Source organism: Uranotaenia lowii, chromosome 1, assembly GCF_029784155.1.
Source record: "Uranotaenia lowii strain MFRU-FL chromosome 1, ASM2978415v1, whole genome shotgun sequence".
Classification (NCBI taxonomy): Eukaryota; Metazoa; Arthropoda; class Insecta; order Diptera; family Culicidae; genus Uranotaenia; species Uranotaenia lowii.
The window spans coordinates 108,497,387-108,568,767 of record NC_073691.1 but is presented as its reverse complement, the minus strand read 5'-3'; the positions used below and the strand labels follow the sequence as shown (position 1 = coordinate 108,568,767).

General features: G+C 39.1%; 4 protein-coding genes and 4 long non-coding RNA genes across 11 annotated transcripts; 4 read left to right on the top strand and 4 right to left on the bottom strand.

Moving 5' to 3' along the window:
* The first annotated feature begins 745 nt into the window (after nt 1–745).
* Nucleotides 746–1,556, top strand: LOC129738133 (uncharacterized). Its single transcript, XR_008735492.1, has 2 exons — nt 746–852; nt 1,030–1,556. It is a non-coding gene; the product is annotated as an uncharacterized LOC129738133 (long non-coding RNA).
* A 13,364-nt stretch (nt 1,557–14,920) lies between these two features.
* Nucleotides 14,921–16,222, top strand: LOC129738950 (uncharacterized). Of its 2 annotated transcripts, none has more exons than XM_055730280.1 (5): nt 14,921–14,964; nt 15,340–15,439; nt 15,505–15,831; nt 15,911–16,026; nt 16,084–16,222. In XM_055730280.1, the coding sequence occupies exons 1-4, from the start codon at nt 14,936–14,938 to the stop codon at nt 15,959–15,961; spliced, it is 507 nt and encodes a 168-aa protein (XP_055586255.1). In that variant the 5' UTR covers nt 14,921–14,935; the 3' UTR covers nt 15,962–16,026; nt 16,084–16,222. The 2 variants fall into 2 exon arrangements, with proteins under 2 accessions (XP_055586255.1, XP_055586256.1); XM_055730281.1 differs by having other exon boundaries at nt 15,911–16,016; nt 16,084–16,210.
* A 10,528-nt stretch (nt 16,223–26,750) lies between these two features.
* Nucleotides 26,751–27,917, bottom strand: LOC129739917 (ribosomal protein S6 kinase alpha-1-like). 3 transcript variants are annotated; one of them, XM_055731469.1, is made up of 3 exons: nt 27,254–27,917; nt 26,950–27,190; nt 26,751–26,882 (listed from the first exon to the last, which is right to left on the bottom strand). In XM_055731469.1, exons 1-2 carry the CDS (start codon nt 27,598–27,600, stop codon nt 26,983–26,985), a joined length of 555 nt encoding a protein of 184 aa, XP_055587444.1. In that variant the 5' UTR covers nt 27,601–27,917; the 3' UTR covers nt 26,751–26,882; nt 26,950–26,982. The 3 variants fall into 3 exon arrangements, with proteins under 3 accessions (XP_055587444.1, XP_055587445.1, XP_055587446.1); XM_055731470.1 differs by having other exon boundaries at nt 27,260–27,911; XM_055731471.1 differs by having other exon boundaries at nt 27,281–27,906.
* Nucleotides 27,918–29,544: 1,627 nt separating this feature from the next.
* LOC129757695 (uncharacterized) lies at nt 29,545–32,854 on the top strand. The gene is made up of 2 exons (XM_055754988.1): nt 29,545–30,327; nt 30,711–32,854. Exons 1-2 carry the CDS (start codon nt 29,651–29,653, stop codon nt 31,231–31,233), a joined length of 1,200 nt encoding a protein of 399 aa, XP_055610963.1. The 5' UTR covers nt 29,545–29,650; the 3' UTR covers nt 31,234–32,854.
* A 368-nt stretch (nt 32,855–33,222) lies between these two features.
* Nucleotides 33,223–34,366, bottom strand: LOC129740617 (uncharacterized). The gene is made up of 4 exons (XR_008736306.1): nt 34,300–34,366; nt 34,169–34,245; nt 34,025–34,102; nt 33,223–33,920 (listed from the first exon to the last, which is right to left on the bottom strand). It is a non-coding gene; the product is annotated as an uncharacterized LOC129740617 (long non-coding RNA).
* A 1,966-nt stretch (nt 34,367–36,332) lies between these two features.
* On the bottom strand, nt 36,333–38,591 carry LOC129740025 (uncharacterized). The gene is made up of 4 exons (XR_008736074.1): nt 38,429–38,591; nt 38,298–38,374; nt 38,154–38,231; nt 36,333–38,049 (listed from the first exon to the last, which is right to left on the bottom strand). It is a non-coding gene; the product is annotated as an uncharacterized LOC129740025 (long non-coding RNA).
* Nucleotides 38,592–50,353: 11,762 nt separating this feature from the next.
* On the top strand, nt 50,354–52,546 carry LOC129737784 (uncharacterized). Its single transcript, XM_055728946.1, has one exon. The coding sequence runs from the start codon at nt 50,354–50,356 to the stop codon at nt 52,544–52,546; it is 2,193 nt and encodes a 730-aa protein (XP_055584921.1).
* A 692-nt stretch (nt 52,547–53,238) lies between these two features.
* LOC129739267 (uncharacterized) lies at nt 53,239–54,516 on the bottom strand. Its single transcript, XR_008735789.1, has 3 exons — nt 54,286–54,516; nt 53,830–54,169; nt 53,239–53,759 (listed from the first exon to the last, which is right to left on the bottom strand). It is a non-coding gene; the product is annotated as an uncharacterized LOC129739267 (long non-coding RNA).
* Between the last annotated feature and the right edge of the window lie 16,865 nt (nt 54,517–71,381).

The following is a 71,381-nucleotide window of genomic DNA, read 5'->3' as shown; positions in this document are numbered from 1 at the left end:
ACAATAATAGCCACTGTGGGCTGAGGTTTGTTGTTACGATGTGTAATGCTGTGTTGTGTAATGTAACAAACAATAATAGCCACTGTGGGCTGAGTTTTGTTGTTACGACGTGTAATGCTGTGATGTGTAATGTAACAGACAAATAATAGCCACTGTGGGCTGAGGTTTGTTGTTACGATTTGTAATGCTGTGATGTGTAATGTAACAGACAAATAATAGCCACTATGAGCTGAGTATTTTTGTTACGATGTGTAATAGTGTGTATCTGAAACGAACAGCATCATTAGCAAAAAAAATCAATAATCTGTATATTACCTGGGCCTTTTAATCAAATGAAGCCGAACTTGATGGAGAGCAGGAAAAACAAAATAACTTACTTGAGAGGTACAATTTTGATACCGGTTTACCTATACTTTCAAGTTAGAAATGCTTGAACTTCTTGGTAGTTGTTTTACAAATCCGTCTCTGAAGGAATAGAATCTTATATTGTCCTGAAATATAAAATATCATTAAAAAGGTTTATCGCGTAGAATAATAAACAGGTCAAACAATCATTGCTGATCGGACCATTGAGCTTATGGGTGGGCGTTGGTTTAAAGCCGTGGAACCAGCACCGTTGTTTTCCGTTTCACTAAAGCTCATGTAGTGATCCGTTGGTACTTATGAGAGTTACATTGTGATATTTTACTATCAGAATATAAATTTCTCATACGACAAGGTAAACTCATTTATATAGAGGTGCAGACAGTGTTCAGAATATCAATCAAAACAAACACTCAGGATGCGTTTCCTGTTGGAAACATTCTGATTGTATAATGGGATAGCGCCTCTCGCAACTGCTTCGCCTGGCTGGTATGCAATCTCGATCAGCGCTCCTATCAGCTATGCAAACCGAGTCGCATCATTCAGAATTATCGGTTTAGCAAACATCGCATATCGGAGATGATTGAGATACAAACTGATCCATTCTGAATGTAGCTCACTCAGTATCTGCCTGAATTATATGAAATTCAAAATTATTTTTTGCAGGACGAGAAAAATCAAACAGTTGTGCGGGTCACCATAAATTCTCAGTAGTTTTATCGTGACGGACGACAGTTTAATAAAAGTACTTGTAAAAATTTAAAAACACGGCGAAAGTGAACATCTTTCCCTCACAAACACAACTACAATTTGATTTTAATCCTACTGATGTTAAAAAACGTTATAACAACAAATAAATTTATTAATTTGCTGTATATCAAATCAAACAAAATACGCTAATGATCGGCTTCATGTATCACTCACTCACTGCCTGATCCATTCACTCCTGATCGAAGACCAACAAGATTCGCCATATGCATTGAGCATTGGTGAGATTCCAATTTGATGATGGTGCTGCACTGTTTTGACAGCAAGCATCGTGCGAGGTGATCTGTATTTTAGCGATGAATTGAACGATCGATGATCTGGTAGGTCCAGTAGCAATCAATAACGAAACCCGACCGCTGTACGTTCAGGTGCGAAGGGCAATCAGAAACATTCATTGAAAATGAGTGATATTTGGAACACTGGGTGCAGATATAAATGAGCCCCCACCCGCGTCCACGGTATAACATGGATTTTTTTCGCGGGAAAAATCTGCAGGCAAGCAACTCAATGATACGGTCTTGTGTTGGGCAGTGCTGAATATTAATGAAAACCCTTTCCAAATGACCGGCGGAAGAGCAATTTTTTACTCAAGGCCCGAATTTTCGGAAGCTAGGAGCAATGGCGTGGAGTTAATCAGTTGAAAATAAATTTCTTACAAATTGCAGCAGTTTTCTTTTTATTTTTATAGAAATAACCTAAAACCTAACGGATGTATTGAAAATTTACTGAAAATGTAGTAATTCTTTGAAAAAAAAATTGCTAAAATTTTAGTAAACAATGATTTTGTTTACTAAAAAATTAGTAAAAATTTAGTCCGGACACTTTTGGCTATTTTGCTAAAATCTTAAGGCTAGTCCACACTAGGCAACATGAACTGCGATTTTTGTTATGAGACGAACTTTGTTGTCTGTTGTTGTTGTTGGAAACCTGAGACGGTCTCAGTGTCTCCCGAAGAAAATGGGAGACGCTGAGACCGTCTCGAGACGAACCGTCTCCTAGTGTGGACTAGGCTTTAGTAGAAAAATTTTGCTTAATTGATTGCTAAGTTTTTAGCTGGTCAAATTTGAGCAAAATTTTGCTAATTTTCGGCCTCGGAAATTTTGTGTGTATGTCTAGCTTTGGGTAAACCTAGAAACACGGCCGTTCTGGAGCTTTGAGTACACCTAGAAAAACGGGTTTTCCTAGAAACTTGGATCAAAACTACAAAGACTACTGTTCACACTATGCGTTCGAAATAGAATGATGTATATTAACATAAAACTTAAGCTTTGAGTGTCGATACCAAAAAATAGTAGTTATTGGGATACAACATTTGCTCAGTACATTTTTGAGTAAATATCTTACCGCGGAAATGTTCCATTCCGCTAAAACGAAAACCCGCGAAAATAACACCTTAGACGCTGTACTGTATCGATTTGATATTGCTGGCAGCAATTTGTATAGTTGCGGCCAAGGTTACCATGACATCGAGCATACTGTTTACTCGTATGAGGTCCACCTTGTCGCTAGAACGAGTTTCATAAACTCCCTTCGGGCCCTAGAAAAATCACCTAACGTTCCAGTAAGAGGCGCTAGCTATGCTAGACTTGGACAACATGATCGAAATGTACACTCAGAAATGAAAAAAATATAAAAATCATTTATATTAAATAACTCAGTAATTTCTTTGCGTGTAGTTATTGCAGTTATTAAAAAAAATATATTCAGTTATTATTTTTTAATGCATCTGAAATATTACTCGAGAAGAAATATTTCAGAGCTTAAAATCTAGATCCGAAACATTTCGATCTGTCATTTTTCGGCTGTAACGTTGTTGTTGTTGTTGATGGAAGCTCATGTTTATTCGTTTGGTAATCGTTTGGGATCACGAGTGAACGAAGTTCTCGTAAATCGAAATACAGTAAGTATTTTTCACTGCCATCCAACATTGACCTGGAACTGACCACAAATTAATTTTGAAGTTGCAGAGGAAATGATCAAAATAGTGTCTACGGACGAGGTAGTCATTATTGAACATGGATCAAGCGTATTTTGGAATCTCGTGCCTGGGGGAGGAGCTCTTGGAATATTCCAAAACCCAGGATGATGGAGAGTTCAAGCCCCTTGGTCATTATTATGACAATAAAGCAGGAAATATGTAACGGAAGAGCAGCAGAGTGGTGAATGATTGTATGGTGCATTTTGTTTTGTCCATTAAAGAGCATTTTTTAATCTGCGTCCACATTTCAAGGTTATCAAATCAGATAATGATAAATAGATTCTTTGTTTTGTTAAAAGGATTTATATGTTACAATCAGTTTCAAAAGTATTCACTTCTCAGGGACAATTGTTCAGATAACTGAAAATCCTTTGTGTGTATTGTAAAATTCTTAATAAAATTTAAGTTTTAAAAGTTATCTCCCTTTTTTCTAATATCACAAAAGTAAAAATATACCCAAACTGTAACCACCGTTTTGAATTTTGTTCCATTTATCACCACTAGATGTCACTGTCAAATATTTCTCAAAATTTTAATACCCGGGATATTTCTCGACGAGAAATATTTCAGTTATTACACGCCGAGAAATAATTCTGGGAGTGGGCACGGTAAAGCAGGAAAATACATGAAAAAAAATAAATTTATATTTTTTTCATTTCTGAGTGTACAACTTTTCTACAAATTATTGATTTCCGTCTATAATCCTTTTTTATTTTCTCGTATTTCCCTTTCTATCTTCTTTTTCTTTTAGAAAAGTGCTAGACTTAGATAATTTATTTAAAAACAAAAAACGAGAAGTTGTGAAATAATATTCACTCTTGTCAACCCACACTGCGGGGCAAGTGCAAACGACACTACCGGGGTAAGTGCAAACGCACCTTGAAGCCATGTAAAATTAGCCATTTCAGAAAATTCATCACAAAAATGGTTCAGCATTATCTATATTAGAATGGTCAGAAGGGGTATCCAAAGTGTTGTATCTGAAGCAGTTTTTCAAAATTCCGTAATGCCTTGGTAAATGAAAGTGTTTTGCTTAAAACAACAGTCAGCAAAAATGGTGAACCGTCAAAAAAAGTACTTAATATTGCAGGAAAACAGCAAAAACATTAATAAAATTTTATGAAACATACCGGAACATATATTAAATTCATTTTAGACCCGATACACTGACGCATCTGTGAATTGGTTTGGAAAAAGGATTGCGTTTGCACTTGCCCCCATAAACGGGGCAAGTGCAAACTTATAAATTTTGTCACAGAAGTACCGTTGCTTTTTACCAGCATTTTTTAATTTTTCACTTTCAACGGGAATTTCTTGAGAACAATTTTAGTGATGCAACGAACGATAGTTGATAATTTTTGAACACATACATATTTTTCTAGGACATGTGAAATTTGAACTATGGTGAAATCCGTTTGCACTTGCCCCGGTGTACCTTATTAAAAAAAAACTTTTGAAAGCGTGTGATTTTTACACCATGATGTAATATCAAATCAAGACATAAATTTATGTTGAAGCGCTAATCCAGTAATTTGCACCCCTTCTGCTGTGAATTCAAATTATTAAATTTTTGCTGTGTAAATAAGTGTTCGAAAGATATCGTGACGTAACGATAGAATGTGTCAGGAATGAAATTCTTTAGAGCAAGTCCAATGGTGTTGGGAAAAAGTGGTAGGAATTTTGTTGGCTGTAGCACAGATGGGAATTTTTCTATCGCGAAAAATAGACCAAAAATGTTGGCCGTCCACCGGTGTGATAGAAAACGAAGGTATAAAATTGGGGGCAACCAGCGATGCCAAGTGCATTTGCTGTTCAGTATTTTTACTATTTTTCCTATTTCGAATTGATCGTTTAAAAATTGAAATCAAATTCACTTTATTGAAATAGTAGTGCTAATACCATTCTTAAAACTTTTTCTAAGTTGTTGAGAGAGTTTTGCATTGGATAAGTATACAAGTTTCACTTAACTGAGCATGTCTCATTTATGAAACAACAGCTTTGTTGATTTTGTTTGGTTCCGGCACGATTTTTTTTTCATAAACGCTTACAAATCTTTTAAAAAAGTGCTAATTTTCTGTCGAAACGTAAAAAATGCTGCATCAAAATTTCTATTTGCCTGACCTAGGTTATTATATGGTAGTGGTATTGTAACGTTCTTCCAATGCTATGAGTAAAATTCTCGAAATTGTATGGGCAAGTAGAGCACAAATGAAAGTGAATTTGGTCTTTGATGGACTCTTCGAATTTAAAGGTTTGCATATAATTTAAATTAAGTGTTTTTGTTTGGTAACTGTTAATACAAACTTATATTGGTCGTCCGTTTCATTTCTTGTTCCTTCTCTGAAAATCCAACCAGATCCCACCTGTGGAACGTTCCGATATCAGAACCGTTCCTGACCTTGTTTCAACAAAGAGATCAGTGATCCAATCCACCGGAAGCCAAATTTGGTGCATTCCGGCAGCACAACCTAAAATTTGGAATATGAGGTTTAATTATAAAATAATTTGCGTTTGATATGATTGACACTCGACGAATTAACAGCGAGGGTTCCGTTTTCTAAAGATGATGGGCCATTAAAGGCGGCGTTCAAACCGGTCATTCCGACGGAAGAACATTTTTCAAATAAAAAAATGAAATTCCTACTCCCGAAACCGCTCAAACAAACAAAATTTATTTACCCAGCTTTCTGGCATCTCTGCGCCTCGAAATATATGATAGCCAATTTAATTGGCAAGGGCATGACAAAAATTGGCTGCAGGTTTTAAAGAGTTGATTAACTTCTTTGTAATTCGTATCAATTTAAGTGATAAGAGAATTGTTTACAAAAGAAAATATCACTTCATGTTAAAATCCTGAAATTGGTCAAATTCCTTTATTTTCCCCTCAACTGAGGTTTTGAGCATAAGAAAGATGGCAGCACCGAAGCGTTTCATGCACGAATACGGTATTGCAACGCCGACTGTATCACTCGGTTCGGTGTTGCAAAACATCGTGTTTTTCTATCACCCTCGGCCAAAAAGTGTTATACGATACAAATTTTGCAGCGCGAAACTGTTCGAATATCAGATTTTCCCAACACCGGTGTACGGCAAATGTGTTGTGATGTGTTGTAAACCTTCGAAATTTCTATCTCCATCTCAACCAGTGAACTTGCTCTTAGAGCAAGTCCAATGGTGTTGGGAAAAAGTGGTAGGAATTTTGTTGGCTGTAGCACAGATGGGAATTTTTCTATCGCGAAAAATAGACCAAAAATGTTGGCCGTCCACCGGTGTGATAGAAAACGAAGGTATAAAATTGGGGGCAACCAGCGATGCCAAGTGCATTTGCTGTTCAGTATTTTTACTATTTTTCCTATTTCGAATTGATCGTTTAAAAATTGAAATCAAATTCACTTTATTGAAATAGTAGTGCTAATACCATTCTTAAAACTTTTTCTAAGTTGTTGAGAGAGTTTTGCATTGGATAAGTATACAAGTTTCACTTAACTGAGCATGTCTCATTTATGAAACAACAGCTTTGTTGATTTTGTTTGGTTCCGGCACGATTTTTTTTTTCATAAACGCTTACAAATCTTTTAAAAAAGTGCTAATTTTCTGTCGAAACGTAAAAAATGCTGCATCAAAATTTCTATTTGCCTGACCTAGGTTATTATATGGTAGTGGTATTGTAACGTTCTTCCAATGCTATGAGTAAAATTCTCGAAATTGTATGGGCAAGTAGAGCACAAATGAAAGTGAATTTGGTCTTTGATGGACTCTTTGAATTTAAAGGTTTGCATATAATTTAAATTAAGTGTTTTTGTTTGGTAACTGTTAATACAAACTTATATTGGTCGTCCGTTTCATTTCTTGTTCCTTCTCTGAAAATCCAACCGGATCCCACCTGTGGAACGTTCCGATATCAGAACCGTTCCTGACCTTGTTTCAACAAAGAGATCAGTGATCCAATCCATCGGAAGCCAAATTTGGTGCATTCCGGCAGCACAACCTAAAATTTGGAATATGAGGTTTAATTATAAAATAATTTGCGTTTGATATGATTGACACTCGACAAATTAACAGCGAGGGTTCCGTTTTCTAAAGATGATGGGCCATTAAAGGCGGCGTTCAAACCGGTCATTCCGACGGACGAACATTTTTCAAATAAAAAAATGAAATTCCTACTCCCGAAACCGCTCAAACAAACAAAATTTATTTACCCAGCTTTCTGGCATCTCTGCGCCTCGAAATATATGATAGCCAATTTAATTGGCAAGGGCATGACAAAAATTGGCTGCAGGTTTTAAAGAGTTGATTAACTTCTTTGTAATTCGTATCAATTTAAGTGATAAGAGAATTGTTTACAAAAGAAAATATCACTTCATGTTAAAATCCTGAAATTGGTCAATTTCCTTTATTTTCCCCTCAACTGAGGTTTTGAGCATAAGAAAGATGGCAGCACCGAAGCGTTTCATGCACGAATACGGTATTGCAACGCTGACTGTATCACTCGGTTCGGTGTTGCAAAACATCGTGTTTTTCTATCACCCTCGGCCAAAAAGTGTTATACGATACAAATTTTGCAGCGCGAAACTGTTCGAATATCAGATTTTCCCAACACCGGTGTACGGCAAATGTGTTGTGATGTGTTGTAAACCTTCGAAATTTCTATCTCCATCTCAACCAGTGAACTTGCTCTTAGATATTTAGTGGTATGAATAAGGTTTAGCAATTGCTTCGGTAGCTTTTACTTTGCTCGAAATCAAGCAAAGCAAAAGCCCAAAGCATTTGCTTAGTTTGGTATGAATAAACGTTTGCTTAGCAGATGTGTACTAAAGTCTTAGAACATAGCTTTTGCTACGAAAAAAAGAGCTATCCAACCAGCAGAATCTGAAATTTTCTAAAGTAAAATGAAAGAAGACGATCAAAAAATTAAAAAGTACGGCTAAAATAGCCATGAAATCGACGGTGCGGGTGGTGGGTGTAAGAACGATCGGAAAAATTTAAGTCAATACATGTTCGTATGTTGATGTTTAAAGAAAAATGAATATTGTCAAACAAAAAATGGCCTAGCTTTTTAACATTTATCATAAGCTCTCCCACACGTTTTCGGATCGGGATAATCCGATATATAAAAAAAATAGGCAATAGGCGCGCATCTTAACTTAGATGTTTTTTTTTAATCTTTGAATTATAAAAAAATCATATAAATTTGGGAGATCTGAATTATGTTTTAAATTATTACAACTTTCTTCCAACTTCAAGCCGATTGGGACTTCTTCCACTGTAGCCGGATTTTTTTAATTTGAAATATTTACTAATTGATTTGTTTTGTTTCATCTTAGACGAATCATTTCATACAACGACAGGAATATGAAAAAAGTTGGGTTATCACTTCGACTGTTCTTTATCTATGTCGAAATGCCTTTTTAAATTGTATTGAAGTGTAATATTGCTAATTTTATAAATTCATGACGTTGTTGAAGAATTTGTTTATTGGAAAAGTCTGCTATCAAGCATGCTTAGAAAATAAAGTAATTGATAGGAGATTTCTCGAGCGATTGCTTCAGATTTGGGCTTTATTCATACCGAACTAGCTTGTTCTAAAAGTAAAAGCTCCTGACTGAGAAAACAGCTGTCAGAAAAAACTTTATTCATATCAACCGAAGCAATTGCTTTCTGCGACTGCTCGAATGCTCGATTTAGTTTAGCAAAAGCAATTGCTAGGGGTTTTTCATACCACCTATTGTCGCTGAATCCCCAAACCGGAGTTATCGTCAATGAGCGCTGGCGACATTTACTGGCGACACTCACTGGCGACAAGTTATTATCAGGACGTGTACAACTTCGGGTGTGTTCTTATACCAAAGATTTTTTATTTCAAAGGAAAGTGCCGCAAAAACAAAGGATTTTTTCCTTTGGTTTTGGTATAAATAAAAAATCCTTTGGTTCAAATGCATTTTCCTCTGTTTCAAAGATTTTTTCTTTTGAAAAATCTTAGATTCAAAATATTAATGCTTTGATACAAAAACCAGTTTCATTTGATTCAAAGTTATTATCTTTGCTCAAAGGTAATTTAGATATAGATTTAAAAGCATTTATTCATTGAACCATTTTCCATTTATTCCAATTGGAAGATTTTTACCCTGTTGTTTCGAAGTTCCTATTAGGAGTTTGAATAATAAAAATATACAATTTTAGTTCTTAAATTCTTTTTTATTCACAAACACATAAAACACTGGTTCACTATAACCGAGTAGGGTTTGATATCGTTGACAAAGTTTCGCATTCTCCGTGGGCCGGTCAATAAACTTCCGAAAGCCACTCCAGCTGCTGGCTGGTCCGACTGGTGATTGCCGTTGAAGATTGGGCCGAAAAAATACGACCGCGGGATTTGGGGAGGTGTTACTTTGCGCAGCTTTCTCCATGTTCGAGAGACTTGGAAATCTATCCGTCGACACGGAATCGTCCATCTTGTGACAGGCAATCGTAATCATAGGCATGGTAGGCGAACAATTCGCTGTCAAAAAGCGCTCCGTCTCCACCCCCCACCAATGAGAAACTTTTGGTACTCCTTGCCTACTGTTGCTCAATATGCAACCACCCGTAGCTGTATAGGCACGCTGGTTATTACTTTACAAAAGCGTTGCCAGTAATGATATTTCACAACGTCGCTAGTTGGCAAGGTTGCCGATCACCAGCGCGAAAACTTCGGATTTCAACTTCAATGACAATATATGTTATTTTGAAACCTACCTTGAAGCAGTTCTAATTGAAGAATGAGTTGTTAGAAAAATGAATCAACCAGTACCGAAACGTGACCTACAGGAAGTTTACCTGGAAAGAGAACGAAAAATGTTAGCTGTTAGAGCATCCGCAGCAATCGCGAGCAAAGTGAAAATGCTCACGAGTTTAATCACTTCCATACCGCACCGGGGGTTAGTATGAAGATGAGCAAAATAGGGCCGTTGCCGTCGGGACCGACAAAATCACCAAATTTGCTCACTAGAAAGGGGCGAGATCAAACATGCACTGAAAAAATTCTACCGTTTTAAGCAGAATTAAACAAACGAACGGAAAGCTGAAACTTTTTTTATTGCGCAAAAACTAATTCCATGAAATATTTCCGAAAGGCCCTTCAAGTCCGACGATTGCTTTCTGAAAATTTTGATTGTGCATTCCGTGTAGTAAACATTTTACTGACTCCCACAACCTTGAGTGAAGTTTCTAGGATTTTTATCGGAGTAATAATAATCGAGACCAGCGCGCTGTGCAGGATTTTTGTATTCAACCGTATGGGTGGCATTCCATTACTGTCCCCACCAATTCGGCTTTCGAAACGAGGTCTCTTATAAGTTTGCAACTAATGGGACCCAGTTTTTCGAAGCAGCAACTATTGTTGGATAGAAAAAGAAGTTGAAGATTTTAGCAGAATTAAACAAACGACGTCGCAGCGTGTGGATGTTTGTTGATATTCATTTTAAGAAAAAATGTGTATGAGATTAAAATTGTGGATGATTTTTTTTTTCTGAGTAACCAGTTGAATTCGCAATTTCGTTACATTTTTTCGGGTTTATCCAGGAATTGAACGAGAAAGTGCAATTGCTGGTTCTGATGGTAAGTTATTTATTTTGTATTTTATATTGTTTAGGACTTTTTTCTACCTACACACAAAAAAAAGCATAGTAAAATTACTAAATCCGTGGTTTAAATGAACAACATCGCAACCATATTTTTGAGTCAATAATGTTTTCTTCTTGATATTACCATGTGCATAGTAGTTTTACTTTGTGTTTATTTTGGCTGCGCATAGTAATTTCGACTACGTTCATAGTAAAATTGTCAATGAAATCATGGGTTTATTTTTTATTGTGCATAGTGCATATTTAAGATTAAGATTTTCTTCAAAAGTTTTCTCAGTGCAATGCCAAATTTAAAAATAATTATGCTACCGCCCGGTGCGCGAAAGAGTGAGTATCCCAAAACCGGTCCGCTGAAATGAGCAAAACCGGGCCGCGTATACTCACTTATTGGTGCGTTTGCTCTTATAAGGCCCAAAAACTTAGGAAAATGATTCGAATCACTTGCACAGGTCTTGCGGGTACGGATCCAGTAATACTGAACATCCGATGTAGCCTTTAACATATTTTTTTTATTAACTAGAGAAAAACATTTAATTCGAAACAAAATAGAGAAAAAATTCTATAACTGAACAGCATAAGTTGCCCCGACTGCGATGCGGACTGAAGATGTACGATTGCGGAGTACGAGAGGGATGCGACTGCTGTCAGAAGGCGTCCATCTTCAGCTGTTGATTGGTAGTCGAATTCTTGGACTGACAAACACAACTTCTGGTTGACTGACAGTCGAAATAAAATTAAGAGCAACCTTCCGTGTCTAGAACGTCTGGAAGGGAAGCTCAGTTTTTTTCGGGAGCTTTTGGAGTCTGATTATCCCGTACTGAACCAAACCTGGCAATAAAATTTAAAGGGTCAATCCAGTATATTTTAAAGTTCAGTGTGTAATAGGAGCTACTGATAAATTCAGTACAAATTATAAGAAATTTCAATGAATCTCAGCAGCTTGTTAAAGCCAGTATCAAATAAAAGAATTTCCTATAAATCCTAGCAGTTTTATGTTAATATACATATTAAAAGATAGTTATTCATCCATTCGGTGGTCTTGAGGTTCGTTATTTTTCAGTTTTAGTGTTACTTAATTGGTAAGTTATAAGTTTTGAAGTACAAAAATGAATATAATGTTTTGAATTTTATGTTTTAGGAAGAGATACTTCTTCTGTTGGACAGAAACATCAACAATGTTGTCATCATACGTGGACACCCTGCTCTGTTGAAGAATCCACTGGCCTTCCTAAAGCACTGGGTTGGAAAAATCCGTTTAACATGAAGAACAGTAGATTTCTTAGGATGGAACTACGATTTACTAACGATAAGTTTTTAAATACAAACTTGTGCCTTTTTGTATAAAAGAATATTACGATTTCAGGCATCCAATCAATCGTCAAATGTGCTTTCGATTTACAAGGAAAAACGCTATATGGTGCTGGATACAATTCCTCAGGGTTCACCGGAATGGTGCTTTCTATGCCCGAAAAAAAAGTGCAGCCTGGTTATTATTTTTCAGAGAAAAAGATTCTTCCGAGGAGCGGTCTCCAAAGTTTTGTCGAGCAATCAGAAGGTATTGTTTGAGTTTGAGGATTTTCAAAAAAGTTATACATTTGATTGATTGCATTCCTTCTTCAGTTTTCAGCCCAAACGAGTATCAGAACTTCCGCCGCTTGAATCGGAATCAGATTCTGACGATGATAATAAGTAACTAAGAGAGGCATCTCGTCTCAGAAGAAATAGACAATAATATTATTTCCATAATTCCAGCTAGCATTCTGCAATTTTGAACGATTCCTTTTTACTGACCTCATCGAAAACTATTGAAGAAGTCAGCAGCTAGTCAATGCACAGAAATCGATAACGACGACCAAACCCACGAAAGGTAAAGAGAACGAAGCTGAATGACCAGCTTGGAAAAAAAACTCGATGACGCCGGCACCAGAAAAGCGATTATCATCGGAACCGCGAGCTCCAAAATCGAACGAAGTAGCTGGAAACAGTAAAGAATCTCCCCCAACGGTGATTCCGGAATCCAATATGGCCGAACACGTTTTTATTTTCTTCAATAAAAACTTACCTGATCAGTGATCACCGATTTCGGATGCCTTTCGAAATTTATCTGAAATAAAAAGAAAAAGATGTGTTATAAGGCGCATGTTTAAAAAAAAGAATTATACAATAAATAAAATTGTAAACTGAACTTTTTCTTACCTTTTTCCGGGAGCGACACTTTCTGCTGCTACTGCTGCTGCTTCTTGATTCAATTTAAGATGGCCGATGAAGCGCACGGAAAAATCGAGTTATGCATAAAATGTATTGCAATTACACCTTCAGCATAACTTATCGATTGTTGTTCAAAATTTGTATATTCGCAATTCAAGTTTGGGTAACTTTGGGTTGCCGATATACAAATCCGAACTAATTTTCGATTATTCAGCTCTGTATAAAAAGTTTGCTGTTGTTGTAATTATGTAGAAAGAGGATGTCAAAACTTGTTGCGCAGCGCCGTTGAAAAGTTTGGTGCAAGTATTTTTTTAAATTTGGCAATCGACAGCCGGAAAAATCATTAAGTGTAGGTAGTTTTTTATTCGTTGACTTATTTATTTATTTTGAACCCTCGTTCGAAAATTGCTAACGAAAATCAGTAAAGGTAAAGGTAAAACATCCGTCGCGTCTTATTTGGAGGAAAGCTTTCAGAAGTATTTGAAATTGTTCCGCCTCTAATTTTTTTTTCATTTTAGATGTTCAGCTGGCTCTGGAATCGAAATATTGAAATAATTTTAAAATATGGAGAACGGATCTGATGACCAAAAGGAGCCGGCAAGATCCGGGAACAGTTGGTTCGGCAGTTTACAGTGCTCAAGTTTTCCAACTGACGGCAACGGAGGAGGTCATTATTTTGATCTCCGAGGCAGTAATCATTGACTCGCCGGATTGCCTTTATAGTTGGAGTGAAAGTTACGCTTTGAATGTTTGGATAATTGAACAGGTATGAAATTTTTCATTTATTTTTTACTCAAGTCAAAAATCATATCACATTCTAAAATACGGATTAATACTCTTTAAAATTTTATTATTTATCAATTCTGAAATTCAACTGCGTGCTAGGAAACTGAATATTGATTGTTATATCTTAATTTGATATCGAATTCTCAATTAAAAACAGAATGGTTCCAATTTGGCTAAGTTCGTACTAGAGAGAGGCGCGTATACGTGCATGGAATTATTCCACGCATCATAAGATTGGCCATCATTCGACTAAGTAAGAAGGATTCGGAAAAATTCAGCTATTCATAAAATGTGTGAAAATTACACTTATCACTTGTTGCTCAAAATTTGAATGTGCCGAACACACGTTTTGGGTTGTCATTATGCAGAAACGATCTAAATACCGTTTACATAATTCTGTTTAAAAAGTTGTCACTTTATTGAGAATAAGGAGAAAAGGCAAATTTGAAAAAATCGTTGATGTTGGCATTCGCAAGGATAAAGTTTTAATTGGGAAGATCTATCGTGATTTGTGGGTGAATTGTGTTGTATATTCTACTGAAGCCGTTCGTGTTTTCGGAGAAAGGAGCGGAGGACAGAAGCAACAAATTAGGTAAGTTAATTTAAAATTTATGAAAAATTATTCCGAAACCTTATGTTTTGCTACTATTTATAAATAGTTTAATTAACTTTTTGAGAAATTGGAAAAAAAAGAAAATGGAAAATTTAGAACAATTAGTGGGTGCGGAACACTATAGGATCCTGTTGGGTAAGTTTCCATTTTGTGAATAATGAATTGTAAAAAGTTTTAAAATTGTTTTAATCAATTAAAGAAAATGAAATCAACGAGCAATCTTTGCTTCTATGCTCATTAAAAGATTTTGCCGACATGGGCATAGCGTTTGGTCCGGCCAAAATCATTCAAAATTATGCAAAAAGAATGCTAGAAGGTGCAAACAATAATGAGGCTCAAACTTCAAACGTTCTTTACACACCTGAAGTGCCTGGCTGCAGTTCGACAACTGAGGCTATCGGAATCCGTCAGGTTAATATATTTAATTTTCGATATATGGTTGAAATCCTACATTTTTTGACTGAATACTTAAATTCTATTTTTTTAGATCACCAGAGAGATCGCGAATTTAAAAGGAAAGTTGCACCTTCATTTAAAGATGGTGGATTGCCTGATCAAAATGGACTTCGGGTTATAAACCGTATTGCATGCCAGTTTATGGAGAAAAAAATTTTGACTGAGAAGGTGTAAGTGATAAAAAAATGATTTTCTTAATTGATTACTCTATCTAGTTAATAAATTAGCCTTAGAGCAAAATAACAGAAAATAGATCGCAACTTATATATTTATAACATATCAAACTAAAAACAAAAAATAAGAATCGAGATTCCAAATTTTTATTACCCATTGATTTAGTGAACATTTTCTCTAAATTCGTTTGTTCATTAGATTCCGTGTTGCTTGAGTTATTCAAATTTAAATACTTGCTTTTTTTCGTGTGATTATTGTTTGTTTTTTTTTTTGTTTTAATAATTCTTTATTGTGTATTTGTTACTACGCTTTCTAAACTGCAATACTCTTTTTGTAAATAAATATTTTAAAATAATTTATTTCATCTATAGCTATCCAACTTCGACGGAGCAGCACAATCTGGCTGTTAGGATTCTACAGGTTTTTCCAGAACTAGAAAAGTTTCGCGTGGCACCACATGCTCCTGCCGAGGTATAAAATCTGTGTTTGAAGCTATTCCAAGTTTCAAATTATATATATTTTTAAACTTCCCACAGTCTATATTTTTTTGGAAAAATAATGGTCAAGATAAAGGTCCACACAGTGGGCTGATATTCAACAAAATAAGAAACACGATTGCGAAATTGCCCAGTGAGGAAAAAAAATACAGGAAAAAAACTCCAACAAAAACTGGTGTTCCGACAGAAATCGTACGAATAGCTGATGATATACAACACATAGACCCAACATTAGAAAATAAAAAAAGAATTAAAGATGCCATGGTGGTTTGCTATCCCCTTTTACATGCCTTACTGGAAGAGAAGAAAACCATGCAAGAAATTTTGGAAGTTTTCCCCCATTTTACCGAATTTCGGGGTTACTTGGTAAGTTGTTGAAGAAAGTATACTAAAATAAATTATTCAAATTAAAACCATTGATTCCTATTTCCTTTATGTATTTCAGATACGTCATGTTTTTTTTTGCAAAACATCCGGAGGCGCCCAGGCTCGTTGATTTGCGCGGAACGCTGGCCAAATGTTTAATGCGATCGAAAGAAAAATTTAGCATGGTACAGAATGGTGAGATTGCTAAAAAAAAAAGAAATGTAGTTTTGTTTGATTTTTTTTTTATTTCAGATGTTATTCGTGGCTCTCTCCGGCTAATGGCTTCCATGCCAATAAGGGGGTTAAAAAGAAGATCATCCAACGAATCCCCAGAAATGGCTTTCGCCAACAAGCTGATATATTGGGTTGCAACAATCGAAAATTATCAGAGTTTATCGGCCCATCCGCACATCATTTGTGTTGCCGAGCCCTGGCAAGATGGCCCTTATTATTTGTATTTAGGTATAAGGGCTATCGTGGAAGTTAGCGATGCATTTCATGCCATTGATTTGTTAGTCAAGGCTTTGGAAATTTTTCAAATAGTTCCAGCTCATCTAGGTGCTTTTTTCGATTTTTTCATGATATATCTTTACAATTCAAAAGCTCATTCTAATAAGGCAATTGTAAACAAAACGGTAGAAATCTTTAAAGAGATGGAAAAGGCCGATTTAGCATGTTATTAATAATATCTTATTTTGGAAATTTAATTAATTATTTAAATTTAACATGTTTTCTATTCACAAGAATGTTTTAACAAAATTTAGAATTACGTATTATAATTGTCCTAATGATTTTAAACTTAAGTTAATTTTTTTGTCTGCTGAACCTTAGTAACCATTGACAAATTTAAAAATCGAGTGTTATCAGTGTTATTGTGATCGCACTTTTTGGAACCTGAAATATATGTAAAATACCCACGTTATAGATATACTCTTTATTAAAAATATAGTTTTAAACAGTACAAATAACCCTTTACGTTCTCATTATCAACTCAAATGTATCAAAAATATCAAATAAAAATATGGATGGTTCATGAATAATGATTTTCAATCCCGAACAATCACTCCGAATTTTATATCATATAGATCAAATGAACATACCACGAAATCCATGAATATTAATTCTCATATATTTATATTCAGTTTACTTTCACGACAATCCCCCTTATTCTGCGCTGCGCGTGAGGTGACGATAGTCGAGTCACCCGATTCCAGTAGTCGCTTTAGGTGAGAAACGTCTTTTAGAATGAACTATTTGAGTTCTTATCCTAATCTAGTAGTCACCGTGAGGCACAAATCGTATGCTCTGTCACATCGGCGTCGAGAATAAGGTGACAAGACTCACGTGACTCCGATTCGACTCGACTATCGTCACCTCACGCGCGGCGCAGAATAAGGGGGAATATCACAAAAGCTGGGGACAGAAAGCGGGTCTCTTAAAACTATAATTTGAACAGATAAATCATTAATGATTATTTTTTTGTTTTTTTTTCCCAGAAATTTTTCTTGTCGACCAAAGCCTTTCCTGCGGTACACACAACCAAGAAACTCTTTAAGCTACCAGTTTTGTAATTTTATTACAAGGTAAATTCAGTACGAATGCAGTTTTGAAGAAAGATATAATGTCGATTTTCACAGGAATTACTATGGATTCCGATGAACAGACGTTAGATGCTGGAATAATGGATGACAGCGAAGTTATCGTAGGTAAGTAAAGAAATGCATATATATAGCATCGAGAATGTAGACCCTTGTAGACCCATCATGTAGACCCTTATCAAGAAGGAAAGTTAAATAAGTGCATGTGATGAAAGTTGTTAAAATTTAAAAAATACTTCTAAGCATGTGAGGTTTTTTATTCTATGAGTAAATTCAACAAATATATGTATATTTTCTAAATAAATTCTCTGATAATCTTGCTCAATACTATAATTCAACGTTTATGAAGCCTTAAATTTATTTTTTCTTATATAAAGTAAGTGGTTTTTGAAAAATCTCTATTATTTCTACAGATTAAGAAACTCTATCAAAACTTTAAGCTCAATCAATCACAAACATCTTCCTGCATCGCACGAATGTTTTTTTTAACCGTATTGAAATAAACTAACAATTTCATTTTTTTTTATTTTAACACCTTTTTTTTTAAAAAAAAAGGTCATGCATCGAAGGGTTAATTTTTTTTAACACTTCAAATATTCAAATATACTTAAACTTAAATTTCCTAAATGGTTCGCTTATCTGTTTACTCACTATCCTGAAACTTTTCTATTTGTTTGGGATAATCTTCCATTAGTTCTAATTAGGGATTGTAAATTCCAGGGTTGACTTGCACTTTTAAAAACTGTGGGCTCCCATTACCTGGTCCCATTCGGTTGATCAGGCAGCATTTTAAAGATGTGCATAGCCAACACACAAGTGCCAAGTTAACAATACCTGTTGTATGTTCGTTATGCGGATCAACCTACGAATATTTTAAGAATTTTTGTCGACATCTCACTGTGCATTTGAACCATCAGGAATCTGCAGGAACTGTAGGATCAAGTCGTGGTACTGCAGTAGACAATCTGACATTGGAGAGTGATCACGATGAACCTGAAGTGCCTGAAGTTGAAATTACTAACAAATTTTTTTATATGGAACCGATAAACAAAAATGCGATTGCCACTAGGTCCAATGCATTTGTAACAGCTATGCGTTGTGATGTTGGGCTACCCGAATCACAAATAAAAAAAATGATGGATATGGCGCAGCAATTGGTGGACGAATACCAGAGGTATGCTGTAAGTCAGCTGAAGTATTTTTTGGAGGAGCGAAAAATACTTTTCACTGAAATTTACACCGCCAATTTGATAAACGATCTTGAAGTGAAGGATTTATTTGCTGATGTCGCCACTCACAGTGCCAACATAGCTTACTTGAGTGCAAAAACAGAACGTACCCTCCCAGTACCAACGGCAGTGGAATTAGGTGACCGTGCGGGTAAAAAAGATGTATGCCACTATATCCCCATAATAAATACCTTGGCATTAATAGTGGACAATCCAAGAGCACGACAACTCATAAATAACGAAAAGAAAAATTACGATATTTTGGAAACGTTTAAAGATGGATCCCATTTCCAAAACCATGAATATTTCAAAACCCACCCCAACGCAATCAGAATATCTCTGCACCTCGACGAGGTCGAAATTTTGAATCCTTTGGGTTCACGAAGAACGATGAAGAAATTGACAAATTTCAGTTTCAAAATTGAAAATTTCGAAAACAAAATGAATTCTTCATTAAGTCGGGTGTATCTAGTTCTATCGGTTACAACTGAGATTCTAAAAACCTATGGGTACTCAAAAGTCCTTGAACCGTTGGTGGATGACCTGAAAAAGTTGGAATCTGGTCATGCAATTAAATTTCCTGAAGATGAGTTGTATATCATGAGAGCTGTGCTGGTTCACGTTGTCGGCGATACGTTGGCTTTGCATGATATCTTCGGATTTATGGGTCCTCAGGCAAACTTATTTTGCAAGCTCTGCTACATTACGAGGAACGACTTGCATTCAGGGCGAATCGGAAACCATTCACAGCTGAGAACTTCAGAAAGCATCGATAGACATTTGGAGGCCATCGCCAATGGACAATTGGCGCCTTCGGATTGTGGCATTCTTGAAAAATCGGCCTTGAGTTGTCTGAGGACCTATAAAATAGGAGAAAACAACGTATCAGATCCTATGCACGATCTCTTGGAAGGCGTCGTGATGATGATCGTGAAATTGGTTCTAAGAGATTTGGTCGTCTCCAAGAAACTGGTCACCGTAGACCAAATAAATCGGATCATCAGGGAATTCGATTATGGAGTAGCTGAGAGTAGGGATAAGCCTTCTGCTAACTTTTCGGTGTTATCACTCAAGAAGAAAAGCAATAATATTGCCCAAACATCGGCACAGTGCTGGTTGCTGTTAAGAGCATTCCCGTTCATGTTTGGGCAATATTTAAGTTGTAATGATAAATACTCGCATATACTGGAAGCTCTACTTAAAATAACATACTATTCCTTTTCACACAAACTTACCTTTCACAATATTACTCAATTGGAAACCAACATCAACGCATTATTCGAAACATTCAGGGAATGTTTTCCGAATACAAAACCCACGAATAAAATACACCATTTGTCACACTATCCACAAATAATAAGAAATGAAGGTCCAATAGTTAACTTCAGCTGCATGCGTTTCGAAGCAAAATTTAAAGACCTTAAGAGACAAACAAAAACGTGTAATAATTTTCGAAACATTACATATAGTGTGACAAAAAGATCTAATATAAAACAAATTTACAACATTATAAATCATAGTTATGAAAATTTTAACTGTCGTATAGTTTCGTCACTTAAAGTTAAAAAAAGAAGTATGAACGATCTTATGTTACTATATGATCTTCCAGAAATTATTGAAGTAGTAACACATTTGAAAATTGATGGAACTAGTTTCCGACCAGAACTTATTGTTAAATATGAGCTTTGTGAAAGTGTCTTTTACGGCGATTTGAGATGCATGATAAAAAATGAAACAAAAGTTGTTTGCCTCTTGGAAGAACTAAAATGTACAATGGTAGACTCTCTTAATAGCTATGAAATAGAAAACACAGGCAAAATAGTAAGAATTGATAGCAAAAAAATGTACTCCAGAAAGGCCTATAGTAGATGGGTCCTCAACAACAAGTTTTTTATAAGTTTACAATACAACGACGATTAATTTTCTTCCATATTCCTGTGATAAATGTGTAAAACATCAGTGTAATAAATTGTAGAATGTATATTAACAATGATATATAATGACTTTTCAATTTGATTGAAAAACCTAACCAAGCAATTATTCCAATTGCGATTTACATTTTTAACATAGTAACTGTTTAAAACACTTACTTGATGATATAATTTCAACCTTCTTTCCAGATGTTAACTAAACCAATATGAAATGAAGTCCTATCGGGAATTAGAATATTCCAATTTGAGCCTTGTCGGTTGTTATGCATCTTCTGATCAATATTGAAAGCTGCTGCACAGTAAACTGTTTCCCGTTCCGTTGCAATTTGCCAGTACATGTCGGAGCGGCGCTCATCGTTCATCCTAGCCAGAGTCGACATCAGAAAGCTCAATAATGCCGAATGTGCTGGAAGCGGTCAGGTCCGAAGTTTTCGTCCAATATTGTTTCGTTCCCCAACCCGATACAAGGTACACCGGGATCAGAACTTTCCGACATTCAAAGAAGTAACTTGTCTCCTGCACTTCTAAGCACTGGTCCTCTTGCAATTTGAATGAATCGAAGAAATTATAAATTGAACCGAGAAACACAGCAGGACAGCAAACTGATTCCTTAAACAAAAGAAATTAATTAATAAAGTTCTTTCGTTGCCTGACGCAATATTTTCTTACTTATTTTTCTATCCACAATTTTTGTTTACATCTGCAGATGAACTGATCATATACGCTTGCCCATCCCTATATCAAAATATACAGAATTGGCTAACAGACGAAAAGCTCGAAACTGTATAAAAGCTCATTGCACACACTGTGAGTATTGTCATTGAAGTTGAAATCCGAAGTTTTCGCGCTGGTGATCGGCAACCTTGCCAACTAGCGACGTTGTGAAATATCATTACTGGCAACGCTTTTTTAGAGTAATAACCAGTGTGCCTATACAGCTACGGGTGGTTGCATATTGAGCAACAGTAGGCAAGGAGTACCAAAAGTTTCTCATTGGTGGGGGGTGGAGACGGAGCGCTTTTTGACAGCGAATTGTTCGCCTACCATGCCTATGATTACGATTGCCTGTCTCAAGATGGACGATTCCGTGTATTCACGCAGTGTAAACTTGAATTTTGGAACGAATTAAATCTGACTTTGATTCAAAACATTCATTTTTTTTGAATCCAGCTCCTGTTTTCTTTGAATCAATGAATTATAGTTTTGATTGAAAAGACGGATAGATTTCCAAGTCTCTCGAACATGGAGAAAGCTGCGCAAAGTAACACCTCCCCAAATCCCGCGGTCGTATTTTTTCGGCCCAATCTTCAACGGCAATCACCAGTTGGACCAGCCAGCAGCTGGAGTGGCTTTCGGAAGTTTATTGACCGGCCCACGGAGAATGCGAAACTTTGTCAACGATATCAAGGACCCTACTCGGTTATAGTGAACCAATGTTTTATGTGTTTGTGAATAAAAAAGAATTTAAGAACTAAAATTGTATCTTTTTTATTATTCAAACTCCTAATAGGAACTTCGAAACAACAGGGTAAAAATCTTCCAATTGGAATAAATGGAAAATGGTTCAATGAATAAATGCTTTTAAATCTATATCTAAATTACCTTTGAGCAAAGATAATAACTTTAAATCAAATGAAACTGGTTTTTGTATCAAAGCATTAATATTTTGAATCTAAGATTTTTCAAAAGAAAAAATCTTTGAAACAGAGGAAAATGCATTTTAACCAAAGGATTTTTGATTTATACCAAAACCAAAGGAAAAAATCCTTTGTTTTGCGGCACTTTCCTTTGAAATAAAAAATCTTTGGTATAAGAACACACCCGAAGTTGTACACGTCCTGATAATAACTTGTCGCCAGTGAGTGTCGCCAGTAAATGTCGCCAGCGCTCATTGACGATAACTCCGGTTTGGGGATTCAGCGACAATATATCACCACTACGTGGGAACTCCTCCAAATAACTATAACGATTACAATCCGATGATCAAAATACATTTTCCACAAACGGTTTTTCAACCTTAACTGGACTGCATGTAGAACAGTTCTGCCATACAAGTGTTTTAACAGTTTTTAACAATTACATAACCTAACGACATATTAGAAATACTGTGAATTTGGAATTCACGATTCAACTAATGTATTTCACTGCTCTAATAATCGTTTGCTAAAGGTTTTTTTACGCTTCATGAAATCGCCGTTAAACTATTTAAGAAATCGTTTGGTTACAATCCTCATCTATGCGGGCACGCCTAAACATTTACGTAAATAGTTCTCTAACGATTTGACTTTACTTTATTCCAACGTTATTCAAACCGTTTAAGGGATCGTTCGTCAAAAGAGCACAAACACAGACGTAATTTTTTAAATGTTTATGGGAGATTTTCGGATAAGAATGGCGGATCTTTTCTGATTTTATCATTTTATTAAATTTTAATATTACCGACTAATTTTATGCAGTGCCTTTTTGTGGTGCTACCTCTTGGTGCATATTTTAATTAGCATGCCCTTCGGGCGCTACAAAGTTGGCCGTATAGCATGGAGTCATGAGCAAACCGTTGTCAGCCCGAAGCTGCTTGGCAAACCCGAGATCGCACAGTTTCAGCGATTCCGGAGTATGATTGGCGGATGCGTACAACAGATTCGAGGGCTTAAGGTCCCTGTGGACGACCCCGTGCTCATGCAGATAAGCAACGGCCGATACGACCGTTTTAAGGACTGCACTGGCCTCAACTAGTCTAGTCTAAGGGTCCAGCGCCGATTGACCGGCGCATAGGGCTGAGATAAAAGATCTCCACTGCTGGCGATCCGGAGCCAGCGTCTTCACTTGCTGCCAGCCGAGGTTCTCGTCAACTGTGCGGATTTCAGCGGCTAGACTTCGCCGCCACGAGCTTTTGGGCCTGCCTCTTCTTCGATGCCCATCTGGATTCCAGTCAAGCGCCTCTCTGCAAATCTCGTTTTCATCTCTTCGCAGCGTGTGCCCAATCCATCTCCACTTACGTTCCCGAATCTCGATTTCTAGCGCCTTTTGATGACACCGGCGATGAAGTTCAACGTTTGAGATCCAGTTGCCAGGCCACCAAGCGCGGATGATGTTCCGCAGGCAGCGATTCACAAAAACTTGCAGTTTTCGCGTCGTCACCGCATATGTGCACCAAGTTTCACACCCGTACAGCAATACGGATTTGACGTTTGAGTTGAAGATTCGGATCTTAGTTCGTAGAGAGATCTGGCGTGACCGCCAGATGTTTCGGAGACTCGCAAACGCAAATCGGGCTTTTCTGATCCGGGTTTCGATGTCCTTCTTGGTCCCACCATCAGGCGTAATCTGGCTACCAAGATACTGGAAGCACTCCACTGTCTCAACCTGTTGTCCAGCTACCACGAAATTGGAATTGATTTTGAGACCTGCTGCCTTGGAGCTTTCGGTGAGGTCGTCGAGTTTGCTCTGCATGTCTTGTTGTGTTTGGGCGAGCAAAACAATATCGTCTGCCAGGTCAAGGTCGTTTAGTTGCTCCATGGTTGAAGGATTCCACGGCAATCCTCGGTTTGATCTACAGTCAATCGATCCAGTCAAGATCTCATCCATTACGATGAGAAAAAGCAGCGGTGACAAAATACATCCTTGTCTCACTCCAGCAGTTACCGGGATTGGTTCGGACAAGACACCGTCGTGCAAGACCTTGCACGAAAATGCCTCGTACTGTGCTTCGATGAGATGGACTAGTTTCTCTGGGACCCCTCGTCGTCTAAGAGCAGCCCAGATGTTTTCGTGGTTCAGTCGGTCAAATGCTTTTTCGAAATCAACGAACACCAGCAGAAGAGAGTCCTGGAATTCGTTGATTTGTTCCAGTATTATTCGTAGCGTTGTGATGTGGTCCACACATGATCGTCCGGATCGGAATCCAGCTTGTTGCCGTCGGAGTGTAGCGTCGATTTTCTCCTGGATCCTGTTCAGGATCACTTTGCAGAGTACTTTGAGGGTTGTACAGATCAAAGTTATGCCACGCCAGTTACCGCACTCTGTTAGGTCTCCTTTCTTTGGGACCTTTACGAGGATACCCTGCATCCAGTCGGCCGGGAATGTTGCAGTATCCCAAATGTCAGCGAATAGACGGTGCAACATTTGTGCTGACAAGGCAGGGTCGGCTTTGAGCATTTCAGCAGGAATGCAATCGATTCCAGGCGCTTTGTTGGATTTCATGTCCTTGATTGCCGCTTCTATTTCAGCCAGCGAGGGCGCTTCCGAGTTGACGCCATTAATGCGACTTACTGTGGGCGCCTCGAGCTGCGGGTTCTGTTGGCCATTGCTATTTGTAACTCGAAAAAGTTGATCAAAATGCTCAGTCCAACGCTTGAGCTGATCTGTTCGATCTGTCAGCAGCTGACCTGCTCGGTTTTTCAGCGGCATTCTTGCATTAGTCCTTGCACCACTAAGGCGGCGAGAAATATCATATAATAATCGGATATCTCCAATGGCGGCGGCTCTTTCTCCCTCTTCGGCTAGGGAGTTTGTCCAGGCTCTCTTGTCTCGTCTACAAGCTCGTTTAACTGCCTTTTCCAGCTCCGCATATCGTAAGCGGGCGGCTGCTTTGGCTGACCCGGTACATGCCTGCTCAATTCCGACTTTCGCCTTTCTCCGATCATCGATCATCCTCCAGGTTTCATCCGACATCCATTCACTTCGTCTTCCACAAACTTTACCGAGAGTACCATGGCTCGTCGTGATAAAGGCATTCTTGATTCCACACCACTGTTCTTCGACTGTTCCGTCTGTCGGCAATTCCGAGGCTCGGGATTCTAGCTGTTCAACGTATGCTCTTTTCACCTCTGGATTCTCCAACCGGCGGACGTCGTATCGACACCCGACTTTCTCCTCGCGCCGTTGGACACGCGCAACTCTCAGTCGTATCTCGCCAAGGACGAGGTGATGGTCAGATGCAATGTCTGCGCTTCGTTTGTTGCGGACATCAAGAAGGCTCCTTCTCCATTTTCGGCTGATGCAGATGTGGTCAATTTGATTTTCTGTTCGGCCATCTCGGGATACCCAAGTGACCTTATGTGCTGGTCGATGGGGGAAGAGCGATCCACCGATCACCATGTTGTTGTTGCCACAAAATTCTACAAACAGCTCTCCGTTTTCGCTCATCTGTCCTAGGCCATGGCGCCCCATGATGCGCTCAAAGTCCTGATTATCGGAGCCAATCTTTGCGTTGAAGTCGCCTAAGTGGATTTGAATGTCACCCTTCGGAATTCTCTCAACCACGCTGTTCAATTGACTGTAAAACTGCTCTTTCTCCTGCAAATCGGCAACGTCAGTTGGCGCATAACACTGGACCATTGTAAGGTTTCTAACCCGTGTTCTGAATCTGGCTACGATTATTCTTTCGTTTATCGGTTCCCATCTTATGAGGGCCGCATGGGCCTGCGGGCTTAACAGGAAACCAACTCCTCGTTCCCGAGTAGCATGTTCTCCTCGTATGCCAGAGTAAAGCAGTACTTGCCCGGACTGTGTCTTGTGTTCTCCAGTGTTAGGCCAACGGACTTCGCTCAGTCCCAATATCTCTAGCTTGAGGCGGCTAGCTTCTCTAGCAAGTTGAGCCAGCTTTCCTGGCTGGGCAAGGGTCAAAACATTCCAAGTTCCAATTCTAGTCCGTGTTTTCATGCTAAAAGTCGTTGCCAAAGTTCCAATTCGGTTATTTCTTCTCTCAGTTTCTGTAACAATAAATGATTTCAGGAGCAGTAGGTTGTTAGCCTAAAGTCCCTATCCCGCGATGGGGCTGCCATCTTGGACTTAGCTGGCGGGAGCCGCATTTCATAAATTCAGCCGCTTGCTGCAAGACAGACGCTGTTTGAGCCGCCCCTGACCTGGAGAACAGACGCTCGGTTGTTGTTGCACGCCGCCCCTGACCTGGGGAACAGACGCGTGCGGCCACCTTCTCAGTCTGCATGCGACCAAAGCATCCACCGGGGTTGGGTACCCGATCTCCGCTTAGGTTACTCGCACCCCAGCCGGCACCGCGGGGAGGTAGAGATAGGAGTTGTGAATAAGAGGTGATATGACCACTATGGGGTCTCGTGTTGCACATTATCCACCGTTTACCAGCCAAACCTCCGACATATATTGAATAGACAAGATTTGATCCAGCAGCTCCCCTCCCTTTAGCAACTCCATTACCAGGTACACATAAGTGGGGTCCTCGTGGACACTGAACAGAGACACGATGTTCGGATGATTCCGTATCTCAGTAGAATTTCCACTTCCTCTCGACAATCGTGACCGTATTTGTCGATTATCTAAAAACAAGAACAAAAAAAAAACATTTTACTTCTCAAAACGTAGTTCGACGACCAAACAACCAACCTTAACGGCGAATGCTTCTTGGTGGTACGATTCTCACACAACCGACAAACGGAGAACGTTCCCCGCCCCAGCTCCTGCATCATCGGCAAAGGCGACCGGTTTGACGCCAGGAATTTCGTTCGTAAACGGTGCCCTGGGACCCATCTGATTCTGAATGTCGTCCAGCAAACAGGGCGCTATAAAACTGAATCCGCGGAAGATCTCATGGGCACTCGCACTAACCGGACCACCGGGGGAATCTCTGCAAGAAAAACACCAAACACCTCGATTAGTCCCAGCTCTCTACTTCAACTCACAAGCTAACATATACTTGGGCGATTTGTTGGTGTACTCCGTGTCAAAGTAAAACGCATCGTCGCGGGAAACGGCCGGAATGAAAGGGGGTCGCACCTCTTTCCGCTCGAACGCGTCCCAATCGACGTTGGAGAAGAACTCGTGCCGCTTGATGTCGTCGATACCGTTTGGGCCAACTCCCAACCGTTTCTGGGGATTGCGTTTGAACAGGGCCCGCAACAAACTCTGAGCCTCCGGGCTCAAATTTTCTGGCATCCCAAGTTTGGTTTTCAGGATCTGGTTCATCGTATCGTTACGATTGATACCGTGGAAGGGAAGGTTGCCCGTCAGCATCTCAAACTGAAATGAACGGCGCATCAAAACAAAAATGAAACGATTGCGTCAGTGGTGCCAGGTTGAATGTTTTATCAATATGTTTATAGATATTGAGATGCGATATTTTTAGTTAAATATTTTAGATAATCTGGATGATTATGGGAAGGATATTAATGACTTATTGATTGAAATGAGGAATTCCGTTTAATTTAAATCAATGTTTCTGTTCGAGATTGCCATACACCATGTAAAAGCAAATTTTATGTTTATATGATTTTTTTTGCATCTATATCTACTATAGATTTAGATTAGTATGTGGTATTCATCAGTTTCATTAGTATCAGTATTATTAGTAGACAATCATAGTTAATATGAAAATCTTTCAAAAAAAAAACTAATGCTGATGATAAAATCATTAACGAAAACCACAAACACCATCGGTACTCCAAGCTCTATTTCCAACTAGAACGTTATTAAAAACATCGCGAAAAGCGATAATGAACTTCTTTTAGTATGATGTATGAGCATACCTTCAAGTTCCATTATTGTTTTTGAAACGCTACAGAGTCGTATCAGAATATCAAAATTATATAAGAGATTTGTTTATAAGTTCGTACTGATTTTTTGTAAAACTGTCTGGCATCTCTGACCGGCGTTTCGCTTATTTTTGACATAAGTTATGGACGGTATGGTTAACGGTTCGAGATCATTTTTACGATTACAGAAAAATTGAAGGAAATCGTTCTCCCAAGCAACCAGAATTCCCTTAAAAAGGTTCCATAGAAGCTTAATCAGCTCTCGTTTGTGTCTGAAGAGAATGCTAATCAGCCCAAAATTTAAGTTCTTAAAGCTACTTTCAAGTTCGTTTAGGGGGCTGTAGAGAACGCTATTCAGCTTCTAAGAGAATGTCAAGAAACTTCTACGCGCCGAAAAAAAAATCCATTTGACAGATTGCTCTGACAACCACATGTTAGATTGCTAGGCTGCCGGTCTATCATGGTCTATCTCATTGATTTTAATTATATTGTTTTGATTACAAAAGCTGCTTACACGCCTAGAGAATTGAACCGCTGCTCTTTAGGTTGCAATGAAACTCACCAGCCTCTCGACCAATCCAGCAATAGCTAATTGCCACTGAAATAATTAGTATTTAAACTTAATGTCATTTGAGATGATTGAGTGGGTTGGTCAATAGAAGGTACCTTATTTCGTTCAAAGGACTTTCAGTACACAATATGATTCATAACAAAAATTCGCATCATCAAAAATTTATTCGAATATCTTATTTAACATTTATAAGAAAAATTCGAAAAAATCTTGAATTCCATTTGTAAATATCAGTACAGATATAAACAAAACAAATACCATGACAAGAAATTGACAGACATTTTTGACATGTCGCTTAGAATTCCCATATAGGTTCTTTAAAGCACCTTCAAGTATCTTAATGGTGCGCTTTAGAATGTTAAGCGAACGTTATCAACCTTCTTGAAAAACATTTTTGACATGTCGCTTAGATTTCCCATACAGGTTCTTTAAAGCGCCTTCAAGTATCTTAATGGTGCGTTTTGAAATGTAACGCGAACGTTATCGACCTTCTTGAAAGAAGTTCCATTAAAAGCGCTTAGAAGTTCCGTTATCGATAGTTTAACCTTTCAAAGGGCGATGGAAGTTCCTGAGTAACTTTTACGCGACAAGAGTCACCTGAGGTTCCCGTAATACATTTTTTCAGCCAAATGTGAACTTCGGAGTTCGGAGTTAAGTAAAAACGCGACTTTTGGTTGCTTGGGCTTACTATTGTATCACCTTTCCAGATACCATCACTTTTTCACATGAAGGTTCATGTTTCGTTTTTATCGTTTAAATTTGTCATCGAAGTAAAGTTTAATAGAAGAGCTACGTTTACAGAGAGAATCACTTTTTCTGAAGCAGTTGAGGAATCGTATAGACCGTTTGAGATATAGTTTTTTAGTATGCGGGAAACCTAAAGCAGTTTAATGGTTACGAGGCATGCAGTTTTTGTCTTCATCCTGGGGATATTGTTAATAAGCAAATTAGGTATGGTTTTAAGCAAAATGTTCCAAAGAGGAATATGAAGGATACATTAAAAGCTATGGCCGTAAGCAGCTCTCGAGGTGACTCTGTTACCGGTGTTAAAGGTATCTCACCATTGATAAGGATTCCTAATTTTGACGTAATTCGCAACTGTCCCATCGATTACATGCACGGGGTTCTTCTTGGAGTTTGTCGACAGCTCTGCCGCTTGTGGTTCGAAACTCCCAGTTGTCGAAGCTATATCAAGAATAAGATCAATCTCATTGATCTTATGCTTACATCGATGGACCCCTTCGTAGAATCTTCACGAAATGCTCGGAAAATTTCCGACCGGAATTCATGGAAAGCGAATGAGTGGTTGCAATGGCTTCTTCATTACAGTCCCGTATGTCTTAAAAGCTTTTTGCCGCAGGAATATTATGACCATTACTATTTATTGGTCTCCTCGATTACATTGATGGTTCAAGATGAAATATCTCCAGAAACATTTTCAATCTGTGAAAATATGTTACAGTCATTTGTTAGCCAATTTGAAAATTTATATGGAATTCAAGAAATGACTTATAATGTTCACCTTGTATCACATTTAGTAGACTGCTCAAAGGATTATGGACCATTGTGGGCGTTTTCATTATTTGTCTATGAAGATATCAATGGATTGCTTAAAAAATATGTAAAAGGACCGAAAGAACCAATTATTCAAATTGCTAATAGGTGTGTGGTAGATAGACTCTAGGAAAAGGTAACAATGAACGAACTTAACATTCTTGGTACGCAAAATATGTGTATGCTTTCAACGACACATACTTTGATAGCAGAAAAACGTTTAAAATAAACTGTGGTAGTGAAACACACTGCGATAGAGCGTGACATTCATTTATTATTGGTGGAATGTAATTTGCATGTAGTGGTGAGCTAGAAGAAATATTGAAAAATAATCACTACTACATTAATAAGAGAGGATGGAAGAAGTTTTGGTGGGAGTTGGATGACGGTTGAATCTGGTGAGTCAGTCTTTCAACGAGTTTTGGTCCGAAGTGATGTGTTTCCGCATCCGGAGATTCGAAAGCAAAAATTTGGAATGCAGCTACGACAAGGTGTATAATGGCACATATGAGATTCAATACTAACGTCACTTTTATGCAACCTAATTTGAAGAAATTCTGGAATAAGCTAAATAAAACGCAAACAAAGTATGAAATAAAAACAAATGGATTTTACCGTTTGAACAATTCGATTAAAAATTCATATAACGAAAAGATGAGCTTTGAAAAGGTAAATGCATTTGTATACAAGGGATTTCTGTATAAACCTAAATCAACAATAGAATCAATCTCAAGGCATGGAAGAAAAGCACATAATGATTGTTATTTTTCGATGTATGAAAATTCAAAGACTGTGTTTGGTGAAATTCACTATATTTTAAACGATGGAGGTGAAACTTTCTTTTTGTACACAGAAATTAATGTAACAATTATAAATGAACACAGTTGTAGGCTCTTAGAGTTAGGAAACTTAGCCTTGATAAAGGTCAACAATTCTTTGTTTAAGTATATCAAAATGCAAATTGATGACATGTATTTCTTTTGTAAATTGCAGTGTAAATTACACATCGATTAATATTAATATCGAATAATTAATAACAAATTGTTTGGAAAACTGTTCAATAAATAAATAAATTCCACACTTTAAATCTTTTTATTTTACTCATTGTTTGCCGAATAAATATAATCTGCACTTCAATATTCATGTTTTTTTTAAATTTAATGTCTTATGCTAAGAAAATATAAGGAAACTTTGTCGTACACTGTTAGAGTCCTGGATAAGGTCCAGAGACAATATTCAAAGGTTGCAAATTTTTATTCTCTTATTATACTATACTTACTAAATCATATATCATATTGTCACTGTCACTGATACGATCCTGTCATAATTTATTGAGGTAATAAAATTTTGAACATGTATAATGAAATGATACTTGGAAGATATTTCATACTGGTACTGCTACCAATATATTAAGTTAATAGTTAGTACTATATCCCCAACTGTTTTTAATTATGCGGGACTGTTTGAGGAAATAACCATTGGAATTTTTTTCGGTACCTTGGGAGAAGATTGTCTTGTACGCTTCCGAGTGTTTCCTACAAAGAAGACCGGTTGCACATCATCCGCCGAGTCTGAGTCTTCGCTATCAACTGGCAGCACTGAGAAAAGGTTACTGGATTGAGGTTGGGTTGGTGGAGAAGCGCTCTTCAATATGGCGGCATAAGAACGTTTGGAACGTTCTTTCAAAGAGCGCTTCTGTTTATCCCAGCGGCTCTTGAATGCCTCGCACAGGGAGATATCATGGGGTGAGCCCCCGCATTAGACACATTTCTGCTCCATTGCAGAGCACGCTCTTTCCCCATGAGTCTCCCCACAGTTGGGACAACGCGTCTTGTTGCAGCAGTGGGACGCTGTGTGTCCCAATTTTATGCAATTTTTACATTGCATCGGTCGAGGCACAAAGAGCCGCACAGGAAGCCTCAAAACTCCGTCAATCAAGACGTAGTGAGGGAGGGCGGTACCGGCAAAGGTCACACGAATCGAAGCTGAAGGAGTATACTTTTTAACTCCATCAACGACAGTGGCAGAATTGAGTTGACGACAATCCAAGATTTCGACCGAAGTCGAATCTAGGCTCTTAAACCTGCCAACGCCGTGAGACTTAACATATTCAGCCTCCAGACTCGATTCGGTAATCACGCCCTCGATCTCTACGTCTCGAGACGGAATATAAACTTGGTATTCTAAGTTTAAAAAATAACTGACAAGAATTTCGTTTGCGGCTTTCCGGTTGGCCACAACAACACGCATTTTGTTCGGTCTTACCTTTACAATAGAGGTTACGGAGGACCACCTCGCCAGATCTTTGGTGATCTGTACCACGTTTAAACTTTTACCATTAGTTTTGGGCCGGACGAAAATCACCCACGGTCCAGAAGAGGTTGAGCCCTCTGGATAAAAACGGAGTCGAGTTGTTTTACTCTCAGCCGAAGATGGCACTATGGGGCAGCCCCATACAATGAGGCGGCAAAAAGTATAATTTTGCTATTTATGAACTTTTTTGAAGATGAAATTAGTTGTTTACATTCGAAACCCAATATAAACTATTTTCGGCTTTGGTTTTACATGTGTGCTTAGAAAGGACAATAAAATTGGAACATTAACTCGTAAAAATGCATAGTGTAGTTTTGAAACAATAATTGTTTAAATAAACTTATTTCGGAAACGCGTGCATATTTTTAAGTTCTGTGTTCACAAAAAATATTTGAGAGATTAACACGAAACCACTCAGGGTATTTTTGTTCAAGATTATTCAGTTTTGTATAAAGAATAAAAGAGTACACGCAAAAAAACGCAGTATTAAAACTTCATAATTTTTGGGAAATAAGTAGTTTTTGAAAAATTTCAGTTATTTCTACAGATATTGTAACTCGCGAGCAGCTACACTCAGTGGATGGGAACATGGGAGGAGAGATTATGGTTGGACTCAGGGTCGTTGTTAGAAAGTTCACCACGAAACACTGTCCTCTGGAGGTATCTCACGCAGGTCATTCCAATTCCGGCCAACATGTACTTTCAAGGGTGTCGAAATGGGTGGGTACCTCTCATGCTATCAACCAGAGCTGAACTATTTAAACAAGAAAAGGAAATCTAGCCTGAACTTCTTTAGATGACCACCCCAGGGCGAGGTTTGAAAATGGAGTTCGAACACGAAACAAATTCCGGAAGTGTAAAGTGGTTACGAGTGTCTACATTTACAGTTTGGTAAACAACAATTACAATTACATATTTAATTCTAAGAATGGGCCCTAACGTGACGTCACATAATATATATACTTGCGATACAGTTTATGTTTATGTTGTCGGATCGCAGCATCGCTACGATGTTGATTTCGGCTTGCAATTTACCGCCACAGCCAGTTACGAAGCCAGACGGTTGAGAACGGCAGATCTGCAGAACCATGCCCACCTAACGGCGGTTTTGGCACCGCTGGGAACGGCTCAACCCGAAGCGTGTCGACTCGATGTTGGCAACTTGGTTTCCGAGGTGGCATTCTGCTGGTTTCAGTCGGAAGGTGTTGTTTTTGGATTTCTGCACGCGCTCCGTTCCGAGGCTAGGTTATGTCACACTCGAGGTCAAATTTTGGGTCTAGTTCGATCTTGTGTGTGCTTTTCTGTCCGGAGTTGTCGGTAACCTGGGGATGATGTTCTATTGGTTCCGAAGAACCAGTCGAAACCAAAAGAAAAAGGCCCTGTTGGACCTATCCAAGGACGTTAAGATATTGTTGACGTCTATCTTATGTAATTACCAGCACGTGGTTTTGTTTTGATTTTAACAATTATAACATTTTAGACATTATTTTACCTTTTCCTGTTGTTTAACAATGTGCTTCGTCTCTTTGTTGTTTACTTCGATTTCGATTGCTTTTAACACGTTATTGTACTATAAATGTTTTAATTTTTGTTATTTTAAAAACGCATGTTCTTTTTGTTGTCTAGAACTACTAACCGTACTAATTTAGCTTATAGGATACAATTTTGCTTCACTTTTAACGTGTTGTTTTAGTCGCACTGTTTGTTTGTTCCCTGTAAAGTAGATTTTTAGTAACGTTTTTACACTTTAGTTATATTACAATTTACTTCGAGTTTAAAGAACACGGCGCGCACTACTGCTCCCTCAGGCGGTCACGGACAGAAAGAACAGGAAGCGGATTACCACTGCAGGATAAAGCGAAGTATTCTTTCCAGCCAACACACACATTTACGTTGTAAAACAAATTCTAGTGTGTTGTTTCCTGGGTGACCACACTTCCCCACTTAGATCCTGAAAATACACGACGCCTATGGAATTCTCCTGAGAGGACCGTGTGTCAATGGTGAGATCTTGGGAAGGGATGGCAGTAATTCATTGTTTGGATCTGTTTGTATAACTGTTGTAGGGTTCTCTTGAAGGAATAGGGATTAATCAATTTTGTGACAGAGTCACATTTACAAATGTAACGAACGGTTACATTACCCCATCGTCCCTCTTCAAAATGAATGGTAACACATTCATTTTGTCTTGAAGGAGATGCATGCACCAGTCCATCTTACTATCTTCATTTTGATTGAACAAAATTAATAATCAAACTTTTGGAACGTTTATAATCACAATCCGCATAATTTCAAGTCAACATATGACAGAAACAGCTAATGATTTCGTTCAGTGTTTTTGTTGTTGTAACGATCATTCATGACAGTAACTCACAAGAAACGTCAAGTGGGAACTCAAGTGTTCATGAGCAAGAGTCCAATAAGAAAATTTTCATAACAAGTGAATGAATTTTTGGTCGACCGGTCGAAAATAAACAAACTATCCGTGGCTGGTGGATTATCAAGGTAAGTCCTAATCTTCACAACATAAATCCTTCTAAGCGCTAATTGTGCAGATTTTAGCCTAATTCTAACGTTTTTCTAACTCTTTTCAGTTCTGGCTAAAACTGCGGAAGGAAATATCCGGAAATGGTGGAATACTACTCGAAATGTCAGCTGGTAAGTTTTCGTTGTTTATGTTTTGCTATGTTCTGCAACAAATCCGAAATGGATGCTATACATCAGCAAAGGAAAGTATTCAATTATTGTTTCTTCGTCGTTTCAGATCTTCACATCAACAGTCACTCTTGGAAGGGACGGAAGGAAACCAACTCGGAAAACTTTAAAAGGTGAGTTTATGTATCGTGTTACCTAGTGATCAGTAACTTTTGAGGTATTTTGTTTCAGGTATCCGGTTTGAAGTTCTTCAGCAGAGCTAACAACAGAGGCCTCGTCCGATGTCTCCGCTAACTCGTCCGGGATTGTCTGCAGCTTAGCCATGACCATTTAGATGACGTATAATGGACTAAGCTTGGCATTGTAGCCTGCAGAAAAAAGTGTTGGAATTATTCATCTGCTCATTTTCCGACGACCTACAGGTACGGGAGCATAATGTTGGAAAGATTAAGTGTATTTTTAGTATTTTGTGTTTAATTATTCTTTTTGTGTTTCTAGGAGCAAGAGTGTGAATATATGTTTCAATTTTGTTCCAAATTTAGCGAATTCATGAATGAATATCCGAAATTTCTACTGAAGCTTTGACGACACGGTTTTCCCTTACAGACGAAGATTATTTCGTGCACTACTTTTCCTTAATATTGTAAAAATAAATATGAGGCAAACTTTTTCAAGTGAGTTAGGAAATGCTAATGTATTGTTGCGTTAGACCAGATCTCATACAGATCTCGATGCAAATGTCTTCGTTCGTATCAGGTTTTCTGCCGATAGTTTGTATTGAATATCCCGTGGTACTGAATTCAATGAAAAATCACGGAAGAGAATTCTGAAACTATGGAATTGAGTAGCATCCGGTTTCGGAGAAACTGTTATTCGAAGTTTAAAATGTTGATAAAGTAATTCAAATTTGCTAAACTGCTACTAAGGAAAATTTTAGATGCTTAAGTACTTGAATGAACAGAGGTAGTAAATAAAGCTGATACGATTCTGAGAAAAACCTGCAAATTGTCATTTCTGTAAAATCGTCAAAGATCTGGAATTCTCAAAAATATCCAACAACAGCTTGATTTTCAAAGTTCGGGTACAAAGTAATACATTCGTTTTTGAGGGTTTTCACCTAACAAATTAGAACATTTTTCAACTCCTTTGAGTATTTTACTTCTAGTCAGAACGTCCATTTTCAAATTAAGTTAAAGTTTCAATTTCTTTGCTCCTACTACACATTGGCAAAATCGGAAGAATTTAAGATTTGATAATCTTTTTCGACAAAATTTAGGGTCAGATTTAAATTTTTGAAAGGGATTTGGACATTTTCCGGAACTACTTGCCCTTCCAAGTAGTTGCTTGCACACTTAGCATATGCTAGCTGGTTTGTTACTCTCTTTGTAACCGTAGTCTTGGAGACTAAACTTTAAAAATATTCCTCCAAATAACTGTACGTTGTTAGATAACCGATTATTACGATAATTCGAAGTGTGCAACATTCTAACGCGGCGTTTTCGAGAGAACATCTGTAAATCTCGGTAGTTTTTTCTGATAATTTTGCTCACTTTTGCAACAATCATCCAAATGTCTCTTTTTGGTAATTTTTGAATTCGTAACCGTAACTGCTCTCATGGTTGTGCTTATAAAATGAGCCAGCAGATTTTTTTTTGTAAATTTGGTTGCTTTTCTAAATCCATTGTATTTCGTATCTCGGTTCTAAAAAACAGAAAATAAATGGTAATATTAAAAACATAAACTGTTGCATGTTAACTTTGCTGTAAATAACTAAATTTTGCACTAATTAGAGGTCAATTTTGTACACAATCTTCCGTTACTATTTTAGCTATTAGTAAATTTTTTGCGTTTCTATCTGTACATAAACTGTTTACACAAAATGAACTGAAACTTTGTCCGGGATATTAAGTAGAGATCGTTCGGAGGACGATCAAGTTTCAATCAGGAACTGATTTTCATCCCTCTCCGGGGGAACGAGTAATGTAAACATAGCGAACTTTTTCTTTTTTTATGTGGGCGCCAGAATGTAACTCGCGAGCAGCTACACTCAGTGGATGGGAACATGGGAGGAGAGATTATGGTTGGACTCAGGGTCGTTGTTAGAAAGTTCATCACGAAACACTGTCCTCTGGAGGTATCTCACGCAGGTCATTCCAATTCCGGCCAACATGTACTTTCAAGGGTGTCGAAATGGGTGGGTACCTCTCATGCTATCAACCAGAGCTGAACTATTTAAACAAGAAAAGGAAATCTAGCCTGAACTTCTTTAGATGACCACCCCAGGGCGAGGTTTGAAAATGGAGTTCGAACACGAAACAAATTCCGGAAGTGTAAAGTGGTTACGAGTGTCTACATTTACAGTTTGGTAAACAACAATTACAATTACATATTTAATTCTAAGAATGGGCCCTAACGTGACGTCACATAATATATATACTTGCGATACAGTTTATGTTTATGTTGTCGGATCGCAGCATCGCTACGATGTTGATTTCGGCTTGCAATTTACCGCCACAGCCAGTTACGAAGCCAGACGGTTGAGAACGGCAGATCTGCAGAACCATGCCCACCTAACGGCGGTTTTGGCACCGCTGGGAACGGCTCAACCCGAAGCGTGTCGACTCGATGTTGGCAACTTGGTTTCCGAGGTGGCATTCTGCTGGTTTCAGTCGGAAGGTGTTGTTTTTGGATTTCTGCACGCGCTCCGTTCCGAGGCTAGGTTATGTCACACTCGAGGTCAAATTTTGGGTCTAGTTCGATCTTGTGTGTGCTTTTCTGTCCGGAGTTGTCGGTAACCTGGGGATGATGTTCTATTGGTTCCGAAGAACCAGTCGAAACCAAAAGAAAAAGGCCCTGTTGGACCTATCCAAGGACGTTAAGATATTGTTGACGTCTATCTTATGTAATTACCAGCACGTGGTTTTGTTTTGATTTTAACAATTATAACATTTTAGACATTATTTTACCTTTTCCTGTTGTTTAACAATGTGCTTCGTCTCTTTGTTGTTTACTTCGATTTCGATTGCTTTTAACACGTTATTGTACTATAAATGTTTTAATTTTTGTTATTTTAAAAACGCATGTTCTTTTTGTTGTCTAGAACTACTAACCGTACTAATTTAGCTTATAGGATACAATTTTGCTTCACTTTTAACGTGTTGTTTTAGTCGCACTGTTTGTTTGTTCCCTGTAAAGTAGATTTTTAGTAACGTTTTTACACTTTAGTTATATTACAATTTACTTCGAGTTTAAAGAACACGGCGCGCACTACTGCTCCCTCAGGCGGTCACGGACAGAAAGAACAGGAAGCGGATTACCACTGCAGGATAAAGCGAAGTATTCTTTCCAGCCAACACACACATTTACGTTGTAAAACAAATTCTAGTGTGTTGTTTCCTGGGTGACCACACTTCCCCACTTAGATCCTGAAAATACACGACGCCTATGGAATTCTCCTGAGAGGACCGTGTGTCAATGGTGAGATCTTGGGAAGGGATGGCAGTAATTCATTGTTTGGATCTGTTTGTATAACTGTTGTAGGGTTCTCTTGAAGGAATAGGGATTAATCAATTTTGTGACAGAGTCACATTTACAAATGTAACGAACGGTTACAATATCAAAATTTTATCGTAGCTTTTGGTCACAATCAATTACAATCATCTCTTTGCACGTTATGAACAATGTTTGCTTAATGATGTTTATCATTTAACATACTATTTTTCCAAAATGGTTAAAAATTACCCATTTTTTGTTTTTATTATAACTTTGAAGGATGCAAATATATGCAACTATTTTTTCTTGCTTTCGAATAATAAAACCCTTTGCTATGTTAAAAAGTCAAAAAAAGTTTAGGGAAACGTAAGGCTTTTTTCTTAGAGACCAAAATGTTTAAACTTTTTGAGTAAATCATAAAATTACTCATTTTTTACACTTTTATGTTAACCGTGTAAAAATGAAAAATATTTTAAAAAAAAGCTTAGAAAATAAGCTTTCTAACGATGTATTGGGAATTGGTGTAGCATTTCATTTGAAGGAGAAAAATTGATTTGAATATTATTGGATCTAAAGTATATTTTTCAAAATTTTCTAAGTCTGATGTCTGTGAAACGATAAGTGCTTATGATAATCATCTGAAAAATTGAGGATATCTTAGTTAAGTATAACGCTACAAACTGGTATATGACAAATATCATTACGATGAAGTTAATTTTTGACTTTTTGCCGCCTCAAACCTCATAGTGGATGGTGAAGAATCAGCATTAGAAGGACCAGCTTCACCTGTATCCTTCAGATGCTCCACATTAGACTAGTTCACTTTTCGGCTTTTTTCGCTGATCGCAACGCCACTTACAGGGTTTGATCTTCATTCATTTTCAAGTACTCTGGCCAAATTTGAGCTCATTTGAGTAAGTTTCCGGCGTGCGCTAGGAGTTTTATTGAAAAAAGTCCATTTTTCTGGAAAATTTTCGTACATGTGTTCCTAGCAAGCTGTTGTTAATATAAAATGATAATTTTATAGTGCTCTGTGATTGGTATGACAAGCATTCGTATGGACCTGTTTTAGATAATTGACTAAATCAAACCGAAAAAATTTAAAAATTCATAAACTACCAACTTTTACAGAAAATTTACTTACAAGTTGAGAGCTTAAAATCAGTAGTAAATAGAAAAAAAATATTTTCGATATTAACTTTTCATAACAAGATAGCCTTATTTATAACCTTTAATTTGATGTATAACACTTAATGATCGCAAGAGTGCTGGCAAAGTTATTCAAATATCTATGCAACAAATTTGATTTGATAAAATATTTTTCGTTCAAGTTTGCTCCACACCAACTTGTGCACAAGAAAGGATATTTTATTCAATCAAGTACCCCATGACGGGGCCAGGAGTAAAAAAAAAGCGCGCGCTTTGATCAAGTTGTAAGCAAGTCCTCTTGATGCCACGTTTTGCAGGTTGCATGATGCTAAAACTTGAATGGAGACAACATTATGATTCAAAGAATGTGATGTGAATGTTTGAATATCTTTGCTTGTACTGTTGCGATAATGAAGTGTTATACATCAAATTAAAGGTTATAAATAAGGCTATCTTGTTATGAAAAGTTAGTATCGAAAATATTTTTTTTCTATTTACTACTGATTTTAAGCTCTTAACTTGTAAGTAAATTTTCTGTAAAAGTTGGTAGTTTATGAATTTTTAAATTTTTTCGGTTTGATTTAGTCAATTATCTAAAACAGGTCCATACGAATGCTTATCATACCAATAACCGAGCACTATAAAATTATCATTTATATTAACAACAGCTTGCTAGGAACACATCTACGAAAATTTTCCAGAAAAATGGAATTTTTTCAATAAAACTTCTAGCGCACGCTGGAAACTTACTCAAATGAACTCAAATTCGACCAGAGTACTTGAAAATGAATGAGGATCAAACCCTGTAAGTGGCGTTGTGATCAGCGAAAAAAGCCGAAAAGTGAACTAGTCTACTCCACATCTTTAGAGATGATGTTCTCATCGTCAACAACTGGAGGATATAACCTCCCGCCTTTGCTCATTTTAAAAAACGGGGACACGGATGCCCTCCGTTTTGAAAATATAAGCGAAGCTCACTTTTGTCGAAATCAAATAAAGGGAAAAAGATAGAGGAGAAAAAGATAAATAAGAATAAAAAGAACTCACAAGCTTTTAGCACTGTATGGATTTATTCACTCCAGCCACGTGGTCCTTCGTCAATGGCGACGTCCAAACGCTCAACCTTCCTGTGCTCACTCGGATACAGCAAACAAAACCGGATTCCCGAGTCAGTACACCGATGGTGTCCAAATTCCAGATTCCAGGGCAAATAGGAAAACGTCCTCTGAAGATGACCTTGGCAGATGGTGATGGTGGTGACAATTTTGTGCTGCAGATTGCCTTCGTAGCGGCCTCGTAGATTGCCTTGGTGCTGATGTTTGTGGCAAAAATCGATCCAATAGATGCTTTTCGGCAATTGACGACCGAACCAGCAAAGCAAAAACCACTCCCGGTGGAAAAAATTCACTTTTCAATTTTCTTTTAGCCGAAAAAGTACTTCCGAACAGTAGCGAAAAAAACACGTCCGCATACGTCGGACTACTATGATCGAATGACGCTATCCTTAGAACGAAAAGTTATTTAAGATTAAACGGCGGATCTAAAAATGTCCTATTAAATATGATTCTCATCAATCGTTTTGATAAAACTATGTATAAACATTAGGAAGCGTTTATTTTGAAAAATATTTTTTATTTTCAGTTTTTTAAAGAGAGAAAATAAAAATGATTAAATAAGTTTCACAAAAAGTGTTTAACTAAAAAACTATACTATGTGCTATAAAGTATTTATCATTTTTAAGTTTTGAAATAAGGAAACAAAATCATCAGCACAACACATCAACACATTGAATGCAAAGCTTTGTTTCCTTCGGTACAGATTTTGGTACAGATTTTTGAGATTTCGGTACAGATGAAAAAGATTTTTTCGATGAGCGATACAGATTTCAATGTGGTAACTGTGCCGATGGCACGGAAATCTTCCCCAAGAAGATATAAAAACAAGTGCTCTTCGCTGCCCCATTTCCATTAGAGTGAGTGCTTTCAAACGGGAAACATCGCAGCATACTGTAGCTGCTGGCTGCCTGAAATGCCGGAGGAGTAGAGAAACCGCATCGATTCCGGCCTGGAATCGTTGCCTTGCGTGAGATCCGGCGTAACCAGAAGAGCAGCTGATCCGTAAGCTGCTTTTCCATCGCAGCATACCGTAGGGAAGGCCGGAGGAGTGAAGAAACCGCATCGATTCCGGCCTGGAATCGATGCCTTGCGTGAGGTCCGGCGTTACCAGAAGAGCAGCTGATCCGCAAGCTGCTTTTCCATTGCAGCATACCGTAAGAATGAAGAAACCGCATCGATTCCGGCCTGGAATGGATGCCTTGCGTGAGATCCGGCGGTACCAGAAGAGCAGCTGATCCGCAAGATGCCTCAGTGAAATTACCAGCCAGCTAAGAATCATCAGTCAATCAATCAGTCCTTTTCAGGACTAAACATGATCGACAAAGAGTTTTTTAAAATTGAACTATGAAAATGATAATCATAATCTATCCGAAGGCATATGAAACGCAACGCAAAGCAAATTTAATGCCCTTATTTTAATTTGTGTGGATTGTGACATAGGGAAGGGGGGGGAGGTATGCTCATCGTTAAGTAACGAACTGAAATAACTGTTCAAAAACCGAATATTGGGTACATTTACCCCCAAGAACTCAAAGCAACCTTAGGGCCGAAATTTTACTATTTTTGACGTAGAATTACGTCTTACGGCAACACTATAGGGGGGCAAATTAAAATTGGCGAACGGATCTCGCGTCACGAAAAACGTCACTTTATCGGACATCTTTTCCGTACTTCATTTTGGGTCGGCTATGTGTTGGTACACCAATACTCATTCAGCGCAAATACGGATGGGTGCGCAAAACACCCGAATGAAAAAAAACCCCGAGCGCCGACCCAAACTACACTAGATCATAAGTTATAAAAGGGCAATGATTGCGCCGGGCTATTTTACTTGGCTTTTGAGCATTCTCGCGTGAGGTCGTTCGGAGCGACCAAAAATTTCGAGAGCGCTGCTGTTTTTTTTTCGTTAATGCTGCCGTTGCTACTTTCCGACCCTGCAACCGCGTCTGATACTGCTGTCGTTGTACGGCCCGTGCAGTTCTCAATCTGGTCCTGCTGTTGGTCAAGTAAACTATACGGCGGGTGGCGTTCGATGGAAACGTTTGCTTTCCCTGTAGAGGTGGGCAAAACGGCTCATTTCAATGAGCGGCTCAGAGTCGTTCGCTCAATTCAATGAGCCGGTTCATTTGAACGGCTCAAAAATGAACCGTGTCACGCGGCTAACACTGGAGCCGTTCACATACCACGTGGTTAACCTAAGGGAAGGGCGTGGTGGGGTTGGTTTGGAAATTTTCGTGTAGAGGGGGGTAGGAGTTTGAGTTATGTCCACGTGAACATACTCACTCCATAAATATTTTCGAACATTGAATAAATATTATGAAATTGTAATTAATATTTTAAAATATCTAGCATTTTAATGAAAATTATAAATTACTTTTTTTAAAAGTGCTAAATTCAAAGCAACATTACGTATTAAACTTCAACTACGAATATATACTCGGGATTAATGTTTAATGTTATTAAAAAAACATGTTTAATTACACAGAATCATGTCCGCTGGAGTCCTCAGTTTTCGTTCATTTATCTCTAGCACACTTTAGCAGCTTTCTCACATTACCCAAATTAAAGTTAAAATTACATTATAGGCTCACATTTTTCGAGTGTCTGAATTTTGTTAATTTTGTATACGAATACGTATACGAAACACGAGATATGGCTGAAAAATCAAAGAATCCATCGCATCCCTCTTTTGTGTGTTTTTCTGCTTTTGCTTCAAATTAGCAGCTTTTGGTTCTTCGCCCATCAAATCACAGGTAACATAGACTGAGGAGCGAAGAACAGCAGAAAGCCGTTCGATCGTTCTCTCGAACCAAAGGAACCGTGCTGGGTGGTGGTTCAAAAAAGAGTCGAAAAACCCCAGACTCTGCCATAAATTGTAGAACGAATTATTCACAGCGTAAAGTACCGTTATTTGACAAAATTTGTGTTTTAAATCTTCAAAGTGTATCTGTCAATCCAGTAATGTTTCTGTATTTGTGATGTTCATTTGTATAATATACACGCAAGATGAACCAAACTTGTGTATAACAAATAAATGTTCATCTGGTTCACTTTTATTTTTAAGTGTGAGTGAAGCCTCTGTACGTTTGGCATGTGCTCGCACGGTAAACAAAGTTATTCGAAACTGTATAAAAATTCATACAGTTTCAAGAAAAGTGTCTCCACTTAGTTTTAACTTTGAGCATTATATTGTCGCTGAATCCCCAAACCGGAGTTATCGTCAATGAGCGCTGGCGACATTTACTGGCGACACTCACTGGCGACAAGTTATTATCAGGACGTGTACAACTTCGGGTGTGTTCTTATACCAAAGATTTTTTATTTCAAAGGAAAGTGCCGCAAAACAAAGGATTTTTTCCTTTGGTTTTGGTATAAATCAAAAATCCTTTGGTTAAAATGCATTTTCCTCTGTTTCAAAGATTTTTTCTTTTGAAAAATCTTAGATTCAAAATATTAATGCTTTGATACAAAAACCAGTTTCATTTGATTCAAAGTTATTATCTTTGCTCAAAGGTAATTTAGATATAGATTTAAAAGCATTTATTCATTGAACCATTTTCCATTTATTCCAATTGGAAGATTTTTACCCTGTTGTTTCGAAGTTCCTATTAGGAGTTTGAATAATAAAAAAGATACAATTTTAGTTCTTAAATTCTTTTTTATTCACAAACACATAAAACATTGGTTCACTATAACCGAGTAGGGTCCTTGATATCGTTGACAAAGTTTCGCATTCTCCGTGGGCCGGTCAATAAACTTCCGAAAGCCACTCCAGCTGCTGGCTGGTCCAACTGGTGATTGCCGTTGAAGATTGGGCCGAAAAAATACGACCGCGGGATTTGGGGAGGTGTTACTTTGCGCAGCTTTCTCCATGTTCGAGAGACTTGGAAATCTATCCGTCTTTTCAATCAAAACTATAATTCATTGATTCAAAGAAAACAGGAGCTGGATTCAAAAAAAATGAATGTTTTGAATCAAAGTCAGATTTAATTCGTTCCAAAATTCAAGTTTACACTGCGTGAATACACGGAATCGTCCATCTTGAGACAGGCAATCGTAATCATAGGCATGGTAGGCGAACAATTCGCTGTCAAAAAGCGCTCCGTCTCCACCCCCCACCAATGAGAAACTTTTGGTACTCCTTGCCTACTGTTGCTCAATATGCAACCACCCGTAGCTGTATAGGCACACTGGTTATTACTCTAAAAAAGCGTTGCCAGTAATGATATTTCACAACGTCGCTAGTTGGCAAGGTTGCCGATCACCAGCGCGAAAACTTCGGATTTCAACTTCAATGACAATATCTATCCAAATCGCTTCTTCGTACTCATTTATGATAACTCTCTGAAAAAAATTGATTGTCATATTACAAGTTACTTTATGCTTGTAAACTGATGATCTACCTTGTTTAATTAATTTCATTCCAGGAGTATAACTTGTTATGCAGAATATACTCGACTTAGTAATATTCGTTGAAATAATCAAAATTGCATTTTTTAATTCAATTACGAAAAAAATAGTAAAATTTCCGTCCTAAGGTTGCATTGAGTTCTTGGGGGTAAATGTACCCAATATTCGGTTTTTGAACAGTTATTTCAGTTCGTTACTTAACGATGAGCATACCTCCCCCCCTTCCCTATGTCACAATCCACACAAATTAAAATAAGGGCATTAAATTTGCTTTGCGTTGCGTTTCATATGCCTTCGGATAGATTATGATTATCATTTTCATAGTTCAATTTAAAAAAACTCTTTGTCGATCATGTTTAGTCCTGAAAAGGACTGATTGATTGACTGATGATTCTTAGCTGGCTGGTAATTTCACTGAGGCATCTTGCGGATCAGCTGCTCTTCTGGTACCGCCGGATCTCATGCAAGGCATCGATTCCAGGCCGGAATCGATGCGGTTTCTTCATTCCTACGGTATGCTGCAATGGAAAAGCAGCTTGCGGATCAGCTGCTCTTCTGGTAACGCCGGACCTCACGCAAGGCATCGATTCCAGGCCGGAATCGATGCGGTTTCTTCACTCCTCCGGCCTTCCCTACGGTATACTGCGATGGAAAAGCAGCTTACGGATCAGCTGCTCTTCTGGTACCGCCGGATCTCACGCAAGGCATCGATTCCAGGCCGGAATCGATGCGGTTTCTTCATTCCTCTGGCCTTTTCATAGTTCAATTAACTATTTGTCGATCCTGTCTAGTCCTGAAAAGGACTGATTGATTGGTGATTCTTAGCAGGCTGGTTATTTCTTCTGAGGCAGCTTGCGGATCAGCTCCTCTTCTGGTACCGCCGAATCTCACGCAAGGCATCGATTCCAGGCCGGAATCGATGCGGTTTCTTCATTCCTACGGTATGCTGCAATGGAAAAGCAGCTTGCGGATCAGCTGCTCTTCTGGTAACGCCGGACCTCACGCAAGGCATCGATTCCAGGCCGGAATCGATGCGGTTTCTTCACTCCTCCGGCCTTCCCTACGGTATGCTGCGATGGAAAAGCAGCTTACGGATCAGCTGCTCTTCTGGTTACGCCGGATCTCACGCAAGGTAACGATTCCAGGCCGGAATCGATGCGGTTTCTCCACTCCTCCGGCATTTCAGGCAGCCAGCAGCTACAGTATGCTGCGATGTTTCCCGTTTGAAAGCACTTACTGAAATGAAAATGGGGCAGACTTTTTTTGACTTTAAATTAATCTTTATTCAGGGATTTTTGTGTGGTTACATATTAAATTTTAAGTGATACAGAATCTTCTTTTCAGCTTTAGTGGAAATGTTGTTTTGAGATTGTTCTACATTTACAAAATTTTAAATATTTGCAAAAGTTTTGTCCAATCTTGTGGAATTGTTCAGTTTTGAAATTTTCAAAAAGCTACTTATATCTACTATGTACAGAACCTAATACTACTATTTACAACCTATCATACTATTTACACTCTAATCTAATATATACAAATTTTGAATTAATGTGTGTTCGGATGTGTTACATTTTTGTACAAATCTGTTTTTAGTGTCGGATATTCGCTGGTCCACTAACTGAATTTCTGCTTCTTCATGTAGATGAGAAATCCTGGTGTAGCGGGAACGATTCAAGATCATTCTTAGGGTCCTATTTTGCGCCACTTGGAGTTTGTTCTTGTGAGTTTGGGCACTGGATTCCCATACCGCAGATGCGTAGTGTATCGCCGGTGTGAAGATTTGTTTATAGATCGCCAGTTTGTTGGTAAGTGAGAGCTTTGATCTTCGACATATAAGAGGATACAGGCACCGAACAAGACTTGAGCATTTGATCAAAACCCTTTCGATATGCGAGCGGAATAACATCTTCTCATCAAACAGTACTCCCAGGTATGTCACCTCGCTGGACCAGTCGACCCTTGTGCCATTCATAACCACTGTACATGTAGGCGGAGGTCTTAGTTTCGGAGATTGTCGGTGTAGAAACATTATTGTTTTTGTTTTGGCTGCGTTTATTTTAATTTTCCACGTATTGGTGTATTCGACGAAGGCATTGAGGCATCTTTGGAGTTTGTTCGTGATCTCACGAGGAATTCTACCCTTGACGGTTATTGCTGTATCATCAGCAAAAAGGAAGAGTACTCCGTCATCACCCAGAGGAGGAATGTCGGATGTGTAGACGTTGTATAGGATCGGGCCCAGTAAACTACCTTGTGGAACTCCTGCTGGGATGGTAAACGTGTCCGAACAGCAACCGTTTAAGGATACTCTGAACGACCTTTGCTGAAGGTAATTTTGGATGATCTTGATGAGGTGAAGTGGAAAGTTGAAATTTCTAAGCTTGTATATGAGTCTGTTTGAGTGTAAACTCACCGCTCAGTAGTGGTAGTAAGGGAAAGAGTTGACACTTCCCGACGGGAATTTAGACCTACCCGAAAGCGGTCTAAAGGAGCTTTCGGGAGAAATACGCTCTGTTCAGAACAGGGAGAAAATGCACACAGAGTAAAATTTATGCTATTTCCAACCCCCTGGCATCTTGACGTTTCCCATACAAATCGCGTGTGCCAGTTTTTTCTGGTTCTCTGGTTCTGTCAAATTGAAAATCAAGCGACTTAACATGTCGGAAGGACGCATATTGAAATATATTCTCTTTCAATTGATTCAACATATGAAAAAATGATTTGAATTTAAAAATTTTAGCTCAGTTATATGTAAAAACGATCTGTTTTGAAAAGTTTAGTCGATGCAAACGATTCACAGACGTAAACCTGAGTGTCATTTATTAGGTCTAAAACTTCTGGATTGATCAAAATAATCCACAGATATACGGAAGTTTTTTGGAACAAGTATCCCTTCCACCGAAACTATTGTGGACAATCGTACATAATAAATGTAAAACAAAACATTACCACAACAATAATCAAGTGATTTTCATAAACTGCGATCCATATGAAATTTTAGAATGGTCAAATTTTCACATTATAACAGAACCATTTCCTGTTTTATGCGAAAACTGTACCTATACAATAAATAAATATGTAGATTATTGAATGTGTATAATAATGTCGGTTGAATCTTTTTTTATTCATTCGAAAGTTATGAATTTTCCTGATTCGCACCACATTAGATGATGTGCCCTTTCCATACGCATGGCCCGAAAAGTATGTAAACAAGCGGTACACATGCGACATCTGCGACTTTGAATCAGGCACACGAAACTCACCAGAACTGTCAAGTTGCCAGGGGGTTGGCTATTTCTCAGTTCATACTGTGCATGATCAAATTTGTAAATGTATTGATAGTAAATGATAGGGAACTTTGTTTTGTATTCAATTTCTCTATTCCGCCACTTTATACACAACACAGTTTGAGGCACAGTCCAAACGAAACCACCGTCGTGTGCACTACTCGCCCAATAAAACCCCAATCGCAAATCAGAAATAAAGTGTTGTGATTTTTGAGTTATTAATACAACTTCACCGCGTTCTAATTCGTGTCCGAAAGTGTTCCGGTGCCTAAACATTTGGTCCTTCGAACCGGATGACCGTCCGGAAAGTGGTTCCGGAACATAAATTGGACATTTAGAAGTTTTAAGTGAAGTTTGGACTTTGCTCGACAGCAGCAAAAGTGTGAACCATTTTGTGGTCACAAAATCGCCATCGCAGTGCTGAACATTGTTATTGCGAACAATCAAAGTGCATCTATCGGGACGCCAACTACGCTTGGCTTGGATGCAATTAAGTGCATCAGTGGACAGGTCAGCCATTGCAATTTGGAACATTGAGTGATACTCGGATACCTGAAGCAAGGACACCGCCAGGATCATTTGCCAGCTTTGAAGCAAGGAAACTTCACATCACCAATCAGCATTCAACGCAGCAGAAAACAGCTGATTTACAACCAGCAACCGACGCAGCGTCTGAAGGAGCAGTTTTTGTGGAATCTTCAAAGCAGGAAGTATTTACTGGCTTGGTGCATGAGGCCAAAGAAAGTGCGAATCAATAAAGATTTTAAGTGTGAATTAATCTTTTAGTTGCATGAAGTGTGTGCCCTGTCCGTAACTATAAATTGGTCTTGGTTCATTATTGGCATTTCTACTTTGCAATTTTCATTGGTTGTGCCCACTCGCTGCTGTCAATATCGGGTTGCTAGTCTCGGTAATTCGCGTCGCGATCGGATGGAACGTTGAGTTGATCAAAACTAAGTGCATATACCCTGAGTCAGAGCACATAAAGGTGCAAGTCAGAAGCACAGAAGGTGCAAGTCAGATATTTTGGTCAGAATAATTCAGTACTGGACGGATTGGGTCCAAAGTGTTGGAATTTGTCGGAAAATCACAAGTTTGTTTAAGAATTTAAGATTGTGTCAGAATTTGAAACTGAGTCTAAGTCTGAGCTTGAAACTTGTCAGAATTAAGTCTGAATCGGAAATTAAGTTTTTTTCGGAAAAATTTTCAGAATCAAGTCTGAATTTGTCAGAAAATACCAGTGTATTTAAGAGTTTAAGTTTGAGTTCGAAACTTGTCAGAATTAAGTCTGAATTAGTTTGTGTTGGAAACATTGTCAGAATCAAGTCTGAATTTGTCAGAAAATACAAGTTTGTTTGAGTTTGAGTTGGAAAACTTGTCAGAATTAAGTCTGAATCAGTTTGTGTCGGAATTCTTAAGTGAATATTGTCGAAAATCTTGTCTGAAACTTATCAGAATTGAGGCTGAGTCTCAAAATAAGCTTGTGTCAGAATTCTTGTCTGAATATTGTCAGAAACCTGGTCTGAAATATTGTCAGAAATTAAGTCAGAAAAGATCTTGTCAGAAATCGAGTCTGAATTCAAATCGTCTGAAACATTGTCAGATATTAAGCCTGTGTCAGAAACAACGTGTCAGTTTAAGGACTTGTCTGTAGGAACAAGTCTGTATTCGTCAAAATTTTGAAGCCTGTGTCAGATTACAAAAAGTGTTGCAATGTCGAGAAGTACGCTGAAGGCTTTGCAAAAACGTGAGCGGCAGTTGTATGTGATTTTTGATGGTACTGATAGATTCATCCAAACCTATCAGATCGATAGTGATCGGTGCCAGTTAAGCTCAAGATTGCAAGTGATTGATACTGTGTACAGTGAATTTTTCGAAGTACGGAGCAAGATAGAAATGTTGCTGGACGAAGCAGCCGAGAAAGAGCAGAAAGATGCTGACAGCGAAGTCAAATGGGAGATTGCAAAACAGCGCGAAGAAGAGAACGACAAAATTCTGCAGCAGTTTGATGACCGATACTTTGCAATTCGAGGTGACCTCCTTAGACTTCAAGGCGATAAGGATGCCTTAGGGGTGAACACAACCAGCAACAGTCAGAGTCAGTCTGTGTCAGGGAATACGTCTAGAGTAAAGCTGCCAGAGATTCGTTTGCCGTCCTTTAGCGGAAAAATCAGAGAATGGGTTACGTTTAGAGACTCTTTCCGTAGTCTCATTCACGACAACGAGCATCTGACAAAAATGGATAAATTTACGTACCTTCGTTCCTCTCTGCAAGGTGATGCATTGAAGGAAATAAACAACATCGAGCTGTCAGAGGCAAACTACGACGTCGCCTGGAAAACGCTTGAAGTCCGCTACGAAAATAAGAAGCTGATTGTAAATGCTCATCTAGACGCTCTCTTCGCCCTCGAATCGCTAAAAAAGGAGAGCTACGATGGTTTAAACTTCCTCGTCAGCGAATTTGAGAAAAACTTGATGATGTTGCAGAAAATCGGTGAGCCAACGGAGTCTTGGAGTACAATACTAGTCTACATGTTGTGCGCTAGACTTGATTCTGCAACATTGCGCCAATGGGAGACGCATTACGGGTCTAAGGAGGTCCCAACGTACGAAGAGCTGCTATTGTTCTTGCAAGGTCACTGCTCAGTTCTGCAATCAATCACCTCTGCAAGAAATCCGCCATCCGAAGGACGTCAGACAAGATCAACAGTGTGCAATATAAGCATCCGGTCGGATTCACGTTGCCCGTTCTGTACCGAAACATGGCATTCACCATTTCACTGCCAGAGATTCCTTCGATTGAAGATATCAGAACGTGTTGAAGCCGCCAATCGAAGTCGAGTCTGTCGAAATTGTCTACAGCCTGGACATTTTGCGACGAACTGCACTCGTAGCAGTTGCCGATTATGTCAACAAAGGCATCACACTATGTTGCATGCTACGCGATCCTCCGTTCCAAATCCGTCGAATCCGAGACTCAGTCAACAGTCAATTGCACAACCCTCTAATCAAGAAAGCACCCATACTTATCCACAGCAAGCTTATCAACAGCAAAGTCACACCATGCCAATAGTTACGGAAACACACACTCAAACACAAAATGCAACACACAATTCACCAAATACAATCACACAATTCGATTCGCCAACGCCAAGCACAAGCCAAAACTACGTCGCACTACCTGTTAAGTCCGCTTCGAATATTCTGCTCCCTACCGCTCTTGTAAAGATTAAGGACCGTCACGGTAACGCTCAGATTGCTAGAGCCTTGTTAGATTCTTGCTCGCAACACTGCCTAATGTCTCAAGAGTTTTCGAGAAAGCTGAAGTTGAAAGAATCACCTACGTTTTTGTCAGTTCAGGGTATTGGGTCATGTCAGTCAGTTTCAACGAAGACCATACTTGCTGAAGTCTGTTCACGTTCGCCAAAAATTTCGGGATTCCAAGATACCATGAAGTTTTTCGTGTTGCCGAAACTTGCGCTACATCTTTCCTCGACATCGTTTAAACCTTCGCTAATGACGCTTCCCGATTCCTCTTTGCTAGCTGATCCTTACTTCCACGAATCAAAGCGGATCGATGTCATCATTGGCGCCGAGTATTTCACAGATTTGTTGAAGGATGAACGAGGAAGGGCCACGAAGAATGGTCCATCACTCCAAAATACAGTTTTTGGTTGGATAGTGGCAGGCCGGGTGGTCGAATCTCCTCAACACGTTTCTCACACCTTAGTTTGTTCTACAAATAACTACAGAACCAGCTCACGTGGTTCTAGAAGCTCGAAACATGCCGCGTTGAGATCTCGAACAATTGAAGCATCAACATTCAGAATGAAGCAGAACGTTTTATCAGTACCCTACCCGAGAAAGAGTCAGTTTTGTGTCAGAGGTTCTTTGTCGAATTTGTAAGAAATTCTTACTTAAGTCAATTTTCGAGTGGTGATACTTGTTAATCCTATAATCTCGCCAGACTTATCGTTGTTAAGCCCAAGATGCTCACTCAGAAAATAAAGTTAATTAAACTCTAATCGTCCTCATGAGGCTCAAACGCATCACGCTTAGTACACATTACAACATTCAGTCTAAAGTTAAGCTATTCCAATCAAATCAGATCATTAAGATATGTAAACTACCAGAACTGCTTAAGATTCGTTATGCGATAACAAAGTTTACATGAAATGTCCATTTAAACAAAGGTTTAATAGATTCCGCATGATTTCGAACAGCCCATTTCGTCTGAAGTATCATATAGTATGAAGTAACCCAATCGCTTGAAGTGGCATTGTCGTTTGAAGTATTCCTATCTGTTTAAGAACAGCCATATCTCTTGAAGTTTCCTAACGTTTCCTCTGAAGAACCAGTATCGAATCGTTTGAAGCACCACACCGTCTTGAGTATAATCAAATTGATGGAAAGGAATTTCTAAAGGGTTTCGAGTTAGAGAATCCGTTTCTCCCAAGCGTTTGTGTTTCGAAAATCATTACAATTTAGCACATTCCACTCAGACATGAATGTTTAGGAGGTAAGGCTAACCTCAATTCTCTAAGGAGCTCACCGAAGAAGTTTTTGAAGGATGTCATCACTATCAAGAATCATCAGACGTTCTTAGGAGCGTGGGCGGAGGCCCTGTGCCTCCGCATTCAGGGAAGTCCCTAATTTATTAAGGGTTAACAAAAAAATTAAGCACTGTTCATTCGCACTCAGGTTATTCCCACGGTCGATTAAGGAACATCGAGCATCAACATTAGCTGCCGGGCCAACACCACACATCCCTTGAGCAGCGACTCGCCATCAGCCTTGTTGAGCATACCTCGGGTCATGCAAAATGAAATCGACAAGTGAACCATCAATCCATCGGTCGCCACACAGGTCAAGCAGCAAATCCAACACACATCGCGCCAGTCACCGCTTTAAAACAATGGTATATTTCGAATTGTCGACTACCAGCACCGGGAGCCTATGCCCTTCTCCTCTTGGGGGATTGCCTCCCGACAATTTGCGCACCGGCGGATGACTCGCAAATCCATTGAAGCTCATCGACAGACTATCCCAGGCATGCGACCTGACACGCAAGTTTTGAGAATTCACACATCACTGTTCACCAGGCCATCGGCAATAGAACCTGGGCAAGAAAAGGTTGTTCGCTAACAATTGCATCTACAATGATGATCATCAAAATATCTCATACGTACCTTGAAATTCGGGTGGTGTACACTCTTGGTTCCGCCGAATCAAAAAATATTCGGCAACATCCCACCCTTCGGAGCAGATTTAGAACAACGAGTCGGTCTCTTTCTTGTCGCACATCCTTCAGCAGACCGACTGAACAGTTACCATCGTAGCAAAGCATCTTACCGGCAACGTCTGCGCAAAACTGAATCGTCCAGGGAACTGCGGAAAGCATCACGTAAACAAAACGTCGTATCAAAAATTGTCATCGAGCAAGCATTCCGTTAGTTCATGGGGAACTGCTAAAAAGTGTCGTTTCCACGGTACGCTTTGTCCATCCAGCATCTACACACGGGGAGGAAGCTGAAAAAAAAACATCATTACTCATCATGATCGCTACCGAGAACAGGTCGACAGAAATTTGCATTGCTGTGCCATCTTCATGTAACTTCGCAGAAGTCAATCCATCAGATACTCACCTTGGCAGTTCCTGGTCCTTAGAAGCAGCCAATCATCGGTTAATTGCATCGAATTTCCAGCGAATTTGACCATCTTCAGCCCAGCAGCTCCAGTTCTGTGTCACCAGCAACAACAAATCATCCAAATCATACCACACTACACTATACATAATATTTAAGCCGTCTTCATACAAACACAAACCCGATAGTTTCAGGAACGAAGAAGTAATCAAAAGAGAACTAGCTACAACCGAACGAAAAGTACGTTAGGAGTTTTGTTTTGAAATGAGATTTCAAGGCGGGCGGCGTATGTTTGAGTGTAAACTCACCGCTCAGTAGTGGTAGTAAGGGAAAGAGTTGACACTTCCCGACGGGAATTTAGACCTACCCGAAAGCGGTCTAAAGGAGCTTTCGGGAGAAATACGCTCTGTTCAGAACAGGGAGAAAATGCACACAGAGTAAAATTTATGCTATTTCTCAGTTCATACTGTGCATGATCAAATTTGTAAATGTATTGATAGTAAATGATAGGGAACTTTGTTTTGTATTCAATTTCTCTATTCCGCCACTTTATACACAACACAGTTTGAGGCACAGTCCAAACGAAACCACCGTCGTGTGCACTACTCGCCCAATAAAACCCCAATCGCAAATCAGAAATAAAGTGTTGTGATTTTTGAGTTATTAATACAACTTCGCCGCGTTCTAATTCGTGTCCGAAAGTGTTCCGGTGCCTAAACAGAGTCCATCATGCCAGACATTGTCGAATGCCTTTTCGATGTCTAATAAGGCCATTCCCGTCGACTTGGAAACAGCTTTGTTACTTTTGATGTTATTCATCACCCGAATCAGTTGATGAGTGGTTGAATGGCCTTTCCTAAATCCAAACTGTTCGGAAAGCAGGATGTTATGGTCGTCAACAAAGTTAAGAAGCCTATTAAGAATGAGCTTTTCAAAAAGTTTGCTCAACGATGAGAGGAGGCTAATGGGTCGATAGCTTGAAGGTGATGTTGGGTCCTTTCCAGGTTTTTGTATTGGGATGATTTTGGCTACTTTCCAGGTGTTTGGGAAGTAATGAAGCTCCAAACATTTATTAAAAATAGCACATAGAAACGAGTGGGCTTTGATGTTGAGTTTCTTGAGAATGAGGTTGAAAATTCCATCATAGCCAGGAGCCTTCATATTTTTGGAGTATTTCAGCGCAAAGGAAATCTGATCAGTGGTTACTTTGTCTCTATCTGATATGACACAAGGGGTGGTTTCTAGTTGGTGGATACATTGATTGACTTGATTTTCGAGTGGACTTTGGATGTTCGAACCGAGAAGATGCGAAGTCAAGATGTGGTCTCCAATCGCATTTGCTTTTTCCTTCGGAGTGATGAGAAGAGTATCATTTATTTTCAAAGGTGGAACGGGCTTAGGGTGGGTTTTCAAGATTTTCGCTACTTTCCAAAATGGTCTAGATCGTTCATCGAGACTTTGCACAAGCTTTCCGAAGTTTTCATTTCGGATAGTAGCCATACACAGTAAATGAAAATTACCGAGTTCGGTAATTTTTTTACCGAAATCCTAACATGTGTAAATCGTTAAACTGTTCGGTAATTTTTCCGGTAAAAAATAAACGAACATCGGTAAATCGACTCTTCATTTACCGATGTTCGTTTATTTTTTACCGAAAAAATTACCGAACAGTTTAACGATTTACACATGTTAGGATTTATTTATTTATTTATTTATTTCACCAAACATCGTAGGCTACATATATATTCTTAAAACTAGAAGTACAATCTTAATATTACTTCAAATACTACAATATTAGGTTCTTAAGTGCCTGTCGCCGTAAAAAGCACTTTTTAGCTGCTGTTTAGACATAGTAAAATCTATGTTCTGGTAGTTTTTATTATAATTCTGCATAAGACAATTGATTGGACTATTTTTACCATAATCAGTTCGAGCAGAGGTTAAAATAAACAGATTTCTGGTTCTCAACTGGCGACTCGGACAATAAAAGTTTAACTTATTTAGTAGATAAGTAGATTGAACACGCTGATTAATTATGTCGTTTACAAAGGAGATTGCAGCAAATTCTCTTCTAACACTTAATGGTTCAATATTTATTAGTAAACAGCGTGATTCGTAGCTTGGTAATTGGCTCTGTGACCATCCTAGATTTCGTAAAGCAAATAGAACAAATTGTTTCTGAATGGATTCTAAACGGTTTTTATGAGAAATTTGAAAGGGGGACCACACAACGCTGCAGTATTCAAGTATGGATCGGACATAAGCTGTGTACAATGTTTTTAATGTATATGGGTCTTGAAAATTATAACTAAAACGTTTTATAAAGCCAAGCATACTATTTGATTTTTGAGTTACTGAGTTATAGTGATCTACAAAAGTAAGTTTTGAGTCCAATATAATACCTAGATCTCTTATCTTATTGATTCTCTCCACAGGCTCATTTCCTAATGTGACAATTTCATATGACGGATATTTTTTCCTTGTAAATACAATATGTGAACATTTTTTCACGTTTAGTTCAAGAAGACTTTTACTGCACCATTTGTAAAAAATATTTATTTCATTTTGAAACACCCTGAAATCTTCTTCGTTGTTGACTATCATATAAAGCTTCATATCGTCTGCGTATATAAGCACGTTTAGCTGGTTCAGTAAATAAGTAATGTCATTGACGTATAAGATAAATAATAAGGGACCGAGATGGGAGCCTTGAGGCACACCAGATGTAACGGAGATGCTTTTCGAAAGTGAACCATTGAATCTAACAATTTGTGTACGGTTTGTCAAATACGACTCAATCCATTTCAGCAGTTGTGTACTGAATCCGTTTTTATGTAGTTTAAAAATTAACAAAGGGATGTCGATTCTATCAAAAGCTTTACTGAAGTCCGTGTATAGAGCCTGAACGGAATTTCCTTGATCCATAGAGTGGATATTATAAGAAACGAATTCAAGTAAATTAGTCGCTGTAGATCGTCCTTTAACAAATCCATGTTGCTTTTCAGTTATGAGTGTTTTTATTTGATTATATATTTTTTGATTCACTATTGCTTCAAAAAGTTTCGGTATGCACGATAAGATTGCTATACCCCGGTAATTTTTAATGTCGGACTTTTTCCCCGACTTGAAAATAGGTACAAGAAAAGATTCTTTCCATACTTGAGGAAAAACACCGGATTTCAACGATGAGTTGAACAATAGAAACAAGGGCACACTTAGTTCATTTACAAGATTTTTTAAAAGTAATGGAGGAATTCCATCAGGCCCGGGCCCTTTGGAGCTATCCAGGGAGCAAATTGATTTGTGTATTTCCTCAAGGGTGATTGAATCTACCACAGTCAATGATGCTGAGTCGGAAAAATAATCGAAAAACGCAGTGTCGCGATCGGCTTCCGAAAAACTGGTGTAAACGCTTTGGAAGAAATTGGCAAACAAATTACATATTTCATGGGAATTATTACCGTTAGCGCTGTCCAAGTGCATACGAGATGGAAAATTATTACTTTTCAATTTGGAACTTACATACTTGAAGAAGCTTCTTGGGTTAGATTTAATGTTTTCCTCTGTTTTCCTATTATATTCTTCGAAGGAGGTATTAAGGCATATGGCTAGTTTGTTGCATGCTTCTTGATATTCTAAACTATTAGCTAGCGATGGTGTCTTTTTCCAGTTTTTATGCGCTTTCTGCTTTTTATTTCTAAGATGCTTTAGCTCTTTTGAAAACCATGGCGGATTTCTGTTATTATTCGTTCGTCGCTTTATTTTTATTGGGACATATTTACTCAAGATATTACCAAGAATGTTATAAAAAATAGCTACCTGATTGACAGTTTGGTTTTCGCTTTGAAATGATGATTGCCAATTAACTGATTGTAATTTAGTTTTAATCATTGTGTAATTTGCATGGAAAAAGTCAAGGGTCTCCTCATATTCGTATTCTGGTATTCCTTTGTTGTCAGAACATATAATTGAAAATTCGATAGCTGTATGAAATATCTCATTTTTCCAAATTGGATTAGTAGCTTCCAAAATACAAAAGTCATCAGTCAAGTTTGAAAACAGTAAATCGAGATAGCGATTGCAGGCATTTTTCACATGATTTATTTGATTAAGACATAAGGTAGAAAGATTGTCGAAAAGGAATTGTAATGTTTCATTATCTCCAAAAATCGGTAAAAGGATTGCTTCATTATCTTCATCGGGTAAAAATTGTAGATTCGATTGATTAAAATCGCCATACAGGTGAATTTTGAATTCGGGTTGGAAGCTTTTGAATAGTTCTGTTATGCTCAGTAGAAACTTTTGGAAATAATCTTTACTGGCATATTCTGGAGGAAAGTAGATCGATCCAAAAATATGAGTTTCCTTGAAGATTTGAGCTTTTGCCCACACCTGCTCAAATTCTTTGTGCTTAGTTATTTCAATGAGCTCAGAATCGAAAGCAGAGCTTATTGCTACTACAACGCCTCCGCCTGATTTCTTGTCGGACAAATTGAAATTTCGGTCATCTCTGTAGACATTGTAACGCGATCCAAAAATTTCCTCGCTTTTTATACTATCATCCCAGCTTGTTTCGGTTCCTAAAATGATAGTATAATTACTTGCTACTAAATTTTTATGAATTGTGTTTAGTTTAGATGCGCTTCGCATTCTGTTAAAGTTTTGGCAATATGCCACAATTTCTTTATTATTGATAACTGGGTGATCGCACGAACGAATGGTAACATGATCCGCTTGGTTCATAAATACAGAGGAGCTAGTGCTTACATAGGCACGCGTCGGTTCGGCAGAAAATATGGGTTGTTATACATTACCGGGTTGAAATATAATGCCGATGGGTCGTGGTGACAGCACGGTGCAACTAGAGGTGCGGTGAATGGCTGATTGAAGGTAGCGTATGGATGAGCAGGTGGCACTGTCGTCATCGTGTTACTGTTCTGGTATGTTGATGAGTTCGGAAGGTGTGGAGAGACCGGGGGTGGCGCAGGAATATTTGAAGGCCTTTTTCGATGCCTTTGCACATTTGGTGAAGCAGAACTAGGACCGGGGTTCAATGTTTCTCCCCGTTGGAAGTTGATGAAGGTCGGGATCTTCGCTTTCGGAGTTGATTTTCTATTAAACGCGACTTTTGCGGCAGCCAGTATTGTGTCGCCAGTCCAGCGCTGTAAAATCAGTTGAGCGACAATGGATTTTTCTCAGAGTAGGTAAGTTAAACCTAACGTCGGAAGTAGTGCGCTGGAATCGTACGGTGACCCGCCATCCAGCGCACTACTTCCGACGTTAGGTTTAACTTACCTACTCCGAGAAAAATCCATTGTCGCTCAACTGATTTTACAGTTTTTTCCTGTAACGACAATAGCTCTTTATCAGTAGTGGCTCTTGCTTTTGATGAATATTTTACGGGGGATTGTTTTCGTGACTGCTTCTGTTGTTTTCTTGATAGGAACATTTCTTTTTGTCTTTGTTGATGCTGCTGTTTTTTATGCTGTTTTCGCCTGGCTTTTTCCGCGGCCTTGACTTGAGCCGCACGCTTCCGTTTCCTCTCGTCGTATTCTTCCCAGTACTGTTGAGGTTTCCAAAGCATTTTGTTTCCGATTCGTCTCCAGCCGCTAGACGAAGTAGATGGATTTACCCTTGACGACGAAGCAATTTCCTCGGCTAGAGTTGGTCCTGAGTCGTGTTGATGATCGGCCGGTTTGGCTTTCACAGCGTCGTGAATGGACCGTAATTCATCAATAAGGTCCTCGTTTACGCCAGGATTCCTCACTGTAGCTCTTAACGCGTTCAGTTCCACCGCGATTGACTGGAGCGTAGGAGTGAGCTCCTGTTCAAAATTTATATAGCAGCTACGGTGTTGTTCCCCGATTTCCAGTCTTAGACTATCAAGATCCGCTTGAATGTCTATTGGTGATTGACTAGCTGCTAATATTGTTGATACTGCCTGGCTGAAGTCAGCTTTCAACGAACGACTATCCTCGTTGCAGGACTGGACAATTTCATTTATTGTCGCCGTGTTTGACAGTTCCAATTTTTTAAGCGATGACAGCTCTTTTTTCAGACCGTTTATTTGATTTGAGAGCGTATCTATACCCTCAATCAAGGTCTCCAGGCATGAAAATTTCACTAATTGTGAACTAATTCTCTCCTGGGAGCTGTTTTGGAGTTTCAGTTGCTCCATTATTTCATTCTGTCGAGACATTAATCTCGACAGATCTATCTGGTCCTTAATTGAATGCTGACAGTCATAGCAGACTGGCAGCATAAATCGCCTTATAGACTCCTCGCAATTCCGCTGCACTCCGATACAGGCGGCGTGGAATCTTCGATGACAGGGACCCGTACACGTCCAAAGGTGGACGCCATCGATAACATCGCAGGTTGGAATTTGACACTTTGGCATTTTTTTTCCTCGTACAGTTAACACGGCACAAAAAAGGTAATAAAACAAACGTTGGCACTTTGATATACGCGGCGGCTTTAGGGAACACTAATTAATTTGAATTGACGGCGGTGCGCGAAAATACGTCTGTACTGTACGACGACGACTGAAAGATTTCGGTAAAAAAATTACCGAACTCGGTAATTTTCGTTTACTGTGTACGGGATGCAATGCACTTATTCAAATTGATTACTTCACGTTTGATTTCAAGGTTTCGAGATCTTTGAAACTGGCGTTTACGGATGTTTCTCAATCGGATCATAATCTGGGTATGGGAATCTAAGGTGATGAACTTACCCCTCACAGGAACTTGTCGAACGCACCTCGTTTCGGCCACTGCTATGGCACGTTGGAACTCTTGAATGGCTTCGTCGATGTCCTCTGTAGAGTTGATTGTCGGGTCATCGCTGATGTTGTCGTCCACCACTCGACCGAAATGCACCCAGTTCACGTGGTGGTAGTCCTTACGCTGGAATCTTGGGGTTGGAGCTATGTTGACATCGACTTCAGCCACCACCGGTTGGTGATCGGAGCTTAGGTCGTTGTGCGCTACCGGCTTGGTAACGCTGATGTTCGTCAAGAAGAAGTCCAGCGTGGAAGGATTTCCCGCCGGAGAGATGAAAGTGGGCTCGTCTGGGAACTGCACCGTATACAGTCCGTGCTGGGAGTGGTCAAACAGCAAGCGCCCGTTTTGGTTCTGTTGATAATTGCGCCATGCTGCATGGCGAACGTTCAGATCGCCCCCCACGACGAAACGGGAACTGTTGCGAGTGATGGCCGTCAAGTCACGCTTGAATTTGGCCGCTAGGTCGTTGCTGGCTGTACACTGTCGGGGACAGTACACAGCGATGGCTTGGATGTTACCAGATGATGTTTGCACTTCCACACCAAGGGACTCTATCACCGAAGAGCGGAAGTGTGGCAGGATAAGGTACCGGATACCCTTTCTCACGATGATCGCAACACCACCCCCCCTGGAGCTGGTACGATCAAGTCGGATGATGTTATGGTCTGGCAACCAGAAGCTGTCGCCTGATTTTAGGTGGGTTTCCGTCAAGAGGCCCACATCGATGCTGTGCATGCGGAGGAAATCAGCAAGCTCGATTGCTTTCGCTCTGATGGAGCGAGCGTTCCAGGTGAATATGATTAATGGTTTAGCAGCCATACTGGATGATGAATTTGCCGAGCACTTGGATTTGCTCCGGTTTGCTGCGACACTTGCGTAAAGCGCCGGACATGTTGACGAAGATTTCCATCAGTTCGTCCGCAGAGAACAGATCGGAGTTGTTGTTTGAGGGAGTTGGTTGCCATCGGAGGCCAGGGGGGGGGGGGTGATTGTTGGCCAACAGGGGGGTTGATTGATGGTTTGGGGTCCAGACCGCGGGTCTGGAGGGCAGGGAAATTAGCTTCAGTGAACGCCGGGGGGGTTCGTTTTCTGTTTCGACCAGGCTGATGGTTGGTTGATGCATGTTTTCGGATCTGTTTGAACTCCTCGCGTTTGGGGCATTGGCGATCTGAACCTTGGTGCGCACCTCCGCAATTGGCGCATGTAAACACCGCTGCTTCCGCCACCGGACAGGTAGATGTTGAATGATTTTGGGCACAGATGCTGCACCTTGGAGCGATGTTACAATTTCGAGTGCCATGACCGAAGCCTAGGCACCGTTGGCACTGTGTGACGTCACGATGACCACCACGGTACGGCTCCCACCGGACGATGAGGGAGAAGAGGGAACGGACAGCTTGTAAAGCGTTGAGGGTGACTGTCCCCTTCTGGAAGTGGACCAGAAAAAGACAATCCGGGTGTTTTCGGGTGCTTTCATTTTTCCGCGTTATGCGGAAAACTCCAGTGGGAACCAGCTTGTATCGGTTTGTGATTTCGGCCGCAATCACGTCCGTTTTGATGTTAGGAAGCCCCCGGATAACCACCTTGAATGGTTTCTCACCAGGGATGTCGTGGGTAAAGAACTCCATATTGGAATCCTTGAGGATCTTCGTGGCTCGAACGAAATCGTCCTTGACATAAAGTACAACTTTTATGCCAATCGACGTAAGCTTGTACTCGGCGTGGGCGTTCACTGATGCTAATGTGCTGACCAGCTTGTTGAGGGGGACATCCTTCACCACCAGTGGCGGAAGCTTTATTTTGGTTGGAGTAGGCAGGTTTCCGGCAGGCTTGGGAACTGGAGAGCGCGGCAGCGCCACGCTGGGAGTGTAGTGTGAAACAGATGCACTGGTCACACTAGCAGAATCCATGCTCTCCGATCCGCGTGATGAACGGTCGCTTCTCGAGCGAACATGGCTTGGGGGGCATTTTCGTTTTGGAGAGCCTTCGCTCTGAAGTGACGCGCGACCCGAAGACTGCTTGCCACCATCAGGATCGGGCCCCTTTTTTCGCTTACTGTTTTTCCCTTTGCCCATCTTGGGCGGGCGGGGGAACGCAACTTAATTACAGGTTTGAAAAAAAAACCGCGATTCACAATGCCTCTTGAAGCACGAAATAATGTTCTGAAAAGAACAACTCTTTCTAATTTCGGCTCCAGCTAGCAATCGAAACGCAACGACAACAAAAAGTAAACTGAACTGCTCAACGGTCGAGCGAAGAATGTGTTCATGGTGATGAAAATGGGGCAGCGAAAAGCACTTGTTTTTATATCTTCTTGGGGAAGATTTCCGTGCCATCGGTATTTGCGCTGAATAAGTATTGGTGTACCAACACATAGCCGACCCAAAATATTACACGGAAAAGATGTCCGTGTAATGGAAAGTTTTCGTGACGCGAGATCTGTTCGCAAATTTCAATTTGCCCCCCTATAGTGTTGCCGTAAGACGTAATTCTACGTCAAAAAAATTGAAAACAAAATCAACTGAAAAAAATAAATCATATTTACCTTTCCGCTTCGTGTTGGTTGATTTCTTCCACGAGAAATAACTACTGGCTTTTTTTTCCTCTCAGTCGGACAATTTACTTTACAAACTCAAGCTCAGTCAAGTATCAGTGATTTTAAAAAAAATAACTATCAGATATTACAATGTAGACTAGGAAAATATAGCCAAATCTACTAGCTGTTGAATTAATTTAGCGATATGCGGTTGAGAAATCCTCTACAGCCAAATCAACTTTACATAAACGCTAGTTTGTTTGTAGTTATCGATGTTGATTAAGCAATATTATGGGTTCAACCAAAAATATGTGATATAGATTGTAGTGACCTTGGTATGAATCTTCACTTTTAAAACGCCATTCACATTTCAAGCTGAATACAACGCGACATTTTTTTACAACGTTGGTTATACGAATGAATCTTCGGTTCTTCTCAATTCAAAACGGCAGTGCAAATATTAAAAGCGAGTAGAGTAGAACGAGGACTTTCAGACGAGCGAAATGAAAACGCGTCCGCACGTGTTGGAGTACAAAATCAAAGAGAACTTTATTACGTCAGAATATATAGTGGTATAATGTATTAGCTGTCAGAGTGGTATAACAAAACTAGGGGTGATTAGTTGGATACACTTTAATACCCCCTTCAAGCTGATAACCCTAGCAGACTTCTTAACTTCTCGAACTGTGGTTTCCTCTTGGTCTTTTCCGGGGCAAACCATAAACGACACTTTTACCTCTGTCGGGAACCGGTTTCAATCCCATGGGCCAGCCCACGTCCGCTGGTAGTCCTGGTATTTTCGGTCCAGAGCGTTGCCTGTTCTTGATGAACGAGTCCATCTCATCGATGAAAGCAGCTTCCCAGTTAGGCCAGACGCCACGCTTGCGTAGTTCGCTCACGCTGCTCGGTATTCCCTCCACGAAACTCTCTGCACACAAGGTTATTTCGCAAGTTTCGTAACAATCAAACCATACCGGCAGCCGACGTTTTCTTTCACTTCGCCGCAATTGCCGATCATCGATCGGGTCAGCGTCGGAATCCGCATTCTCAGAAACATCTTCATCACTATTCGCAGGAACCACTTCATTTTTATCAATTTCACATATGTCCATTTCAACTTGCTTCGGAATACTTATTTGCACCTCTGGTGCCACTTCACTCGAAGTTTTCTCATCGAAAACTATGTCTCTTCCAGTCACTATTCTATTGTTCACTTCGTCCCAAAGTCGGTAGCCATTCGCTGTGTACCCCACATGGCGCAATTTCCGACATTTCGAGTCCAACTTCCACCGCAACTCTTTCGGAACGTGCAAATAAGCAGCACTTCCGAACACACGTAGCTTTTCAACATTCGGTCGACGACCCATCCACAACTCGTAGGGAGTTTTACGCGCATCCACAGCCGACGTAGGGCACCGATTTGTAAGATATGTGGCGGAATAAACGGCCTCTCCCCACATTTCTTTACCGAACGAACTATCCGCTAACAAAGCTCGCGCGCGTTCCATCAGCGTACGATTTAACCGTTCAGCCACACCATTGAGTTGAGGACTGTAGGGCACTGTCAACTCCATACGTATACCTCTTTCGCGACACAACACACGCATCTCGGTATTCACGTATTCTTTTCCGTTGTCTGTACGAAGCCGAGCTATCTTCGTACCAAAGTGGGCAGTAACGAGTGCCTCATACTCACGGAAACGGGCAACAACTTCGTCTTTCGAAGCTAACAGGAAAACGAACGTAAAATGGGAGTAATCGTCAATGAACGAAACATAGTACTTGTTTCCATCCCATGTCTTCGGCGTTATTGGCCCACACACATCACTATGCACCAATTCTAGCGGTCGCGACGAACGTCTTTGTTCAACACACGGATATGGGAGTTTCGTTATTTTACCCGAGAGGCACGGTTCGCAAATCACCGTCTCTTTTTCTAATTCCGACAGCGATAATCCATCGACCATTTCGTGTCTCATCAGCTCACGAAGCCCATCACAACTAACGTGCCCGAATCGTCGGTGCCATAAAATAGCATTGCGAGATACTTTACCGGTAAACATAGCTGTTCCCATCTCGCTCTTCTTGCAGAAAATGTCCAACTCGAACAATTTTCCTGTCAAACGGCCTTCAGCGACAACACTACCGTTCGCACTTATTTCGGCTTTCTCTCCCGAAAAGCACACACTGAAACCGGACTTCGTCACGCGTTTCACCGAGAACAAATTACAGTGCAGTTCTGGGATGAAGAGCACATTTTTCGCTTCACACTTTCTCACTTTTTCGCCGACAATCGTATACAGCATTACGTCACCAATGTATTTCGCACACACACGTTGACCATTTGCAACGACTATCTCAACGGGTGGCTCAAGTGCACGCATACACGAAAAATAGCTCGAATCACACAGCATGTGATCTGTGGCGCCCGAGTCGATAAACCATCCGACTCGCACCAACTCTCCCTCAACCGACACGAAAGCAACTTCAGGCTTTTCTTCCTGCACACCAACATTTGCTTTCTGGTTCTTCACAAAATTCTTCATGTTCGGGTTGTTGCGGAAATTCGATTTCTCCTTCGCACTTCGGGGACAATCGTTCTTCTTGTGGCCCACACAACCACACCCAAAGCACTTCAACTTTTTCTTCGTGTGTTTGCCCGCCATCGCAACCCCTTCACCCGAACTTCCTTCCGTCGCATCAGCGTTACGCTTCTTCAGATCGACATCCAAAAGGCGCTTTCGAACAAAATCCATAGTGACACCTCCTGGCAGGGTTTCAATGGCCGTCACAACCGAATCAAACGATGACGGTAATGTCAGTAGCAAATGACATACTGCATCCGACTCTTCCACGGTTGCACCACTACCCTTTAACTCGCGCACTAATTTGTCAAAACGCATCAGATGGTCCGACATCGATTCACCTGAGCCCTCCACATAACGCAATTTCAATAATTGCTTCCGCAGAAACAATTGTCCAGCGACGCCAGAACGTTCAAAAACGTTCTTCAGAGTGTCCCAAATCTCTTTAGGTGTTTGGCACTCTTTTACCAACTCCAACTGGCTGTCGTCAATCGCTTGCACGATCAAAGATTTACACTTCTTTTCGCGCACTTTCCGTTCACCGATCCGACGCTCTTTCGAAGCCCGCGCGGCGGCACTATCGTCTTCCGCCAATCGCAAATCCGGAATATCGACCACTTCTTGCTGGATACAATCTAACAAGTCGTGCATGTCCAAAAACGTTTCCACTCGAAATTTCCAATTATGGAAACCACTTCCGTTAAACGCGGTAATCTTCGCTTTTTCCTCCATGCCTGGGCCCATAACCTCAAAACGGCAGTGCAAATATTAAAAGCGAGTAGAGTAGAACGAGGACTTTCAGACGAGCGAAATGAAAACGCGTCCGCACGTGTTGGAGTACAAAATCAAAGAGAACTTTATTACGTCAGAATATATAGTGGTATAATGTATTAGCTGTCAGAGTGGTATAACAAAACTAGGGGTGATCAGTTGGATACACTTTAATATCAATCGTATCAAGCACGAAACTTCTCGCGCTCTCTTTCTCTCACCAGCCGATGTTACACTCTACCCCAGATCTAGTCATGTTTGAGTGATTGCTTTCGTAAATGTTGACCATGGACAGAAATTATAATTCAGAAATATAAATTATGTATAACGAAGAAGAACGCGTATATTTTCTTGTTATGACTTACATCAGTGTTATTCTAATTTATATTTACATGCACTATCATTTCCTACATTACCCCCTTTCTGTACAGTAAACCAGTAAATTTTGATATTCAATAAAATATGAACCAATACAATTATAGATTTTCAGCTTATAGAGCGAACATTTTCATTAAAACTCTGCACTCAGAAAAATACTATTATACATGCCATAAGATTCTCTTATGAGGTGGCGCCATAAGAAAAATCAATGAAATTCATAAGATTATCTTATGACGCGAATGAATTCTGCAGATGAATACCTATTTCAATGAGAGGTTGTTGTTTTTCATAAGAGGGTCTTATAAAACAGGATATGTCACGTTTGATGCGAAAAATTCAAAACAATTGATGTTAAAAATGTATTTTATTGTTCGGCTAATTTATTTAATACATGCATTATGGTCACCATCAGCAGCACACCCGGTTCTTCCGGTTCCGGTTCGTTCGGCCGCATAGATCCTTTGACCTTGGGGTTTTTCCGCTGAAAAGTAAACAAAAAACAAATTAAAGTTTTCAAATATGTTTAACGATCACTTAAAATAAACTTCATTTCAAACTTACCATTTAGAACAATAAAATCAATAATTCCAAAACTTCGTTTGACGATTGGAAAATGACTGATGGAATCGATGTGTTCATTATTTTTCCTCAATGCCGTTTCTTCTATTTTTCATAAGAACTTCGTATGAAAATTGAAAGAATTTCATAAGACTCTTATGAAAAATTAGTTTGGACGCAAAAAAGAGGTTCATAAGACGTATCTTATGGAAATTATAATAAGAATTTGCCTGAGTGTGGATCAGAAAAACATAAATAAGTAAAAATCTTTATCTAACAACCAGGTTTTAAAGATTCAACAATTACGATTCTGGCCATTCCTTGAAACTTTAATGTTACAGAAGTGAGTAGAACAGATTTATTAAACATAAATATCTTCAGCAAAAAACTTAGAATCCGTTACTTACCTGAAAACAATATTTTATTGAATCATTTGTTTCCGGACAGCTGACAGCTTGAATTTTATCACCTAAATCAACTCTTATCTGAATTCCAACATATCCAAAGGCACTTTCTACAAATCCTTATTTTAGGAATACATGATTCATCGTTCAAGCTACTAAGAACATTATCGAAATACTACTTCATATTACATATAAAATGTGAAAAATATGTCATGTTTTTTTTTGTAATTGGTAATTTATTAACCTTAACGCAGCGCAAATCTGTTTAATGAAATTCAATTCAGAAATGACTATTTGACCTAATTTTTCGTAAGAAACAAGAACATTTTTGATGCGTTCATGTTTCGCTAGAACTAATTAAATCACTTTGAAGATGGATTTCGATTAACTGTTTTAACCTTTAACCTACGAGAAAAATGCCGCTTCATCGTATCTTATTTTAAATTGAATTAGTTCAAGCAGGATAAAATTCCAATACCGGAGACTATCGCCTATATTCTATAAAAAGGAAATTCTTGTCATGCGCTGGTTTCTTATTTATTTTTCATATCAGTAGGTTACGTAAATATGTAATACGCAAATTGGATTGGTAGCACTAAGTGGCGCTCTTGCACACAATATGTGTGTTCAATGGAAGTTAGTCGAAACAGGTTGAAATAGGTCGAAACAACAAGGAATGGATTTTGACAGTTGGTAATCTGTCTCTTTCCAATTGACTTCGACTGATTTCAACCAGGTCGTCCGTTGAACATACTTACACCAATACTAATGCGTGTTTTGTGCGTTTTGCACACGAATTTCTAGACAGACCGAAACAGATCACGCGAAAATTGAGACGCGTATCGTAACGGGCTAGAAAACAAGCTTATATGCATGGAATCCTTAAATGTATAGAAATAAAAAATTTCGTAATATTAAATGAGATTGAACAAGCGATGCCCCGCATAAATCAGTATTATACAACGACTATTCCCATTATCTTCTTCCCAAGACATCCAAAAGATTACTTCTATAGTTTGGGATTATTAATGTAAGATAAGGCTTATCATTTTTTCATGAAATGGAATCGTTTGGACGCACTTTACGATACAGAGAACGGGTCGTTAAGTACACTGAACAAAATCGGGCTATAAGCTTTATTAGAAATTCTAGTATTTTCGCACTACTAGAAAATCCAATACTTTTTATCAATAGAGAAAGGATTGAATTTATAGGAATTCCAATGAATTTTAAAGCAAGCCAAATTCATAAAATTTATTGTTCAATGTAATGAAATGAATGATTTTATCGCGTAATAAAATATGCTCGTTCAGTTTATTAGTTTTATTCAAATTTATTTCCAAGTTGAATAATTATTTGAAGTTTTTATTGATGGTTAATACATTTTATTCTCGTCTACCAAACAAACTCGATCGCCAATTTCACACACAATTCACTGCTTTCTGGAGGACTAGCAATGTACCGACAGTTCATCTGGGATATGCTCAAATTTTTCGTTGAAATCGGTTGTGGTTAAGGTGTTGGCCGCTGACCACATTTAGTATTGCTATCTGGTGTTTCCGTCTGTAGACTGCATTAGCTTTATTTTTTTCCGACTATTCTGACAATTTGATGTAATCTAAAAGCAAACCACAATTTCAATTTCAACATAAATTAATTTTTAAAATCAAGGATTACCTGTTCTGTTGTAGTATAAAATCGTACTCGCAGTCGCTCAAATCCGGAGTTTTTCTTCTGGGCTGCTCCCCCTCTGGGATACAAAGATTTACCTAAAGAAGGATACATATATCATCAATTTCCACGGCGCATTTTGAAATTTAGCAATTTCTATTTCGATAATCACATTGAAAACAATTTACTTACCAATCGAAAAACCAACAAACTTGAAACGAACTCAAGTACACGGAAAGGACGAATTATCCCGCCAAATGACCTTTTTTTCAAACTGATGAAATTTATAGGAAATTCTTGTATGCTTTGCTTGGCACAGATAATTTTTGTAATCCATTGGACTTTCTTATAATTTTTATTGGATTTATCTATAGCTTCTATTAGTACCAGAACTATAAGATTTATTGGATCGATCTTTTAAATTTCATAGCCAGGTTTGGTTCAGTGTAGAGTAACCATTCAATTTTTTTGCTTTTTTCTACTCGTTTTGAAACGAGTGGATCATATGTGGAATCTTTACTAAATGATCATCTCATAAGAAAAAAACGATACAGCATTTCGTATAGTTTTGATTAAAAGATAACGAATACGTAACAAAATTTCGTTTATTTATTCATGAATTATTTTACACCTTCCGAAAATTTTAATTTTATTTAAAAAAAAAACACTCCATGCGCGAAGATAACGTGTACTGCTGCGCCTTATTATTCTTCGGTGATGGGGTACATCAACCGGGAAACTGGCTGGTGGTGCTGTTGGTTACACATCGTATCTTTTTCCGGCCACCTATCCGGCCGCTATCGTCTTCCTCCGCTGAGATTTTTCCGGTTTGGTCTCGTGGTCACCTGCAGCCGTGGCCGTCCATCGGCCGCGCCATAATCTTCCGGATGTTCAAGAACCGTTGCACCTTCTGGATGTTCCATTTGGCAGTGCTTTTTACAATTTTCCGGTATTCGCATTTCTTCGGAATCTATCGGTGCGCAAAAATAAAATCATTTAATTAACACTTTCTTCTAAATAAAGAGGTTTTCACTTACCTTCATCAGCACCTGTCGTCTGGTCGTCATCCCCGAATGCTTCCGCGTAGTCTTCGGAGGGTCTAAAAGCTACCTCCCACAATTCCGGAACACAAAAGGAAAAGCTTAAGCGCGCTTGGCCACGTTTATTGACGTGACAGCAGAAAATTTGATGCGCGTTGCAAAAATAATCTTTTTATTCCCGAGATGATTAATCTGATCTTTCCAAAATATTTTTTTATCATTTCGGTGTGTTGCAATAATAATCCATTTATTCAAAGAAGTATTAATCGTATCTTTCAAGAATGATATTTTATCCGTTCTAGCGAAGGCACATTTAGCCAAAACGCAATGTGAAACGTAACTATTAATGTAATCAGAACCGAATA

Excerpts from the sequence above, each read along its gene's own strand:
- LOC129757695 (XM_055754988.1), top strand. The coding sequence starts at position 29,651 with ATGAAGGATACATTAAAAGCTATGGCCGTAAGCAGCTCTCGAGGTGAC. Across the intron at positions 30,328-30,710 it reads ATTATTCAAATTGCTAATAG|GTGTATAATGGCACATATGA; the intron begins GTGTGTGGTAGA and ends AGCTACGACAAG.
- LOC129739917 (XM_055731469.1), bottom strand. The coding sequence starts at position 27,600 with ATGCGCCGTTCATTTCAGTTTGAGATGCTGACGGGCAACCTTCCCTTC. Across the intron at positions 27,191-27,253 it reads AACAAATCGCCCAAGTATAT|AGATTCCCCCGGTGGTCCGG; the intron begins GTTAGCTTGTGA and ends TTTTTCTTGCAG.
- LOC129737784 (XM_055728946.1), top strand. The coding sequence starts at position 50,354 with ATGTCGAGAAGTACGCTGAAGGCTTTGCAAAAACGTGAGCGGCAGTTG.
- LOC129738950 (XM_055730280.1), top strand. The coding sequence starts at position 14,936 with ATGGAGAAAAAAATTTTGACTGAGAAGGT. Across the intron at positions 14,965-15,339 it reads AAAATTTTGACTGAGAAGGT|CTATCCAACTTCGACGGAGC; the intron begins GTAAGTGATAAA and ends TTTCATCTATAG. Across the intron at positions 15,832-15,910 it reads CCGAATTTCGGGGTTACTTG|ATACGTCATGTTTTTTTTTG; the intron begins GTAAGTTGTTGA and ends TATGTATTTCAG.